Source organism: Myzus persicae, unplaced genomic scaffold (assembly GCF_001856785.1).
Source record: "Myzus persicae strain clone G006 unplaced genomic scaffold, MPER_G0061.0, whole genome shotgun sequence".
NCBI lineage: Eukaryota > Metazoa > Arthropoda > Insecta > Hemiptera > Aphididae > Myzus > Myzus persicae.
In genome coordinates this window covers 125,817-177,441 of record NW_019104040.1, presented here as the reverse complement: position 1 = coordinate 177,441, position 51,625 = coordinate 125,817, and the positions used below count along the sequence as shown (strand labels likewise).

Here is a 51,625-nt window from a genome sequence, read left to right as displayed (position 1 = left end):
TATTATTATTATTATTATTATTATGGAATAAAAAACAACACAACAGTCGCGTCTATTGCAGTCCATCTTCCGCGTCTGTCGCCGTCTACACTGCATGCTTTACGATCACATACCGGTACAGTCGTCGCCGGTTATCCCACACGCCTGGCCGATATTTATTGCTCCTGTCCTGAACTCGGAGATATAAGAAGGCGTAGGTACGCTTTTGGCAGACACGTGAGATATCGCAGTGTTGTATCGCGTTCAATGTGTAGAGGTATGCATGTGCCACGGGCGCGGTTATAGGGACGATAATTCACTTTAGTGTCGCAGCCCTTATTTCCATCCCCCGCCGCCGCGCTGTTTGATCGTGTGTCACGAAAAAATACATTATACCTACGACTATGTTCAGATGACGCTGTACAACACATAATATATAATGCGTATACCGCGTGCGATGGCTGCTGGTGCGATTTCGGTCGGTAAAAATAATATTGTTCTACCTGTATCCCTTCGTGACGGCCTACTATTGTTTTCGCGTGAATGTTTTTCCTCTCGCCATCATATAACACGTCGTATGGAAAGCCAAGAAGACGACTGTTGCTGCTGCTGCTGCTGCGCTGCTGCTGGGAAACGGCAGGGGTTAACTCAGTCAAAATGCATTTTTCAAAAGCCGAAAATCCCACCTAACCCCGCAATCTGCTGTAAATAATAAATAACGAGTCGTCGTGACCTATCACTCTTTCTCATAAAATATTGCAGTACAGCCGTAACTCTTTAAATCTTTGACAGGATGTTTGGAGCTCAGAGACGATGAAACAAAAATACATTTCGAACGCAAATCTAAATTTCATATTTAATATAATGTCTGAAAAGTTACCGAAGAATAAAAAACTAAATTATTCCCAAAATTTTACTAGCTAACTTCTAACCTATATATAGAGCTGTAGTGGGACGCGTAGGGTAGAAGAAGGTGACATATTTTTTTGTACTAGCCGACCTCGTGCACTTTGTTTAAAAATTCCAACTCTATATGATTCAAACTTTGTTCAATTCGTTATTTGATATTCTGTGTAATAGTGTTCAAACGTAAAAATGTTCTCCGGCCATCTTGAATTTCAAAATACTTGTGCAAACACCACTTTAAAATGCGAATTTTGAAAAATACTTTCCCAGTTCACACTTACATAACATGGTGGTACGAATTTACTGGGAAAATGGCGAGCTTCGAGCTATCATTTGTTTAGGGTAAACTGTGATCAGTCAGTGAATCATTCAACAGGACACGTTCGATTACATTATATTATGGCCAACCCGCCTTAGGTTTTCCTCGAGGCTCGCTTGTGATTATGCTGGTAATATATTATCAGGACCCGTGAGGTGTGTGCGTAAGTTATAATTTTAAAGTTTCTAAGTTATAACACGTTTGTCGTCTTAACATATTGCGGATTGGATATAGTGTGCCATCTGGTTATTTTTGATAAATCTATGTAATATGACTTCGCTCACAAAAAAATTCATCAACCAATACAGAATACGATTTTACTTTGGTGTATACATTCGGTTTTGGTATGACCCTGCAGTTTAGATGAATACGCCAGGATGTAATGTAGCCGAAGAGACCTTAGCGGAAGTATACCCAACAACTTTCCAAAGTTTCATCGCGATCGGACATACATTCGCTTTTATATACGTTTAGAAGATATAGCTGTCGATAGCACATCGTTGCCCGTAAAAAACCCGCTACTTATATGATTTAAACTTTTTGTTAAATTCGTCACTTCATGCCTGATGTTGAAATGATGTTCAAAAGTTTAAAAAAAAATGTAATTTAACTTTGATTTTTCACACATTAATCATAACGTTTCACATATTTGATTTGTACTTACCTTTGCCTTGTATATAAAAGCTTGTTGTATCGTGTCCCTGACTATTTTTGAAATCTATTAATAACTGATAATTATGTAGTACATTGTTTTCGATTATGTCCAAGCTTTGTAAATAAACAGTTTTCCGTTTAATTAATTCCCTTTGATTTATCCCATCTTAATATAAATTAAAGATCATTTTGTACAGTAATTTTGATGGTTTTGACCAAGTATAAATTACAAGTCTACATTTTTATTCAATCATAATATCTGTTTTATTTTCTGTAGCCAATAGCAATTCAATAATAAACAAAAATATTACATTTGTTCGTGATTTAAATTTTAAAAAAAAATTGTTACCTCTTTATAATATTAGAGAAGAGTTATTTTAATTCCGAGTGGAATGAAGATGGTATACAGTAGTTTTAAAATTAAAAACATTATTTTTTTTTACAACATTTTACCAGAAAACTAAATTCAATTTGTGTACCCAGTTTTCAGTAGCAATGCATACAATCGGTACACACTTTTTAGAGGACATTTTTAGATGTTTATGATAAAAATGTGTGTAAGAAAAAACTAACAAAACATGGCGAAAAACGGTATAAACTCAATTTTGTCCAATTCGAGTGTCGTGTACTTATATGATATTGTTTGTATACATTTGTTTTTTGTACATACCTAAAGTCTTACTAAATCATATCCATTCCTAAATTTCCTCTTATGATCTACCCAATGCTAAGCATAATGAGTAGATTAATAGTTACCTATGTACGTTATCCAAAAGTTCCACTCAGAACCGATTGATGGTATATGGAATACATCCATTACAGTTCCTACTCAATGACGAGAGATATACAACACCTACTGTATAGTAAATCGAGTTTCTCTGTTTTTTTTTTTTTTTTATCAATTATTACAGTGAAAACAAAAAATACTGATTAAATTGAACGGAAAGTTTTTTTCCGAATTTATTTCAACTGAAAGTACAACAATTCCTTGAGATTATTTCAATGCATTTATTTGTTTTGTTTTGTTTTTTTTTTATTACCTTTCACAGTGGGTCGTAGGAAACAGCGATTGGGAAATAATAAAAAAAAAAACTAAAAACCAATAAGGATTGGTAATTTGTTAATAAAACCTTTTTGCGATCAACCAGAGTGTAATCAATATAAAAAGAGGAATTTTTACGGTAGTTTAACGTATTTGGACAGACGTTTAAAATGTACACGTCTGCAATAAAGATAATAATATATTATAAGGATCGATATGAACCGTAATCAGAGCGGCCCCATTCGTGTAGAACCTATATATAATACATGACGTCGAACCGAGTTTGTTATTTCCGTTGCCATTGGATATGTGTGCTGTAAAAAACAAAAATAGAAAACTTTTCTCACACTTTAGAACGGCATAGACGACCTGGATTATCGATAACTCGCAACAAACAATAATAATATTTAAATATATTATTGGAAACACACACTCGTTTATATCGTGCAGACGTGATCGCATTGGAATTTTGGAAACGACTAGGCCGTGCAAAACACAAATCAAAGTAAAATAAAAATATTCAAGATTTACACAGTGTCGTATAATATTACGCGTTAGCCGGCCGTCCTTGTTATCGAATTCGATATAAGTAGTATATTGTTACGGCAAACGCCGGCCGTAGCTATTGCCGCTGGCAGCCATTATTGTTATTTATTATATTATCATTTTTCAAACACAGATATACGTAGTATAGGCAACTTGTAGAAATCGATAAACGTTTTACGAACGATCGACGATCAGAAAACTCGAGTGATATTTACGATCGTAGTGCCAATTTATTATAACTAATATTATCATCTGTGATATGTGTTCGGTTTAAAACATGCCACCGCCCTGGACGCACTGTTACCAGATTACACTGCCAAACCACAGGGGATTATCTACCTTAGTAATTGTCACATTATTTTACAGCTGAACAGTTTTTATAAACGGTCATATTTTTGGCAAAAAACGAATTACAAAACGACAGACATTCACACTGACTATTGTGTCATATTTTGTGAAAATTAACCACTATTATTTTTTTTTTTTTTTTTAATGAAATGATTTATTTACTTGGTGAACGTGCTTTTTCATACTAAAAAAAAAATATTGCCCGAATAATACTAATTAACAAAAGAAAAAAAAGAAAATTGATGATCCAAAATATATTATATTGTGCATAAATAAACCGTTAATAGTTTGTTTGAGACAAACATGGATATTTACACTCTCCTAATTTACAAGCTAATACAATATTTAGAACTCGTTAAATAATAATAAAATTAATATACAATTATAGTTTATGTAATAATTTAATAGTAAAATGGACTTCCGAACATAGTTATTGAATATTAAAAATAAATGTACTCTTGTGAAAATAATAGCTCATTAAAATAGATATATGTAATATGTTATACGGTTAGAGATTATCAAAGAATGGAAATGACAATAGCTATTGAGGAAATTAATAAGTAAAAAATGTTTAAGCTACTATTTTTTATGGCCATTAGATAGAATAAAGTCGATAATAATTTAAATCTTTTGTTTCTAAATAAATGTCAACGAAACTACCGTTTCGTCGATTGTATTGTATGAAATTTTGTTATTTTTAGTCGAGTAATCTGAAAAAAGATTTATTCGTTTTCCAGTAAGGCCGGTATAATGGGAATGAATATATAATAATATTTTTGTTTAAAGTTCTAAAACCACTCTTAAAAAATATAATTTCAGAAATCTTTACAAAACTTCTATTAATAATGAGACTTTTTTTTTTTTTTGAACACTCCACCAAGACGGTACGGGGCACAATAATGTTTTACTTTAACTGAACACAAATCATATTTTATAACCTCTAGTGGTGATAATGGACGAAAGCCGAAAACCAATAAATGTGTCCCTCTTAAACGCATATCGTTATTATATTGTTGTCATTGCGGCGTTGCACCGATAATTGCGATGTCTGTGTGGACAGTCGATGATGATATCATAGCCGTTTGGCGTCGTCGCTTTCGTCGGACGGCTGACAACAAGTCAAGACTGTGCAATAACGAAAGATATGATATAAGATCGGGATCATATCAGAATGAATAAATGTCACCGTGGCGTTTTCGCACAAAAACCTATTCCGAATCGATGTCGTTTCGTCGCGGCCGACTTCAGGTGTTCACTCGAACAGTCTCCGCTCGAAAATCCCGGAAAACCGTCTCCGCGTCCACTGCAGCGTTCCGGGACTCGACACACTACCCGCGGGAATCGCGACTTTTCCTCGGACCGAAATTCCACACGCCTCGTTTCCCGCGAAGCCTTATTTATTTTCCGACGTCCGAGTGTCGAACGCGCATTAGTGTGTGTGTGTGTGTGTGTGTGTGTGCGTGCGTGTGCGTGTGTGGGGCCCAGAGAAAATAATAACTGCAGTCTCGTACGTACTCATATCGAAATAAATACGTAATGGAATTACTCGAAACCCTCTCGTACCACATGAGTATATTGTATGCGCATTGTTCGCACGTCGTATTGTTCAAGACCGTGCCGGGCGGAACAGTGGAGTGTCATACGTGATGGGTGAATTGTGGGCGTGTATTTTTAGGGAGCACATGTTTTTGTTCGTGTATAGATGAAAAAAAATACAAATAATACAAATCGTCATCTCCGTCTGTACTTGTGGGTATTTTAAATCCGTGGCCGGCAAATCGAGTGCCCAGAAAAGGTCACGGTTATATATTGTACTGCGCGAATTGCGGCCCCGGGTGGTATTTTTGAACGGCACGCGAATTGCGTCCCGGCATATTCTTTTTGTTTCCGGTCGGCAAGACGATTCAAAGATAATGGTATAGTAATCTACGATGTAAATAATAATATGTTCACTTGCAGTGCTGTATAGTAGCAGCCGAGTTGCATTTTGTCGTAGCTCTTGTAGATAATACCAGAATGGATAGGCTATATGCAACCTCATCACACGGGAATTAATAATTGAACAATATCGTTTGAGATTACAATCCACTCGTACATATCACAATATAACATAACAAACGACAATGGTGAGGTGCCCCCCCCCCTCTCCTCTTATTCGTAAGATACTTCAGGGCTGCATGGCCTATCCACTCTTATATTATTGTCTATGGTGTTCGGTGTACAGTAATCATATACAGAAATATCAACACGACAAATGGGTCGACGGGAAACTCGAGAGGATGTCGGCGCAATATATATTTTGTTTCCTCTCTTGGACAAACACGCAACATCGATAAAAATGCAAAATAATTGTTTATGATTTTCGAGTAATCTTAGAGTAAAATCACCCATCGCGGAAATTATGAAGGTTAATATTTTCGGGGGTATGACATGTAATCGGTATTATATTTCACTATCGCTTGACTGTGTATTCGACAAAGAATAAATGTTTTGAATTTAAATTACGTTTTAATAGTGTTGAGACAATGTTTAGACAATGAAATAAAATGATTCTGCATAAATACGTTTTGTCTATGTTGCGCGTATACCAGACCGAGAAAACAAACAGTGCGCTCATCCTCGTATGGCTCTTAACACTAATTTGATCAGGAAATGTGTTGGCCGTTGACGATTTTATGCTCACTAAGCTATCTGCGTTTATCCGTTCTGAATTAAAAGATGCTGATATTGAACATTAACTTCTCAAAACATAAATTTAATTTAAATAAATTCATCCAACGCTCGAGTTTCTATCATGCTTACATTTTTTTTAAATTATACAAAATTGTTGTCAATATTGGATTTACAACATATAAAAATGAAATTTTCCATAACTTCTTGTCCATCGCAAACGACTGCCAACTCTAATCATTTTATAATCAAACAAATGTTAATACAATTATATTGAAAGTCCTAAGTCTGAAAAAATGGAAGGAAAATATAGATTTTGAAAATATGTCTCTAGAACTAACATGTCTATGCACGAATAAAAAATATTTAGGCCAAAATGTACATGTGTACAAAATATACTCTGGAAAAAATGTACATATTATGTAATAAATATACCTGCAGGGCCGAAATGTACATGGAAATCTAAAAATGGGATGAAATTTACAGCTACACTTTCTTACAAACATCCTTATCGTATATAGATTTTTTTTTGTTTTACAATTTTTGTTTTTACTGAACAAAGGTCAAAAAAAAATCAAATTAAGTATATAATATTTGCATGAACATGCATCTGCCTGTCTGGATCAATGGTATTAAAATTGAACATTATACAAATACATTTGTAATGTGTGATATTACGAATTTCAATATTTATTGATAGGTTAGCTAGTATACAGTTAGCTTTTGTGCAAAGCTGTTTTTAATTAAATATTTTTAGGACTGTTTGTTTATTTTTTAATATTTAATATAGGTACCTACGCGCATTCAAATTTTCAACATTTTTTTTTTTTTTTTGTCATCAGTTCAACTGTTTAATTTTTTTAAGTAACTACGTAAATAATATTTATAATTAAAAAAAAAAAACAATTTAAAATCTTAATTTAAAAATGTTCAATTAAAAATAAATCATAATATTATACCTACCGAACAAAGAAAAATATAATTAATAAAACGCGATTATAAAAAAATAAACACACTTTAGGTCTTTATAATGCTTTGGAATTATAAACAAATATGAAAGAATTTATTTATCTTACGAAAATTTTTATATTTTACGACCATGGCAAAAAGTTAAATTATGTCAACGATGTGATTTGAATTAATTATATAATAAAGCACCACTCACTCAAAAGTTTTTCTTTTCAATTAAAATGTAATTCAAAAATCGTTTTATTTATTTAATGACTATTCAATTTGTATTTTGTATAATTTGAACATTTTTGAACAACCGGTGGATATAAACTGTATTTAAACGATTATATTTGTTCATAACCTAATGTGATTAGAATTCAATATAAGTAACTACTGGATTTTCAAACCATTCCAATTATTTTCGAACACCTACGTTTACAACATTCAGAATTATTTACAAAATTATAGAGATATTTCGAAAAATATGTATATACATTCCTTCTTATAACAATTATAAATTATAACTATAATATTAACATAATAGTGTATATAAACTAGTTATTCTTGAAATATCAACAAACGTAGAAAAAGGCAGATAAAATAACTAAATATATTATACGATAAAAGTGGTTTAGTATAATTACATTTTCCATATATATTTTTTTTTTGTTTTATCATTGTGCGTTCTTCGTTTCATAAATTATACAAAAAAAAGGATAAATAAAATATTCAGTTTTAAGATATTTCAGTTGACCTGATTTTTAGTTTATGTTTACGTTATTTTTTTCTTTGACGTTGCTCAGACAGTACAATTTTTTTAATAAGCACTGTTGGCAACTAAAAAAAAAAAATATGTTTCGAAAACTGTTTGCGTGCTGGTATGTAATATACATCTTCCAAAATATGTATAAATCAATAATGAACCTATAATTTATTATTTGTTATTATTTTGAACTATCTTAATCGTATAAATTATTCCCTTACAAATTGTATGTTATAATATTGTGATGCATTATTTATTAATTTAACACTCATCTGAACAAAACGGTCTCGAAAATAACGGCTTTCGGACGCTGCAATAATATTACTAATGCTAGAAGTATATTATATTTGTGTCCGATAAAAATACGTTCCTAGTTCAATTTTTATCCTCCGCTACTGTACCCACTATATGTACCAATTATATTATATCCGTGCTGTTTTTTATTGAATTTACAAAAAAAAAAACAAAAAATTTAAAATAAAATGATTCAATTTACTTGCTGCTCTGGGCTTATTCCGGGATAATAATATGGCAATTTTGAGTGTTCGTCCCCCAGAGGATAGACGGCGCCTGGAAGAAATAGATAATTTATTTTCACCATCAACGCGCAACGAATTTATTCTGGATGCGCAACGCTAATAATTATTGTATACACGATATAAATGTAAGAAGGTATCGCTGAACATTTTTGGGTTTTCCGTTTTAATGGAAAAGGAGTAAGGACACATAAATGTATCCCGGAGCTTTTATCTAAGATACGAGTGGATTCTTTGAGTGTTGTGAAAAAAAATACCTTTAGGCAAATATAATAATATGTACTTCCGGAATTGCCGTTTTCTCGTGAACAACGCACTCCAATCCAATTTCGGAATTGATATGAAATATTTATATATATATATATATTAGTTAATCTATTATAATATGTTTATAATGCGTGTACACAATAGATACTCAGTGCTGATTTTGTTTGTCATAGACTTTCAATTACGACGCGTGTTCGTTGTTATAATATCATAAAAAATGATATACCTAGGTATATTTCTATCTATATTTATAATCGAGAGTTGGTTATAATATACTTTGTTAGAGTCATAAACAAGTACGTTTTAAATTGGAAAAAATGTGTGCTCATTTCTCGGTGTTTTTCGTGGCTTCAAAATAGTTCAAACAAAATTTTAAATTTCATTGACTACTTAATTACTCTCTTTATAATGTCTCAAAATGTACATTTGGTGGATTGACTATACTTAACAAAAATATATTTTTTTTACATTTAAATTCATTTTATAAATTTATTATTAAAAAAAGTTTTTAATGGAAATATTTATATTAATTTATCCCCAAACAATAATTATTATCTTTTCTACTTTAATGTAATATAAATTATAAAATATCATGTATTTTTACTGTACTTTTCTTATTCAATGTTTAAAAGTGTATTTGCTTTCAAAATGTTTGTTCTCATGTTTTCGTTTAGAGCCTTAAATTACTTTTTTAGGGATGTAAAAAATGCAAATTTTAACGTTTTATAGTGCTCCTAAACTAAGCAAGTCCCAAACCCTGTATTCATAATACTTAGCTGAGGTAACATGACCACAATGATTGTATTTTCTTATTTGTGGTTCATAATACTTTGTGTATACTTTAATACCATAATTATTCTACAACAAATAAAAACGTATACTTAAAATGTATATTTTATATTAGTGTAGTACTTAGAACTGATAAAAATATATGCACAATTAAGTATAAATTGTGTGATTTTGCTGAATTGATTTTTTATTAAAATATTAGCCTATTGTCAGCCATAATAAAATCAGTACAAAAGTTTAAAATTACACTGACTTATGATAAATTCGCACTAAGTCGAAATATTGAATCTTTTTGGCTGTATTTAGATAAATGGAAAAAAGAATTTTGGTTTGGTGATCTACTTTACCGGAAAAAATCGCTTACTGAAGATTATCTGTAAGTCCCCTGTATAATACAATACGTAGTAGGTACCTACCTATCGTGCCCACACGAATTTCGTTTATTTTTCTAGCACAAGACATATCCGAAGATTGATAAAATACAACGGTGGGTTTCATTTTCTATGTCTATAACAGTTTATTGTAACTATGCAATATAATATGTGTTTGTTGACAAGGGCGCAGTCTCTCGTTGATACACTTTGTATCATTATTTTTTAGGAATCAAATTATTAGAGCGGTGACACACTCACAGATTATAATATTTATTAGTAAGTCCAGATATCTTAGTAAGAGCGATAAGTGTTTTAACCATTGTAATTTCTATATTTGCCGTATTTTTCCCTAGTTTGCTGTGGATAGAGGTGCATACTTGTATGGGTTAGGTTATGACCCATGGGTTAGGCATCCCAATAAAAAAAGGTTCAGAAAAGGTCATAGGTAATTTACACCCCAGCGACCTTATTTTTTTTAACCTATTTGAGTCACTAACTATATAGATATGTATGTATCGATAACTGTCGATATAATAATTTAACAAACACAATAATATTAATCATAATTTATATTTTCTGCAACAATAATTTCGCAAAAATAATCATTTCAACTATAATACCATTTACATTAAAAACATGTTTGGGAAAATGTCATAATAAGTTAATTCTAAGTAATTGCAATTTTATAATATATCTAACAATTTATTCAAGTACACAATATATGGGTTAAACATTTTATATATTCTACCTATTTCTATAAAACTGAAATTTAAATGTAATAATTAATGTCATAAATAATAATCATAAAGTTATGATGATTAAATGATTATAAAAAAATGTTTAAATTTACTACTGTAACAACTAACACTTATATCTTATTAAAATAACTATAAATAATAATCATAAATATAATTACATTTCCATGATAAAAAAAAATTTTTAACACAACAATTGTTACGATACATAATAATCACAATAATTATTTAAATTAAATTGTAATATAAATCAAACTTCTTATTTTGTTCAACCAAATTGAATACTAGACAGCAATCTCTCATTACACTCTGTGTTAAGTTTAAGCTTTGAAAATTCATTTTGATCTAAGTTTATTTTGAGAAAACCGATGGTAATCGGATTGGATAAAAAGTACGAAGTTGTAATAGGTCAAAACTGAAACCGATGAACCGGTTGTGTTCAGTTATTTTAGATAAATTCCAATGTTAGAGCCCTAGCGTGGGTTGCACAAAATATTTTATGAAATGGCACAAAAGGTCGAGTTTGATTGCCGATTGACACGTCAAGTCAGGACAATGTTTATAAAAATCCAGAAATATTCAAGTGCTTATGCACTGATGTAAATATTGGTACATATTATAATAATATAACACTCATAATATGTAAAAACGTATAATAATCATGATGCCGTTATTGCTGGGACGGAATAAAGTTGTAATATTATAGTCATAAAACGGATTTCATACCTATTTGAATTCCTTAAAGTAAAATCGATAATAATTACACCGCCCGTCGACCGTGTTATTATAGTGAAATTACGATGATATTATACCATAATATACTTAATTAGACGAACAGCGCAAAGTGGTGGAAGGGTGATAAAAATGCGACAGATCCCGTGCGAGTAGATATTTTGACAAGGAGCTTTGAGACCCGGGTAATAAATCGGGGCGCACACGCGTCAGTCGCACGGAAATTATATTATCCCGAGGCTAAAGCGCCCATTGGCGGTGTTGGCGACTGGTGAATATCATTATATTATAATATTACGCATATTTTTCCACATTATTCACCACACACACACACACACACACACACACACCACAGTATCTAATAGACCCGTGTAAACGTCACATCACAGCGCATAAAATATTATAATATTGAAAATATATTATAATAATATACTACTACGCTCAGAGCCGGCGCAGAGGGTAGAATGCCATTATTATTTTTATGATCATCGTGACGACGATGAAGACAATGATATTATTATGTTCATAAAATGTTGTACTTAAAGGTTTGTGTGGGAGTGGGTGATATGAAAGTAATCGAATTCTATTAACTATTGTGGTCGAAAATTATCCTCATGTGTTGCGGAATTATTGAACGAAAATTAAGCTTAAAGTTTTTGGAAAAATGTACAAAAACACTTTTGCTTTGATAAAACTTGCAGGGATATAGTATGTGTATTGCATTTCCTCCCCCCGCACATTTCGATAACCGTAGTTTTTTTTTCATTATTACATAATATTAAGCAATCATACGATACGCGCGGTTAAAAGAAGTGCACCAAAGGCTGTGGAGATTGACTCAATTAATTACGATTTGCTATATCACATAATTTAATACATTATTAATTTCGAGGAGCTTATTTTTAACAAATGTTATTTGTACACTAAATTATAGTTTATACGAACAGTCTAGCAACAACAAAAAATATGCGATCAGTCCAACAATAGTCGTCAATAATATTGTTTTTACTCGTTTCATTATTTTAAGATTTTTTTTTTTCATACATTTACGTCTGTGCAATATATTTTCAATCACTCAGTCTTTGTACTTTGGTGTTTGACCACAATATGATTTTTATCGTTTTAACAATCTCATCCGGTAAAAAAAAAATAATAAAATTCAATAAACATATTGTCATATTTGTTTTGACAATACGATTTCTGTGTACACAAAGTCACATGTAGAGGTACCTACGCTTTTCAAAATCCCAGAAGTTTTCGCCGAAAAACACAATACTATTTGTATGTGCTCGCCTGCTCCGTGTACTCCCAGTATTAGTATTATAGGTACATAATATCGTATAAATATAGCTTTTTTTTATTCTCGTGTGTTATACATACATATTATTATATATTTATATGTGCGCATTTATGTGTGTTTGATATATATATATATATATACTGCGGTATCGCGGTTGCCGACTATCGTTCAGTCGTACACGGTATATGTGTACACGCTCGCGTCGTGACTATGGCGTATTATATTATTTTCGCCCCCCCCCCCTCCGATCACAGGTTTTCCGCGGCGATGTAGCTTCTTTTTTCCTCCCGACTTTTTCCCTTAATAATGTTCTACATGTTACGAATCGATAGCGAATGCAAAAACTTTGGTTTTATTTTTTCGATTTTAATTTTCTACTCCTGTCTCGCCGGCCGACCGTACTGTTATTAACGCCGTTGTAGCTATATGTTATTTCGTTACGTCGAGCACCGGGTTCTCGTCAAACAATAACGATATTCATCAATTGTGATTTTATTTTTAATCAAAGAACATTACTGACACGACCTCCCGAGAATAGGGTCGCGAACTTTTTTAATTATTCACTTCTAACGCAAGACCGTCTTCAGAGTTTATAATATTATTAAAAAAGAATTTCGAATAAAATTGTCGGTCTTGCCAATATCTGTTTATTTTTACGATCCATTATTTTCACAACAGACAAACATTATATGTGAGCAATTCATCCCGAAAAAGTATTTCAGCCACATCACAATGATGAGGCGTAAAATAATTTATGATAATAGAACATAAGTGTTGTAATTGTTCATAATAATATTAAATGCAAACGTGTGCCAAAAAATATCACTGTATTCTTTTATATTATATATTTTTATAATGATGTGTTGTTTTTGTATGTTTGTCAACACGTTTTTTAGGCCTGCGTCATCTTTGTGATCCTCGTATAATTTATTAACTTAATGTATAATAATATACCGTCTTCTTTTCTTCTCAAAAAACATTAAATTCGAATTCCTATGTTATGATCCCGAAATGCCATACTAGCTGAGTAATAATAAAAGTAATAATGTATGATTATTGTAATATCGTAATATTTTTGCAAGTATTCATAAATCCATAAATCAGCTGAGACGATTTATTGTAAAAAATCAAACTTAAAAGAAAACTTAATAATATTCCTAAAAACGAGTTTTACAAAATTGACCAACTACGTGTCTACGTTACGTGTATTTGGAAAAACGATACAAAGATTTTTACACTATTAGTTCTGGTGTTTTGCTTTTAAATCACCTTATTTTTGGCGTTATTTTATTTTAAGTCGGGTCGAGTTGTTAATGGAATATTCAACAACAAAATTAGGGTTACACGGCGTATTGAATAGGCAATATAGGTACATTGCTGTTGAGATGATATAATAATTTAAAATAACATTCACACTTCACAGGCCGCTCGAGAGTAAGAATTTGAACACAATCCGAGTGTGACTATGAAATGCGATTCTGAATATTATAACATATCCATCGTGTTTGACCTAGTTTGTAGAAAGTTTGAAGTTATAGAAACACCACAATCTCGCACGATTCAGTTCAACTCAGAAATATACCAGATGACATGCGAATTATAATACGTTGAAAAATAGTCAGTGGATGAACTGTGGTGATAGTAATGTTATGAATATTTTTATTTTCATTTTAATCAATTATTTTACAGCAATCGTAACCGGAACAAAAACGTTTGCGACATCATTAAGTGAAATTATTAGTATTTTTATATTTTTATACTACATTGTAATAAATGCATTTTGAGAACATTTTTCTCCGGCAGTTAACCGACTGTGCCTTATATATTATGGTCTAAAAGTGATGCATTTTTCTTATATTTTATAAAACTTCTCGGTTATATGTGAACTGGTTTTTTCAAGTTAGATGCGATGAAACTGTATAATCATGATTTATGTATAATACTAGATTTCGACCTTATCTGGTGTAATGTTACGTCATAAACGATTTTTTTTTAATCTCCAAAATGTGTACAGATTAAAGTTAATAGACTTCAGGACAATGTAATAGTTTTTTTAATGTTCACGTTCGCACTTAGTTCACGTTTGATAAAATGTACTGCAACCATTTGTTTGGCCCTCATTCGTTAACATTTTTGCTTTTGATACCTGTCCAACATCGAAATTTTAAACCAAACTGCGGCTTACCAGCTTTTATAATCTAATATCTAATCCACATTGGTATCGAACACCGCAATTTGGTATTTTTTTCATTTTTACAAAATATTTAAATCAACAATATTGTACTGGGTAAATATTCATGTCTTAAATATGTAGCTTTCTTTTTTAAAATAATAACAATAAGTTGAGCAAATTAAAACGAGTCCCTGATATTCAGTTTCCGTATTTTAGCAATGTACTTTTCTTTTTTCATTTTGGTAATTGAATCTTTTATAGCGTTGTTTCGAAATATAAACTTTAACAGTTTTTATGAATGTAAAGTTTTAAGTTTGTAACCGAGACTAACGAAAAAGTTTTGGAATATGATTATAAATAATAAATGTACGTAAATATTATGAATATAAATATGGTTATACAATTAAAAATTAAATTTCCTTGTAAGAATAAATAATATTATCGGAATAAAAATCCTTGTAAAAATCACCTCGAAAAATGTTTTGAAATGAAATAATAATTCCTTAAAAGTATATAATGCATTTTGTGTAGAGCAATAAAATTTTGAATTTGAAAATTCCCAAAGTGTTTATATGATATTTGAACTTTATTAGTCATTACAGTTGGAGTTTCTCAAGTTGTTTTGAAATATGATTATAATCTGTACTTACTTGACTCAACAATCAAATTACCAACATCCTTCTGAAAGAATTGGCTGAAAGACTAAATTAAAATAACAATTTAATTTAATAGAGAGTTTTTGACAGCTGTGTCCAACAACATCCGCAAGCGAGCCCGACCAACATTTTCTTTTATAACCCACTAATATCACGAAGTGTGCATACTGTTAATGGATATAATAAACCAGTCAAAAATATTAAAATTTTAAAACTTAAATAATATCCTTAACCCAAGTATCGCATACATTTTATTTGTCAGGAAGATTTGAAACATTATTATCAATAATTTATGTATTATAATAGCTATTATCTACTGTATTATTGCAATGCACTGACTACCTATAGAACAATGTAAATACTGTGCAACGTCAATAGTTTTAAGTTAATATATTTTAGTGCACTATTATAACTAAGTATCTAGTTGCCATGGGAATTTTTTTTCGAGAGATATTTTTCCGGGGATTATTTTTCCTAGATTCGTTTCCCACGAACGCATTATTGGTTGTTTCGTCCATGAAATATCATTATATGTCATGCTTACGGAGTTTTTTTTTTCAAATAAACGTTTTTCTTTTGCTTTTGTGTGATGTAATAAACCGTGCGTATTATTTATCAAACGGCGGGCAATACAACGGGTGAAAAATAAATTATTTCTCAGGAAAACACTTTGACTCAATTGTTATTAATTTCCAAGAGTGTACGATCAAGACCAGGGGTTGGACTCAGAGCGCAATTCACCGATTTTGGGTCGTGTGTATTCCGTTTAAGTATTCTGGTCGCGAGACCCACTGCCGAAAGGGGATGGGGGTACATTTCCACCGCCACGCGCGGTTTCCAAACGGATACCGAGAAAACGCGTGCAATTTAGTTTTTTCTTTCCATCCCACAAACAGGTCGGGTTTACACGAACGCAAAACGAGAACGCAATAAAACGAAAACAGTTTTTCATCCTCTATACGTGGATGATCGCAGCACGAGTAGTCTAGGACGTCTGTGTATACGTGTAGTACAATAAAAGAAAAGCTAGTCCGTTCGGAAACGATAAAGAAAATTCGTTCAAAAATGTCGCGGTTGAATGTTTGCCGGATGATTGTTGTATCACCTCAACCAGCATTTATGAAAATATATTATTTTTTGCTTTTTTCGTTAACCCAACCCAACCCCTGATATATATGACCAGTTATTAATAATATTTTCAAATTGAAAAAATACAGGATTATTTCATAATATTCCAGCCACAAACGGTGAATTGTTGGATTTGCATTAGGCAAAGTGTGATTAGGTTAGTCTCATAACCAATTGGTGATTACTCAAAAGTGCACATTACATGTGTATTATGGTTATTAAAACGATATCAATATGGTATTCATGATATTGGTGGTGTTAAACGTTTTTGTGGCGAATCGAAATTTAAAATACGTATCATTAACTGTTACGGCCATACAAAGCAGCAAAATAAAAAAGGTGTACACTTAGTCCACATTGTTTTTTGAATTATATTTTAATTTAATTTGTGGTAGGTATCGGATTTTAGATATGTTTTCCATGTACGTCCATTTGTGATATCTGGCATCGGCTTAATTTGGCCAGTCCCAAACCCCGGTTTTTACCACAATATAATATATTATTATGAAGGTATTTCGTTCGTTTGAAACCAACGCCACATAATAACACAAACATTCCACGCGAACGGCCGGTGAAATTAAATTAAAATCTATTTGGGTTAGGCGTGTCACTTGTTATTATACAATGCGAGCTCCTCTAAAAGGTTGTGCTTTTGATGAGGTACATTTACCTGTGTTCAACGGGCAGGTGTAGGTCTCCGGAGACAACGTTTCAAGTTTAAATTTTCTTAATTATGACCTTTTTTTTGGCAAATTACAGCACCAGCTATTTTGAATTCCTCCAGTATGTTTGAGACGTATCAACCACGCCATTTTTTTTCACTCATCACACATTGACATTATAACGTTAACGTTCTTAATTTCCTTTTGGATTTCGATGGTATAATACCATCTGTTCACACGCACAGTCGCGAAGATAACGCACACCTTGTATTTATTATAATTGTTATTATTAGTATTCTTATTGTTATTCTTATTATCTACCGTGAGCATGATCATCAATATCATTCCTTTTTTATTATATAATTATTATGCGTTTATCGACGATTGCACTTTTGCGGTTTCGGGTTTTCTGTCACGATAACTCACCGGTCTGTCACAGAACACAAGGCCGGCTGAAATAATCGCCGATAACCAGCATATAAAAGGCCGCACGACCGACGACCAAGCACCAGTCTTCTACCTGATGTGTTGCGAGACCCACCCGGGCAGACTTGCGCACTTCTGGTAGAAACATCCGAATAAAAAAACCTATCGGACGGTATCTATATCGGTCAATAGTGTAATAGTCGGAGTATTCCGGCATTGCACTGATCCATATACTGCCGCAGTTCATGGGGCANTTTTGGCAGAATTTCGAATGGGGCACCCGTAGGTTTCTGCCATGCCCCGGGGGTGGGGGATGGCAGCACTTGTTCTCCGGTCACCGCGACTTGTCCGGAGAAAAATGCCGCCCGGTAGCCGAGGATCGAACCGCGACCGGCTGCGTCGCAGCGGACGCGTCAGACCACTCGGTCACATCATCCCCCGACTGCCATACTGTTTCGATAGGTTCCGGCTCCCCGTCGTGTGCCCTTTTCATCGTAAACAGTGTTATTTTTATTTGTATCTGTTATTAATAAATCATTCGTCAGTATGACATAGAAAACTCGTTTCTTTCTCTTTGTTAACTCGCATTATTAAAATCCATTACGCTACACCATCGACGATATGATTTAAATCAAAAATATACAAACAATGCTAAGCAACTAATAGTACTATGATCATGTCTTTAAAAAATATTTTTGTGAGTGACAATCGACCGCTGCGGGGTAAATACTATGTAATTATATGTTGACGAAAGAAATTTCGACTTATCGCAAATCTTTTATTAATCACAGATACTATCCTACGACAAATGTGTTAATGAACTTATTCAAAGTATTGAGAGAAATTAGAAAACTAAAAACAGCTGTCCTATAATATGTGTACTAGCGTTGGCATCTAGAAAAAAATCCACGATCAATTGTAGTGGACATTGCATTGAACTACTTAGATCACTAAGTTAAACGAAACAGTTTTTATTAAACTAAAGGAAATGGAACTAATAAAAACTATAATAAAAACTATAATAACTACATGTATGAAAAAAATGAGAGTATTATGTGCACGAAAACTACATGACCGATTTCGACGAAAATGTGAGATATTGTTTTTTAACTTATCAGCAAAATTTAGAGAGTAGTTTTAATAACGTTAAAATACAAAAGTGCTTTATCTAATCCACCACAGGCGGATTGCTGGCCTGAGTCGAATGTATATATTCACACAGTGACGAACACCGATTTTCCCATGAACACTTACATTTGAAGCATATTAAAACCGAGATATACCTAAGTAGCACCGAATGATATGTTTGTTCATTTTTCAATCCAAAATAACTTGTACTGCTGTATAGTTTTTACGCCGTTTAACTGAAAATATTAATTTAAAAAAAACGGAAATGTTGCCCATACTCTGAATAATAATTTTTTCGTTATTTTTGTAATATTAACGAGCTGGGCCTTTTTTCTAAAATCTACATCTAAAGCAACACCGTTCGTTCGATGGGTTTTGTACCGTTTAACTTTTGTCGACTATATTTAGTACCTAATACCTATATAATATATGTATATTATTATGTTAACCGCAATATTGTTGTTCGAATTATTATACTCGTTGCACTCATACATTGTTTTCGATCTTTCTGTTTATAGCACAGGGATACGCAAGAAACGCTCGCGGTTTTGGACCGGCTAGACTTGGATACGGAGAAGCCTAGTGACGAAGAGATGGCTCGAAAATTCGGTTTCGAGGAGGCGTTCTTTCAGGGTAGACTCACCTGGTGGCAGCGGTTCAAGCCCCAGCTGTGGTCCATGTTCGACGAACCGTATTCGTCGAATGCTGCCAAGGTGCGTAAATTTAATTATTTTAAGGCACGACTTCTATATACAAATCTATAGTAATTTTTATCTGTCCACTCGAGATGATTCCCCACAGGTGGTGGTCTATTGGTTTTCGGTATTTGTATTTTTGTCATTAATATTACGGCGTTAACGGTAAATATTGCAAGTTTATTGATTTTATATAATTTAATTTAAAAAAATAATACGCACAACGTTATAACTATTAGTTTAAGCGTTTTAAAAATGTATTTTCAGATTTTGTATAGCGGGATGACGTTGATTGGTTCTTAAACATAATAATTGTATATAAATCGTATTTTATTTCATGACTTTAATGATATTATCATCTTATTTCTTATTGATATTAATAGTATATTAATAGTGTTTACAGTAATACACATACATCCACGGTTTAAATAAAACAAATTTCTCCTTATATTTTATATATTTTTAGTTTTCGTTGATATTTGTTTAAATGTGTTATAATTTATATAATCAGGTTTGAAAAATGTTAATTCGAGTTTGACATTCGTTAGTTTACGTTGTTGCCAATACGTACATAGGTGTTCGATAATAAATCAGTTTAATATTATTCTGAAAGGGTATGAACCCTGTGCTAAGGTAACCATATTGTTGTCAACACAGAAATAGGTTACAACATAGTAACAATTCTGTTAACTCGCCTCCGATGCTGTGTAGGTGTATGTTATTTGACAATAGTTGGAGATATTCATATGAAACAAATAGTAAATCATATAAACAATACGTATAATATGAATGTGCATAATAAACGGTGATACTAATATCTATGTAAATTGCGATTCGTCACATAGTAAGTTTATGGGATTCCAGTGTTTATATCACTCAATGATTACTGTGTATTCGCCTCAGATTTTGGTATTCCCTTCAAAGTTTAAAATATACGAAAATAATAACTGTTATAGGTATGACTTCAGCATTTCAGCCGTATTGCTTGGTAACTTGTGTTAGGAAGTTAACGGACCTAATGTACGCAATATAAAATAAATCTTTATTGTTGGAAAAAATTGTTCAACTGAGCTAACGGCTTGGGTATTCCTTTACTCAATAATTTAAAAAAAAATAAAAATCAATGAAATTTAAGATTTCAATAGTTTTGTTTTCCTTTAAATACCAAATGTAATTTTTAATCAATTTGTTTTTACATATGATTGCACTATCTTTTCATTCATGCCGATCTATTGATGTAGGTAAATAAAAAAAATGTTGAACTTCTCAATTCTGACATTGAATTATTTTATAACCTTGCTAATCTGCATAACTGATAAAAATATTTTTTTATAAAGCAATAATAAGGAAAAAGTTATTTTCAAGATTCTGCTAACTTGAAACTTTTGATATAGAAAGGAGGAGGAGGAGGAGGAGGAGTATACACGACTCTCCGTAGTTCGTTTAATAATTCAAATGACACAGTTTTGTTTCAGTATAAAATATTGTTTTATATACATACCAAGGGCACTTTACACATTATTATGAAAGGTTTTTGATAAGACGTATCGTGAAAACTTTATATGGTCACTATAATATAGTTGTATACCTAAATTATATCGATTTTATATCTAAAAATAAAATGTAGACAATTGTATACAACGTCCATGGTTAGGCAAGGTTGGGTTTTTACCAGGTGTTAATTTCTAAATTGCTTAAAACCCGTTTTGACTTATAAGTATGTGATTTAATGTGAGATAATTTAAGCACTTTTACACATTTAAATAAATCATACATTCATATTACCTGTATAATATTAAGTTTTTTTGTTTAAAATATTTCATTGATTATGTTAGTTTTAATCGACTATTCATAACTGTTTGAAATCCATAGTGTTAAATAAGTACACAAGTGCACAAGTACACAATATGTTTATAACTGTATAAGCTATAATAATAAACAATTAGCCTGATAAAAAGAATCCACCCATCGGTAACACTATTTTCAAAACATTTTATTTACAATTCGTTTAAAAGCAATATCTAGTGTAAAATATAAAATTTGTTGACCATATGAAATTGTATTCTGAAATAGAGCGAACTGTTTCCCATATTATACACAGTGACTACTGACTACCTGAAACAATACAAACTGTTATCGGGGTTTTCATTTGTGCTGTGTAATCATACAGAGTATCCTACACTTCTACAACCTTTGATATATCATTTCGACCCATCTATAAATTCTCCCAACAGACGAATTTTGTCCCGTTTTATCGTTTAATTTTATGTTTATTTTTGTCGAAACCAAGTTCTAAATCACCATATACATATAAATATAAATATATTTATATATATTTCATATTATAACATTTTTTATAATATTGTATAATGTATGAGCTTACAAATTTGAATTGTATTTTTTCTCGTCTTATGATTTTAAAACAATGTTATACTTTTCTTGTACAAGATGATAACAATAATTATTCCAAATGGTTTTTTTAATAAAATATATAATAATCATCAATTTCCTCTTCAATTAAACATTTTACAACCAAGTTCAAATTTGAATTGTAGCAACCGCACGGGGTCATAATAAGATTAATGTAGATTTTACACAAGCGAATCGTCCATTAAACTACCACTTTCAGGCCTTATCCGTATGAAACTTTAAACTTGATAATCTTCTAACCTATCTTCGCTATTTCCGAATAGTGTATTCAACTGTTGTATAAATTACGAATAATTTTTATCCCGAGAATTACTTTGGTAATTCAATTCCGAGTGGAAAAATAAGGGTGGAACAAAAATTTGACGTTTACCCATCTGTTTTGTGTCTCTCGTTCGTGGTTATACGAGTATCTGACAATAAAATAAAATAAAATGAAACATATTGTAGTCGAGACATTTGTTTCCTCTCATCTCCAACAAAATCTCGTAATCACATACAGATGCATAAACATTTGTACTTGTTTCTTTAAAGACCAATTTCTAAAAAAAGAAATGACAAAATTACATTATACTATATTTCGTTTGGTTAACGAATTCATTCAGTCAACTTGTTTGAAATCCTCGTTCTTGTAATAAAAACCAACAACCGTTTGAATAAAATGAGAATAATATATTGTTATCAAATAATTTTACTAAATTATACTTTTACAACCACAGACAAACCCAATTCAAAAACAATCATAAATAATAATATTGCCAGACAACCACGAATAAGAGAAAAAACTCTTGGCCTTTTCAATGAATTATTATATTCCGTTATTTTTATCTCAATAGAATTCATTCAAAATTTAGTTTTCAATTCATTATAAAAAAACCATAGAGTTTAAAAATCATTATTATTTCTTAAACTACAACTTATACTGTTTTCATATATAGGTACGTTGATTAACAAATAAACGATTTGCAGTTTAAAATACATAAAGTAGTATATTATACACATAACCGCTATAATCGTATGATACAATTTAAAATGTATTACACAAGGAATTGATACCTCTTTTTTTGATGGTGTGATTGAATGGCTGTCGCGGTACTGCATCGTGGTTTGTTTAACATCATTATGCCAATTTGTATACGCCAGTTTAACATATTATGATAAGTAACAGTTTGTCAGAACCAACGAAATTGTATCGATTGAAATAATATTGTGCGTAGAGTGTATCAGTAGAACACTTCATAAAAGCGCACTTAACCGTCGAAACGGATTTAAATTATATCCCACGAAGAGCAAAAATTGTAAATAGCGCCGCATAGATCACAGGTTGTTTGTCAAAATAGTATCTTTAGTAAATAGCCCATTTGTGGTCATATACAAATAGTAATATTAGCGCATATCATTTTTGGAGCAAGTACAAGTACATTATTGTGGTTACAGTATTCGCATTATTGTGTATTTGCTGTAAACAATTAGTGGTGAAAAACTCTAACTATGTATCTCGAACATCATTCATATTATATTAATGCCATTTAATCATTTTTACCCAAAGGGTACCTATTTCACTATCATCCAAGAAGTGATGAGTGTCTTTTTTTTTTTAATTATAATAAATTAAATTGGTGTGCAATTGATAGTACATGCGTACAAATGAACAGTTATTAAAACAAAGGGTAAATAAATATAAAACCATGTAAATAAATATTTAATTTTGTTCGCCGCGATCATAATAATTATGCGTTACATTCTTTTACGAATTAATTTTTATATTAAATTGGATTTTGACTCATGCGTCCATACTTTAGGATTTTAATAACGTCCCGAGTATGACGTACGCTATTTACCACACGATTTTTACGACTTGTAATTGATTGGACACGATAATTTACTACAACCGACCGACGGTCGTTCATTTGCACACGTATCGGTCGACTCGGTCTGGCAGTATAGGATACGGCAGCATTAATAGATCAAAGTTAAACTCGTGAAACATCTGCTCCAACTTACAGGCCAGACACTATTGCGTTCCTTTAAAGCGAATCTATTAACTTTCTGCGGCACGTAGTTTCGGCGAAATATCAAATGCAATATTATATCGTCACGTATATCGATATAGGTTGTGGTTGAGTTGTATTCATTTGTGTAATTCGGTCACGGGGGGGGGGGGCACACGGGATGGTACGTGACACGTGTGTTGCAGATTTAACGTTTATTGTATACACAAATAGGTAGCAAGTTAATGCTGTTTGTGTGTGTTTATCACATGCGCGAGTGTGAAGTCCTTGACGATGATTCCTCATTACAACGAATTGAAACGTAATAATATAATATAATGTCAGACTAAGACATCGACTTTAACGTACCCTTAGATTAAACGGTGATTTTTCAACTCTTACGAAATATTTTTGCTATTGACAAGTGCTGCGCTGCACCCACGTCACTTCAGTGTCCGTTTTTAATATATTTTATTATCTTTTATTCGATATATTATCAGCTGAAAATGTTTTTTTTTCCTTTCAGTTTATTACAGTACGTATTGTTATCAAACTCTCATCAATATCCGTACCTAGATGCCGATTTAATGTACCTACCACATATACCTATTAATTATTATGAATCAGTTGCTTAACTTTGCTTTTCGAAACACGACCCATAGCAAATTCCTGCAATAGTACAACGGCCCATTTACTACTGTATATTACTATTTAGTATTATAAATGTATGATGTAAAGATTTTTTTTTCTATTCGATTTAATTGGAAAAGTTATATGCATATATTTTTTTTATTTGCAATGGGCAGCTCTCGATGCTGTATTGTACTGGAATCCTCTTGCCAGCCGTCGAACATTGTAGGTATTGCGCACACAACACACAATCATAATAGCTGTATAGATTGGAATCCGGATTACTGTATAGCAGTGTATATGTTACAACGAGAAATAAGTTATTCACTGTTCGATAACCACTTTCATACTTTTTAATCTCGACGGTATCGTCTTTTTACGAAATTTCGCTTTTGTGGTTGGCGCGCGAAACTTTTACTCGAAGAATATTTTTTTTTTTTTTTTTTACCATACAATACCATTTTGGTGTACACTGCCGATGTGTACCTCTGTTGTCGTCCACGCTCCACTGCACTCTGACAAACTAGACGGATCGTGTAGATAACTTATGTCTGTTTATATACATGGGTTTTTGTTTATCGGGAACTATTGTAGCCGACGCTAGACGTCGATCCGTCCGAAGCCACACACGATAACTGCAACGTCTCGCGGACGATTTATAATATAAGTACCAAAAAGCGGACACAATGACGATGTGATCGCGTTCAGCGTGGATCCAGGATGAATATTATTTTGATACTATAGAGCAGCGTTTCCCAAAGTGTGTTCCGCGGGACCTTGGGGTTCCGTGGGACTATGTCAAGGATTCCGCCGGATGTATGAGATTATTGAGAAAATTATGTTTATTAATTATGTTTGTTGTTTAAAATATTTTTGATCGAACATTTTTTTTTAACCAAGTTTAATAATGAAAAGTCATTAACAGTATCATTATAATATTATGTAGACTTGAGAGTTTAGAGAATTGATTTTCCTTTTTTTATTTAGAAAAATTGTAGTTGAGTTGGATTAGACATTAGGGTTCCGCGAAACACAAACAATTTTTTAAGGGTGACCTGGTCGTAAAAGTCTGGGAACCTCTGCTATAGAGTATCGTTTCGTATCGGCTCTTATTATCCACCGATGACAACGATATCAATACGCGCGATTATATTATACACTCGATATGTGTGTATGCTATTCATTCGTTCAAATGACATGCTTGGAATAACTTCGTAAAGTATAAAATCCAAGACCATTGTCCGATCGACCGAACAATATTCGATATTTCAATCACGTAATCGAACCAGCCGTAGATTATAATATTCGTGAATTTACAAACCGATGGTTGAAAAAAACAAAACATATAATTTAGTACCCTATTACAGTTTCGACAGTATAAAATAAACCGTACAATTACCTACACGTATTGTTATTAGATTATTACATAGGTACAATATTACAAAATAATATATATACAAATTGATATTTAATATTGCATATTTTATCTAGAGGTTGGTACATGAGTTTATCAATACAAATAAGCCATTACAGCTGAGAATACCTAACCCACCTAAAGGAATAACACAGCTATAGCGAAGAGAGTCGTAACTATTATAAGGGTATACTCACTCGGGGGACGTTCAATTAAAATATGAAAACAAAAATGATGATACAAAAGGTATAAAGGATGTACTGGTCTTGTTATGTTTACTTTGAGTATTGAACTTTTGACAACAAACCAATATTATAATATTTTAATATATATGATATGTGTATCATGTATTAATATATTATGCAGGTGCCACAGATATAATATTTATTAGTATCTTATACATTTACAGATTTGCTGAATTACTACTAATATATGTTTTTATTATTTATTCATAAAACCATTAAAATACAACAGGTATATCAATTTACATTAAAATATTGTGGGAACAGATTTAAAATATAAGCTGGCATGAAAAGTAACTTTTTTTGCATTATTATTAATCTTAATCTTCGGCAGCAGGCATCGTTGCCTTTATTTTTATTCTATTCTGCATGATTGTACAAGGGAGATTAATTAATAACAAATAGATGTGGAATAAACCTTGCTTTAAAACTGAAATAAAAACAATATGACTATTTGTAAAATATATTTCGCTAATTCGGTTACGTCGAGAAATTAAATGACGTTTTCGCGTTGGCAATCTGGGCCTTTTATTCCATAGAAGTTCCTAATTATATTGTGCTCTTTTCTTTCTTATTCTACGGACATGCATTAAAAATATGGAATAAAAAAGTTTACCATTTGATGTAAGACGATGGAAAAAACAATACGGTATTTGATCTGGAACGGGACTTTTCGTCGGATAGGGTATGTAACGAATCATTGATTGGACTTTCTTTGTTATGTCGAATTTGTTGTGTATTGTTTGAATTTTTTTACTGAATTGGTAAGTTTTTGGTATTGAGTTTTTTGTTTCTAAATTTGGTGCTATAATTTAAATTCTTCAGTATTCACCTAATTGTTTCGTTGCTTCTTATTACGGGACCGTGTTGTTAGTTTCATTGTTTAATATATTTACTTGGTTGTTGCGCTGTAGTCTTTTTAATGATTTTATTTTTTTTTCCAGACACTAGGCGGGTCCACTTTCAAATTTAAACTTGAAGTGATTTCGTACCAAGAATTTATTTCACTATTTTTAATTAGATATTTTTTGGGTTTGGGCTCGAAGTTTACTGAAAATAACGAAATAGTTTTTTGACTTTTTTGTTATTTTTTGATGATCTATTCTAGTTGTATTGCTGTTTTAATCTTGTCATCTCGTCATTTGCTTATTAATTATAATTATTTGTGTACTTTCGATAGCTCATTTTTGGCAATATTTTAAATTAAATTTGTGAACAATTTGACCAGAGCTTTTCATTTGTATTTATTTTTCTATTACAACTATATATTATAATTACCACTTACATTTTTTTTTTAGATTCCTTTTGTGCCAGGGTTATGTTTAGTGTCTTGCATAATGCTTGCAGGTATAACTGAAACAAAAACTGTAAGATGATTGCCGCAATAAATTTCCAAGAGAGACGTTGAGTTGAGGCTGAATAAAAAAATTATGAATAAATGCCAGAGGAATTTCTATTGTGTGGGCTAGTCGTGTAGAGTGTTGTACTTAGAAGAGTTATAATATCATTTTTTAATAGGTATTCTTTCCATTATCCTTTCTCAATTATCCATCATTAAACGCCCACATATCTCGTTATGACTTATGAATATTAAAATCGTCTGTGAACATTATGACTATATTCTATGATGTAGGTAGAGTGTTGATTATTTAAATAAGGTCACTGTCGTCAAAATAAGTTTGATTTGATAAATAAATATTTAAAACGATAATTTATTGTAATCTGTGCATTTTTCTTATGATTGATTCTTAATTAAATTAGATAGGCATTAGAATATTAGATAGTACCTGGAGATATTATTATAAATTGGGATACACCAGGATGTTTGGCGTATTTACACTTAAATTGTCATTAAAATGTATTTCTTGTGTGTATATCATATTATTTGTTTGCTTATCAGTTCACTTTATTTGTATACATTTCATCGAGATTCAGTTGATAATTGTTTTGAATTTGTATGTTCAAGGATGTATGTTTTCACACAATATTGAATATTGTAGATTGCCTAATTTATCATAACAATCGTAATTTGAACCAAATCCACCGGTCAATACGTGATGAAAAATAAATCATGTATCGTGGTGATTAAAAAAATAATAAAAGGTAAAATATTTTTTATTCCCGGTGAATAGTTTATTATGATTATAACAGATGTTATTGACTACAAAAATACAGATGATAAATAAACATTGCAATTATCTTGGAAAAAGATATTAGATCCCAAGAAATAGGTAACTTGTGTTAGTAATAAATTATAATATACCTTTGGTTAATATGTACAATATATCTCGATAAGAGAGGGCCCAAAAATATTATGGTTCCCCCCCCCCCCCTCCCCCCTGAAATTCAGGTTCGCCGCGACAGACGTACACTGCTAAAAAAAACACTTTATCTAATCAATTATGACGCTGAATTATTATTGCTAATTTTCGTTGATGTTTGATTGGCTTACAGATCATCGGCATCGTGTCCGTGTTCTTCATATGCGTGTCGATCCTGTCGTTTTGCCTGAAAACGCACCCGAACATGCGGGTGCCGATCATCAAGAACATCACGGTGAACACTTCGCACAACACGACCGCCTGGGTGCTGGACAAGACGCAGACGAACGCGCACGAGGCGTTCTTCTACATCGAGTGCGTGTGCAACGCATGGTTCACGTTCGAGATCATGGTGCGGTTCATCGCGTCGCCGAACAAGTGTGAGTTCGTCAAGGCGTCAGTGAACATCATCGACTACATCGCCACGCTGTCGTTCTACATCGACCTGATACTGCAGAAGTTCGCGTCGCACCTGGAAAACGCCGACATACTCGAGTTCTTCTCCATCATCCGGATCATGCGGCTGTTCAAGCTCACCCGACACTCGTCCGGGCTGAAGATCCTGATGCAGACGTTCCGGGCGTCCGCCAAGGAGCTGACGCTGCTGGTGTTCTTCCTGGTGCTGGGCATCGTGATATTCGCCAGCCTGGTGTACTACGCGGAGCGCATCCAGGCCAACCCGCACAACGACTTCAACAGCATACCACTCGGCCTGTGGTGGGCCCTGGTCACGATGACCACCGTCGGTTACGGTGACATGGCCCCGAAAACTTACGTGGGCATGTTCGTGGGAGCCCTGTGCGCGCTGGCCGGTGTGCTCACCATCGCCCTGCCCGTTCCAGTCATCGTTTCCAACTTTGCCATGTACTACTCGCACACGCAGGCCCGGGCCAAGCTGCCCAAGAAGCGGCGCCGGGTGTTGCCCGTCGAACAGCCCCGTGGGCCCCGGCTGCCCGGCCAGGGCCCGGCGCCCCAACAACAGATGAACCAGCCCGGGTGCGGCATGGGCGGCATCGGCGTCGGCGGCGGTGGCCACGGGCCGTGCGCCGGCGTCGGCGGTCTGCCGCCGAACGTGGCCGGAGCGCCGGTCAACACGACGGGCGTGCCGGCCGTCAACCGGCGGATGAACGCCATCAAGAGCAATCATCCCAAAGACGGGGCGGGACCCAAAGTCGGTGAGATATCAAACACGTGGTTATGGCCACGCTCGCGCGACCTTTGACGTGACTTTTTAGTAGTCTCCGTCGGGGTCGTCGCCTTTATCATATTATTTATATTACTGAACCTGTAATTTAGGTATTATGATATATATGTTGTGTTCCTAGCTGTTCCTGTCTAGGGTGCTTTGGCTTTTGCGCAAAGCTTGTGTATGTGTTTTTTATAGTTTTTTTGACGTTGTGATGTCATTTACGCGTGGTCTGGCAGAAAACTGGCGAACTTGCAAAAAGGGTGTGAGGCATTCTCTTACACTATCCCAAACCGTTATTTTTTTCGTGTCTAGGCAGGTTTGGACCAGTTGAAAAAAAATTGTATGTACAAATATGTGCAGAAAAATTTTTGTTTTCGTAATACTGTTAATTTATAACATTTTACTTTTCGTTTATTTTTATTTTCATGGCAACCCTTTTCATAATATAACATTTATATGCAATATTGTTTGAGTACAGTTAAAAATGCTAAATTTTCTTTTTAAGACTATAAGAAAAAAAACATCTCATTAAAGCATATTAAATCGATCGATAAATTATATTTACTATATAATATTTTTATTAGGGTTCACCGTTTAATCTCTGTAATTTGCTTGCCAAATTTCCACCTTAGTACCCTACCCAACTATGATATCGTTATCAGCCACAATTAGAATTTAAAATACAATGATGTTTAAGATCTATGCTCAAATACTCCATACATTATCTGCGATCTGTGCATGAATAATACGAAATAACGATAATTTTCAATAATTAACAATTATTAGGTCTTGTATTTTTATGTAAATACATATTTTTACTAAAAAATGATGGTTGAGTGTGTCTGCTACCTATAATAATAGTACATTAGTACGTGTTATGTTATTGAATTATTTTTCAATTGGTCCAGACGTAGCTTACTCAGACCCTGCACGACAATGGCTATTTATGGGGGTCGGAAGCCCATCCCCATCACATTTTATTAAACTCTTTTAGCGTTTTGTGCGTTTTATAAACTGTTTTAATTTATCGAAAAACAAAAATTCGAATTCAATATGATTATCACTTTAAATGTAGATAAAAGTAATAGTAGTTATTTTGTTACTACCGAATTCAAAATAGTTTTTTGGTTTGTCATCTCAAAAACAAAATTAAACAAAATATAATTCATAAATTCCATCTGAGGTAACGTAAGTAGGTATGGCCGTTTGAACTAGCTAGTTGAAATCGTTTAATTTAAGTTAGTTGCGCATAATATTTCCATTTAAATTAAATTAATTATTCACAAATACCCTACCAAAGTTCTTATGGAAGAGACGTTAAGTTCTGTGGTGGCACTCCTAATCAAACTGTCTATTTGCCATTATTGTACTTAACGTCTCAGTGTACAGTATAATGGCTCTTAAAACCCGTGTTCCACAACTCTGTGATTTTAAATCACTGTGATGATTAATGAAGACTTGTAAGACGTTGGATCTGCCAGTGCCATTGCTTTTCGCATTAATTACTGAACGGACTCGGCGAGTTTAAGAACACTTTTCGTCCAAAGCGTAGATTATTGAGACAAGAACAAAAGTCTTGATAGTAATAATATTATAATTTATGAGGTATAAGATTATTTGAAATTAAAAATACATGAAAAAAAAAACGTATATATATATATATCGTCTAATATTACGCTCTAATTAATGGATGTATTAATCATCGCGTGTATCTTTACGATCTAAGGACGAAAAACGTGTTTTTAAATAAGCAGCTCTGGTTCAAACCATCTCTATTGCTAATCATGCGCTTATGAATTGTGTGTAATGCTTACAGAAACTGAACCCGCCACGAGGTACTAATCGATAATACACTCTGAACATAGTAAAAACCAAACAAATCAACAACGGTATACATAATACAAACACTATACAATTACACACATAATTACAGTTTTTTTTTTCTATTCGCACCACGGTGTTTTATTTGGTTTTGTTGAGTCCAATATTAAAACATTGATTCGTATGATAATACGATAGTAGTTTCGATTGCAAAGTAGGAACCCTATATAAAAAGGCGTGTGTCCATCACAGCACCTACTATATTGTTAAATTGATTTCATTCTTGGTTATTTTAATAATGATATTATACTTGATTAAATAATTAATTTTATCACCTATTATTTATTTAGTACAATTTAGTGAAAATAAATGTGTTTTAAGTGTGATTATTGATCATACTATCATTGAGTCAATTAGACGGGTATAATAAAAATCAGTTTTTAAAGTCGCTTAATATATTTTATAACACATATTTAGCTCAGAGCTAATATTATTATCGTTCAAGATATTTTGACTAAAGATATTATTTTGACCTTAAACCTAACTATACCGTCATCATGATGTCTGCGTTCGTGTCAGTTACCTACCTAGTTATTATTATTATGGTTATTAATTTTATTTCAAAGAAATGTTATCGGATTGAACCATATCTGGAGTGTAACAAGATGATTTGACGTGCAGAAGAAATATATTTTCGAATTTCCAGACATATCTCTGACATAATAATATGACGTCTTGAACTCCAATATATACTGTTTGACGACGAGAAATCGTATTCTACTCCAATTGGCCGACGGGACCGAAATCATAAAACGACATGTCATCTAATTTCGAAAATATTAATGGAAGCTCCGGGATGTGTGATCGAAATGCCGATCGCCACATCAACTGATATACGTCTCAACGTGGATAGTCCCAGTGGATATTAATGTCAATGATATTATTATATTTTACACTCATTCGGCAAATATAGAGCCCATCACAATTTACCATCTCGTACCGTAATAATAGTAATAACAATATTATTCGCATAACCAGTAGATAAACCTATACATATTATGTGTTCTTCGGCTATTAATCGGTCGATGGTCAACTTGACAGTTATTATATATGAAACGGATTTGTCGACAACCACAACAACCGAAAAAAAAACAGTTTTGTTACGTTTTAAATCATTACCCAAAGTATACCACTAGTTAACTCCTACTTGAGTAGATACAATATCTGACATTTTATTTTTTTTGCGTCGCACTCAGCAATATTGATTAGTAGTGCGATTTGTATTTTCGTCAGACTTTGCTGTATTTTTTCTTTTTTTTTTGAATTTGTCTGCGATATAGGTAATATTATATTTACATTTTAAATACCTATTTAGTTTGGTCATGGCCGGCTAGTCATTCCATCGTCGTTTGAACATCGCAAACTCACCCTTTAGAAATGTACCAATATAATATCCTTTCATGTCCCCCCGGACGAGAAGTAATAGTAACGCACACTAATAAGAGATAAATTACAGTTCAAAGGTACCGTAGTTAGAGCAAGTGATGCACGTTACCGAGAACACACGCCTTTGCTGTAGATCTCCTCACTGAAAGTCATTTTGCATGTGTACATTTATGACTCTGCGAGCATCTTTCGGAGGCGCTGTGACTTTTCACATTAAGTATGTTATCCCAAAACATGATTTTATGTTGTCACGGGAAAAGTATTAATTCCAGGGTTTGTACAATAATTATAATTATAATATATTGTTATGGTCCAAGCATTTTGTCCTGAGAAAAAATTTCAAATGAGCTGAGAAGAAAAAAGGAATAATAAAAACCATAAAATATAATTGGAATAAGGAAACAAAATTATGAGTATTTTAAAATTTTAAAAAAAAATGCCCAGTAATATGATAGTAGAATGGAATAATCATTTATTTGGTTCTTGTAGGTAGGTACTATTATTATCAGCAATATTTTCCATATATTTAGGAGCTTATAAGATATTATGTTTTTTTTTTTTTTTTACTATAGTAGTGTGTAAACATTATTATTTTCATAAAAATTATTGGCTAATGGGTATCAACTGTGAAAATTCTATGGAAACATTTTGCACTCGTTTCTCTCAACAACAAAAAAACGTACAACATTTTATATGAGGGGCAGGACTGGGGAAACTTACGTGAAAATAGCACTGTTGAATTTACGGATGCATATTTTTGTATGGCGTAATATTTCAATTCAAAATATTAAATTATTATCGTCGCTGAGGAGATTTCTCGAAAATATTAATCCGAAATAAGTGTTCTTCTTATCATCTAAGGTTCGGAAATACCGATACAGTTGATAAGCTCGATGAAGACGGATGGAGTGGAAAATTCGAATATAGGGCCAATAAGACATATTATCACAATGTACAGTGATAGAATACGCTGAGGCAACAATCACGGGGTGAGGTTGACTTTTTTTTCCAAGCCTCACTTTACACCCCACGCCCTCCACGTATGGTTCTGTAGAGGCAGTGGGGCGAACGTATTATATAAATGGAAAAGTTTATAAGGAACTCGTAAACCGACGTGTCTGCGGTGGTGTTTTTCATTTGCAAAAAAGGGACATTGTGCGTATAATGTACGTGACACTGTGTCGATTGAAAGTCACTGTTTTAAAATAATTGAAAACGGAACGTACGCAGAGTAGGTACGTATAGGCTGTGAAACACAACGCGATATTATGATATACGTACATTTTATAAAAAAAAAACAAAACCGGCCGAAATAAAAGGTCAAATCAACTTTTGCACGTACACTGCACCGATGCCGTGCAGGCAGTGGAATTACGTGGGCCGTAATTAGGGTATGCTATGTAAAATGAATCTTGTCGTGCCTGCCCATTTATTGTACATTATCTGCAAATGAAACGGCACCGTCGCACTGGAGCTGATACTAAATCAACACGTAGGCTTATGTCAAAAAAAAAAAATAATAATAATTACGTATTGGTGTTCACTTAATTAAAAATAGCTTTTTTATTATTATTATTATTATTATTATTATTATTTGATTTGAGCCAATATTATTGCCAATATAATACTGTTGTAGGAACAGAGAAAAAGATTTTGGAAATTATTAGATTGATAGCTGATAGGTATAATTCAAGATAATTTTTATCAGGTCTTCTAAGGTGTTGTATATTTGTATTGTGCTTTACGCCATCTTTAGATTTCTGAGTTTTAATCAATAATTTCCACATAAAATTACATATTTCAGGCCACATTGTAATACAGTGCTGCTACCTATGACCAATATTACGTCCACACACGCAGCGATCGACTGCGATCCGTAAGACAATGCAATCATTATGGTCATTGTCGAATAATTGCATAGTTATTCGTTATTATTTATTATTATTTATACACATTTTTATATTTATAAAGGTTGGTTTACGTTCCTGTTTAGGTATTTTCAAAATGTATCGAAATAAATTTTTCCCGCACTACTCAGCACTTAATTGCTAGGTAATTATTTTTACACGTTCCTATAATTAAGTGATGTACCTAATTGGGATCTTCGGGTTTCACTAATTACATTTTAAAATTATAGATACAAATACGTAATGCGGTACGGTACACCAGTAGTTGATAACGTACTCTTAGTAGATATTAAACGGGACAATCGACTCTATAAAGAGAATATAATATTATTGTTCAATAAAAAAAACAACGAACGTCGTCGTTAATTGCTCAAAATAAAAGTTAAATCAATACCTACAATACTACCATTTAGAAACCTTTCAGAAAAATAGTGCTGCTCTTTCAGTTGACATTTGCATAGTATACATATATATATATATATTATAAAAAACGAAATTAGTTGGGGGCTCAGAGGGGAATGTCATTGTTGACCTGAAAAGATTTTCCGAAAGTTTCCTTCGGGGGAAAAATCGCTCTTTACTCCCTGGGCCCACGACGATATTCATCCACGTTTATTCATCCAGGACCGCCTTTATTGTTCGCGACGTGTGTAATTTATTTATCATAATAACGCAAATATTGTTAGCTATGATATGATAATATATCGTTACGAAGGTTATTGTTTTTGATGTAGCTCAAAAGGATTTCAGGGCGGCTACTCAGGGTGCAAATTATCGAGATATTTATAATTCAACGTTTTTGAACGCGCATAATATAACGTTCTGTTTAAACAACGCCATTTATCGCCATCGGGTAATTGACGATTCAATCAAATATTCATGTTAGCAATCTTCGCCATTAATGATTGATATTGTGTAAACGTTCGACATAAAAGCGTATACATAACTATTGTAATATTGTCTCACGTGCAAAGTTCGGTAGTACGTTCCATAGTGCGCACATAATATACATCATATCCAATACTTGTATACGTTCCTTTTTATGTACCACGAAAAACTTGCTGAAAAGAAAAAAATGTATTTAATTGACTTTCCTTTTGTTAGAAACGGAGTGTTTAGTTTGAACACAATTTCACGTTCAACTTGTAACTCGCTGTAATTTCTTTTTTCATTTATTCGAAACGCAATAATAATATAATATAATCAACTCGGCGTGCGTGTAAATGTGTAATAATGTGATAGGTACCCTTAAACGAGTCGCAATATTATACGTTTAAAACTTAAAAATAAATATTTTTTAAAACATTAACAGTCACATGAAATTAATGTGTTGCATTGCATAATACGAATTTGTGCACATCTGGACATTTGGCTCGTGAAACACCATACAGTACGGAGATATAAAGTTTTGCAATCAATACTGCATGCAGCTGTTTACTCTGAAAAATATACTTAATGACGTTGGAAAAAAAACTTCTGGGTTGATAAAGGGTCATTAAGGTCGTAACTATCAATCTATTGTTTCAGTAAGACGTGAAATAACAGATATTATGTTACTAATATTCAGATACTCGTAAAACACATAATATGCACACAGGAGCTTATTAAACTTTCACTCGCTCCCTTTCAGTCTGTTTTCGATCTCATCATTGACGGTTTTTCGTACTCACCACGAGCCACTCTATCTCCTTTTGCTGCTTTTGAAAACTTTGCAGGTATTTCCAATCCATATTTAACTTTGTGTTCGATTTTTTCAAAACAATAATTTTTCAAACTTACAGTTTGCTGTTTCGTTGTTTTGTGAATCTGGAACTCGACGATTTTGATTTCGGTTTTATTCAGCACGACCGATTAAATTGAGTCACCTGACGCGAAATTCAGCATTTCATATCTCCCGTTAAATCTTAGAAAAGCGTCTCATTCTGAGTGACATATCCATTCAAAAAGTTCGGATATACCTTTTTTGCAATTCTACCGCTGCTAAAATTTAAAGAAAATATTCAATATAAATTCAATATTTTAGGACGTCTCGACTAAACCGTGTAATTCATGCCCAACATACCCAAACTGTTTTAATGATAATATGAAATCGAAATTAGTGATACGACTTTAAGAAATCATTGACCAAACGTGGTGATACATCACTATACGACTGTTGCCGACATTGCAGTACCTGCAGCAACCGGGATTTCGCGGAATCGGTGCACGACATGATAGAATATGACGTTGATGGAACTCAGCGGAAGTCCATTGTTTCCGGTCGGGGAAGTGTGTTTCGTCAAAAAGCGGTGACGCGACTGCGCGGTCTGTGCAGATGTGCGGGGAGTGGTCGTATGAAATCCACCGGACCGAATACAAAAGCAAAGCCATTTTCTGACTTCAAACGCAAGCCCTCCGCCCATTGCCGAAACCACAATGACCGAGACCATAAGATAATGATATTATATTATTGTAATATAATATAAAATTAATTAATTAACTCTCGCCCGTGCACGGTCGCGCGCGCGCACACACACGCACACAAACACGCACACACACGCACGCACGCACTCACACGGTGCAGCGCACGCGTGAAGTTAAGTACGCGATTTCGGCCCGTGAACTGTACAATGTGCTGTTGATTACCGTGTTTTTGAACGCGGTCGATAGTATATGCGTAGCTATATATGTATATTATACGTGCGAGCGTATATTATTATTATTATTATTATTATTATTATTATTATCATGTGAAGTGTCCTGGAGACTTTTGAAAAGATACTACTGCCGGTGCCATTGTCTCGAATAAACGTTGTGTCGCCGGGCGCCGAGTCGCCAAATGAACCGTCAAAAGCACTACAAAGACTGCACACACGCTCTGCGCCCCATCCGAGGAGATTTATTATCCGTCCGACTGACGTCCAGACGACTCGCATTTTTTTCCCGGTCGGGGGAGGGGCGAAAAAAAATTGTTAAGCTTTCGTTCGGGGTGTAAACGACCGAAGTCGGAACTAAAACTCGCTAGTACCACGGGCAGGGGGAAGGGGGGTGAACGAACCTACCCCTAACAGCCGGCCGTCGGTGACTTTATTTGCGCCACGCAGTTGATTACTGCTGTGACGCGTTGCTCGTCCACCACGCCGAAAAATTCCTGTGCAGCCGACATCAATCTGTGTCCCCCAAAAATGTTGTAAAAAAAAAAAGGGTTTTGGTCATTATCGCACCAACCGATCTAATACCAACTCTCGCAGAGAATTTCCGTAAAAAATAATCTTAATTTTTTCATTGGAATACGGCCGAGGTAAAAGATGGATGGACGAAGAATGAAAGCTGAACGATATTTCACTGGAACAATAAAAGTTAGTAATTTGGATGTCTTTTGTACAATCTAATGGTATCATTAAGTACTTCTTTATATACTACTACAAATTATAATATAAGAACAGACAAATCTCCTCTGACGATAAACCTCACTAAAAAAAAACGTGTTCATACATAATATTACATTCGTAAAGTAATTACATATATCTATAATAGAACAAACAATTTTCTTTCCACAAAACAGCTAATATTATTCATGCGGTTTTCCGTGATATTTCTGTAAATGTTTCTTTAAAATTTGAATATTTGCGTAAAATCATGACCATATTTTTTCCAGATACCACGCGGATCTGTGTATTGAACTACTCGATTCAAGAAATTACCGTAATAGTCGTCCGCGAGTGCTGAGTAGTAGCCAATGTTTGTGCAAGTTCGAATAATAACATGATTAAATATATTTTTAAATGAATGTCCTGTTACACTAACACTGTGACATGCAGTCCGCGTGTACATCACTCGGTCTTATAATATAATATAAGGAAAGTTTGCGTTGAACAAACATTATACGAGCAATGGGGTCTTAAAGATAATTAAATGTTAGTAAAACTACGGGTAACTAAAGTTCTGAACAGAAAACTGACAAAAATACGTCTTTTGAAGTTATATTAATTTCTGCGTTACGTCACCTCTGTTGGAGTAGGTATTATACTATACAACACTCGTCGGAGATTAAATACCATATAAAACTGCAAATATTTGTGTGATAACGTGATCGATTATTTTGGCTGGTTAAATCATGTCCCAGTCAGTACCTATACAAATGGTTTATTTCATTCAATATTTTATTGTTGGCTAAGAGACCAACAGTTTTATACTTTTATGCTATACAATTTTGCAAAAAAAAAAAACAGTTTACGACTACATTTTAAAACATTTGACCTCTTGTCAATTTTTTTTTTTTTGTCGCACCTGGTTGGTTTGATTTTAAAAAACGGATTAATTAACTAAACTAATCCATTTAAAGATATTTTGAATTTTTTTTCTGTCCTTTAAATTGACTTGTGATGTGGGGACATTTTGTTTTTTAGTAAACGACATACGAGATTTCATAGTTTATTATTAGAATAATATATCATTTGACATAATATATATACGATAAAATTTAAAATATTTAGATATAATAAGTAGCAACAGTAGTATAATATTTAAATGTGTAACAGTTTGTGTTCAAGGAACGTTTGCCGAGGTAATTATTTAATATTGTATAATATTTATACATTTACATATTTGTGTACACTTATTTAACAAATAAAACGTATGTATAAATGTATAATACATATTATATTTTTTAATTGATAATACGAGTCTTGGATAAAATGTATTGAGAACATTTAATTCTGTCAAAAGGACGAAGTAGTGGCTGTGACTTATGATGGACGAATAATAAAATAGTCCAGAGAAGCTCGCGCAACGCTTTTAAGAAAATCTGAAAAGCAACATTTTGGTTTCTTAGTCGCCCATTTTATACGGGGCTTACGACTCATGATGCGATTCGCAGTGTAGTGCAGCCAAAAATGCCAACTGGGAGGCAGCTAGAAAGTCTGTATAGATCCTTATCCTTATTACTTGAATAAAATCGGATTCTACGTGTCGATTGTTCGCCTCTCCGGTCATCTGGTATTGGGACATGATAATATTATGATGGTAGATACATCACACATTTTCGTGGGGTAAATCATCACGTTCTAATGACGATTTCTAGCGGAGATTACACGGTTCAGACCGCACTCCTTCAGAATATTTTGTTCAATGTTTATCATAGAGTTCCACACTAGTTTTTCCTCGCGCTTCAGGAAACTGTATACCCATACTAAGGTGATCGAAGTTCTACCTCTTCGCAGTGTACTAACTGAACTCGACTTTCAATCAATACGTATTTACTGCAGAGGGTGTCGGCAGGAAACTTTTGAAACTTTTTCACCACTCGCCATATGTGTCTAAACTCCATGGACGCAAAAAGATAAATAAACAAACATCTAAGTCAAACCGACACGTGTGCCTCGCCGCGCTAATTAAAATCTAATGTACATTAATCCTCTTAATTCAACGTATTTTAATAACATAATTTACTAACGAAAACACGGCTGATGGGAGGGGGCAATTTAGTCTAATTAGCTACCCCTCTTCCACGACTACGCCCCTGAGATGTTTGTGTGTCGTGTTATAGGTACACGTTAGATACAGATAGTGTTACTAACAATTGTTGGATAATATTATGCAAATAACATTAGCTAACGGTCAGATATTTAACAACGGTGAACACATTAAACGTCGATTAACGTTGACCGGATATAGTTACATTAACTAATACCTATCAGATAACGTTTCAACAAATGTAATAATATGATTAATTAATAGTAAACGTCTTATGCCTCACTCATTTACAATGTTTCGGGTACACCCATAGGACTGCGGTTCGGTTACAACAGAAATTATAGACCTCGATGATTTTTTAATTATTTTAGTTTAAGTGGACCAAATTGTTTTGTCAATAAATAAATAATCGTAAGCACTGAGCATTCCTAATTTTTTTTTTTATGTTTTCTAATCCATCGTTAGGTATTCGTTGTTTGTCTGCTAATACAACGTCTGCCAAACACGTAGCATGATTTATTTTTCGCTGTTTTAATTTATTTCACCCTGTAAGTTGAATACACCGATAAGTGACACCGTCGAAAACGCAGTGTTTTTAGCTCAACTTTAAAACCTGATGGATTGAATTTGACATTAAAACAATTGTACATAACAATAAGCAATATATACATTTTCAATTAAATGAACGCATTATGATATTTAGTATATAATAATATCATCACAGTTTTCGGTATAAATTCTAAGTAAAAATGTCAAATTATTGTTATCATTTCGATACGCTGTTTCGTCCGTATCCATATTTTACGGGATTAAAATCATTTTCGTCCCCTATCGATTTCACACGGCTGTAGATTTCGATTTTATTTCCCTCGACGACTTGGACATATATTTGCAGTTATTTCGTCGAGGGAAACTATAGCGACAACAGACGGTCACGACGAACGGGTTCGACTAAATTACGATACAGGGGCTACAGAATTTATTGCTGAGTTCGTTTAATTTTACGTTTCGTGAATAAAAAACCATGCCCATACCGTCTATATTTTACTTATACTTTTGCGTGCATAAACTATAAATTATAACACTGCGTGTGATTGTGATTTAGGTACTTATATAGTGGGTACAAGGTAACACGAACCTGTGAGATTGTATTGATCAAAATATTTTTCCTTCTCCTGAGTTAATTATATCATATTATATAAGTATGGGTGCTACAATTATAGTTACATGTCACACGCGTCACCACTTTGGTTCACTTTTACCGAGCATAAACGGACAAATAATAATGTATTTGAATATAGTTCATACATTTTATACATTTTCAAAGGAGCGGTGAGGATGATTTGGCAAAATAGTCGTTTCTAAAATTATACCTTATAATAAACAAAAATATAAAATATTCAACCAGTAAGTGTGTGATCATTATAAATAAATAGTGAACACATACATTTTTTTTTCAATTAAATAAATAGTTTGAGAGGTAATTGTTGAATACACGTGTACTGATGTTATCTTCTTTTTGTAAACTTCAAACTTTGGTCGTCAGATGTTAAAATTACATTTACGATCGACCTGAAGGAAATAATTACAAAAATAAGTTTTGGAGTAATTGTAAAACACAAGAACATTAAATGGCAGTCCTCGAAAAAGACACGATATTTTCAAAAATTAATTGACGCCACGTCCCCATGATAAATATATATATATATTTATATGTATGATATATCTGTTACATTTTTATACTGCATTACGTGTATGATGTAAACTTTATGGGGGAGACCAAATAGTGGCTATCTGCAAAAAGCTCTTGTACACATATTTTATTATATGAAGACTGAGACGCATAGTTCGTGAGTAGAATATATTTTGCTGTATCCGACTAAAGAAATCGTTTTCATTAACAATTATTCCGGAAACTATCTCGGTCCACGTCTCTTTTCGCGAACACAAACTTTGACAATATATTACTTTTTCTCTTTTCCGACGTCCACCGGAACCCGCTCAAACCGTGTACATTGTATATAATATAGTATTATTATTATTATTCACAATAATTTTAAAACTCACGATGGCTTTCGAAAATAATTTATACAGTTTTTCCGATCATTCGTCAGGTGTATAATGTTATGGTATACAGAAGAGGATGTAATAAACATCCTGGAGACTCGCTATGCTTTATAGTAGATGTCAAGACGTGTGCTTCGTCAGCGAATTTATCGTAGGTCACTGTAATAATGGATATGATCAATTTCAGGTCAATGATAAATACGACGAAAAACGGAGACTGACAAGTCCACGTAATTTTAAAGATGTTTTAATATAATATATTTTGTTTACTATCAGTAGCTCAGTTTTCTATAAGTAATAGAGATGCAGTTGACTAGACCAATTTCTTCTAAATACAAATCTCATATTATTTTACCTATATATACCTTTTTCTTATATTATATTTATATTGGTCTAAGCACGGCATCTATTAGATGTTTTATATGTTTTTTACTGTGGAAGAAGGTACGGGCACATACCAACACTTATGTGTGTGTCGCAAAGATTTTTCACTAAAACCCGTATGGTTACCCATCCGGAGGCGAAATGATACCAGCCGATGCCTGCACTCAGCAACAAAACTGAGTACAACCACCGTGGCCACCAGGCCACATACTAATTAATAATTATTATAATATCATATCATTCCGTATTTTTTTTTTTTTTTGATAAATTTACATGTAGTTATTGTTGTAATAAAACTACTCTTCTGCAATCATGTTTTGTGTATCGTTTATATATAAAAGTTCGGTAAACGAAGGAATAATATTATTTATTATAGATACAACTCAATAATTTTTTTTAATCGAAAAAAAAATTATAAGTGTATGAACTCTCAATTATTTAATTGCATGAAAGAGTTATAGATGTCTTGGAATTATTCAGTAAAAGTACGAATAATATGCAAAGTAGTTAAATAATAATTATTATTTATGGCAGCGGTTCCCAAACTTTTACGACCACGGCACCCTTTGGACAAAGTTTTGTGTTTCAGAGAACCCCAATATCCCAATCCCACTTTTTCAGTTATTTATTTAAAAAGCAATACCTCAAAAAAATGTTACCTGATTGTTGTTTATTACAACCAGTTTAAAAAAAATGTTAAATCAAAACTTTTCTTATTAAAATATATTTAATTAGATTTTATATTATGTACAATAACTTTTAATATTTTTAGCTCGAATAATGGAACTGTAGAATGGTTTTATATTGTTCAGATTCAAAGTAAAGTAAACCCAATATTTTATAGCACTAGGAACTATTATTGGGTAACTAGTATTTATAATTGTGTAAATAATAAAATAGAATTTATTTGTGTTAAGTTTATTCAAGGTTATTTTTATTTTAAGCTCAAAAAAATTAATATACAAATATAAATCGTCAAAATATAATTGTTAAATTTATAATTTATAATATTTAAATGAAATTGATTTATTAAAATCATACCGATTGATTGTTTCCGCTTTATATTGTTGTACTTTTTGCTCATTTTTTCGTTATCAATTTATAATTTTTTTTCTTTGGGACAAGTTTGTCGCATGTACACTGTCTAATTTAATGAAGACCTCACTCAGTTTGAATTTCATTTATAACACTCAACCAGGCCCAAACCATTGTAGACATATACTGGACATAAATCATTTTAAGTAAGTATTTCTCAAATTGTGTATTACAAAAATGAGATCAAAAAGTGCTATAATATTCTTGGTCGAAAAAGGAAAGTAGTTTTAAAATATTCGGGCAAAAGGCGACATGAGCGAAAAGTGAAAGGTCATTTTTGGGGCGAAAAGAGTCCCGCCCCTATTATTTAGGTGAACTTTTTTTCGGTTAGTTGCGGTCAAAATTAAAAATTACGCAGGTATACTAATTGCGGCCAACAAAAAGGTTACGTACTAGTTGCGGTCACTCGACAAAAAGGTTAGGTACTACTCTATAGTTAGTATCCTTGAGATTGTCCCACGAAACCCTTTGGTTCCCTTGAACACATTTTGAGAATCGCTGCTTTATGTTACGCGTATAGGCAGGTACACGAATTCCAAAAAGAAATTCTCGCAATTGACATGGTCGATCTTGGCTTCTATTTGTCTTTTGATTATTTTTTTATGTTTATAATTCAATGACATAAATATTAAAAACTATTTCACATTATTGCTAGGCTAGTATTGATTTATACCACTGGTGCGTTGTATAAATAAACTATTATATAGTTTTATAAAAGCGCCTGTTATAAATTCAATAACGTGTCTTACGAATGTATTATAATATAATATACGGGTAGGTTCATACCAAGGTGTAGAATGTTAAATGCGAACATGTGAAAGATAAACAAAATAATAACTTTATTATAGTCTTATAAGTTATGATGTATTTTATTAAAAGTCCATACGTAGAAATAAAACAAGCTCTATCCAGAAACTTTAGACACATCTATAGTGGCCCGGAGACATTTTTCTAGGGGGGGGGGGAGGGTAAGACAAGATTCGAAATTGTATACCCAATGAATAATACATTATTAGTTCGATTAAAAATCACTGTAGCTGAAAGAAGAACTTTAGACGGCTTGAATGTTACCCGAAATTATCAACAATTCCACAGTACAAAAATTGCCATCGTATGCATGACGACTTGACCTATTGTTTTAGTTAAATCTAGTCCAAAAGTCGTTCCATGTCGGATGTATCTCAAGAAACGTCGACAATTACAGAAAAAAAAATTATGTTTTCAACTTTTTTAATACCGATTTCTCTTATCGCATCATTGCATATCAGTAGGTACACATCAATACAAGACAATTTTGAACATCATGAAGAACACGTCTTAATGTCCTATACTCTAAATATAATTATTAAAATGTACTCCTGAATTTAACACTGACAATGTTCTTAATTAAGATAAGATTTATCATTGTTATCGATTAAATCATAATACGCATCAAATTTTAAGAAATAATTATAAATTACCAAAAACCTTAGCCCGTAGATCTAATATCAGAAATATATCATTCCATTTTCCAATATTAATACAATTTGAAGTGCGATAGTACCATAATACATTAATTTATGCATTTGACACGAGTAATTAAATTATTTTAGGTACCTATGAATTAATATAGAATGCATATCACTGTGAAAGAAACTAATTAATTATATCAAGGTTCAAGTCCATTACGAAATAGCTTGATTAAATTTTAGCATTCGATAGAGCTACAGATGACACTATGATACGTCATCGGACAAATAATTATGTATATTAAATACATACATATATATGTATATACTATACATAATAAAATATGTACAACAAATTGATTTTACGAGTTTCATTCGTCTTTCAGCACTGATGAATTTACAATGACTTCCGAGAAACAAATTTTTATTTTTATACTATTTTTTTTTTTTTGCAAGTCGCGTAGTGTCTTATATTTTTCTCATAATTTTATTTCAAACAATTTTTTATACCTCAGCATTTTTCATAAATCTACATCTTTACCGAAAAACGAATGCCATACATTTGAAAAATCATAATTTATTTGGCTTGGGTACCCTGCTACGCCCCTTGTCATCTAACAAGCGTAGTTAAAAAAATGTTCCAATTACCAAAAATAATCTTAAACAGTATTATATAAAATAAATATTCTAATAAGCTACCCATTATCACCAAACTTCAGTGAATAGATGATTTAAATTTCCAATTTATTTACTATTGTTGTACGATTTTTATTTTTAACAGTATAACCTGTACTGATTTGATTATAAAACATACTTAATTGCATCAGCACATTAAGAGGGCGCTACACGTCCAACATTTGATTGTTAAAAACCATTTCGAGAGTGAAAAAACCACTCAGGTTATAATATTATTAAAAAAAGATGGTACTTACTGGTTGTTAAATCAGATTTTCACCATTACGAAAACTTTGAATTTTCATTCAATACCGCTCTTACAAATAAAAATAAACGATGTTGCACAGACAAAGTAATCTTTTTTTAATAATAAAAATGTGGTTTTGTAAGTTTATCTGTAGCATTCTTGTTTTCCCGATAGAAACCATTTTTCTTAATATTATGAAATTATTGTAGTTATTTTTTTAATTTTTATAATTAATCCTACTAAAATAATTCAAATAAATCATGCATAGAAAAATATGAGTTATTCAATTACATTTTCTATACATTGGAATCTTCACCATTAATCTGCAATAATTATTATCAATAACGAAACACCATACTTGATTCCGGAATCATAAAATGGTTATTATGTCTAAACTACCAACATATTCCATAAAAGAGTAAAACAGAGGAAAAAACAAGTAAACACGAATAACACTAATTGAAATGCACATTCATGAAAAATGAAGTACCTATAATAAGTTTTTATAGGTGCCATCTGAATTTGGAAAAATGAAAAAATAAAATTTAGTAAAACAATTTTGTAAAAAATATTAATTTTATATATTACAATTAATAACATAATTGATAATTGTAGTAATGCAGCTGATATGTTATAAACTAAGTTGCGGAATGTTTTGCATAGGTAATATAATAAGTATAAATATCAGAATCGCAAGAACACTGCAAAATTAAGACTACAAATATCTGAACTAAAATAAAATTTCTTTTAACGTGAACAAAGCAGTCACGGTAAAATGTCGACACAAATAAAGATCTCCCCATATCGAATAACAAAATCATTCCGACGCATACATTACGAAGCACAGCACTTGGAGAATATCACAAACATGGTGAAATAAAGAAAAATAATTTTTCAAACATACAAACACACAAAGAAAAAACCGATTTTAAAAATAATAACATTATGATAGTCAATATAAAAAATTATACCAACATACAAAACTTCAACCAAATATTTTAATGAAACGTTCAATATCAATAACAATATTGCACCTAATAATATCTTACAGTTAATTAATTAAATTTTGAAGTGTTTTTATTTTAATATTTTATCGTATGTTAATATTATTTTAAAATTTTTGCATTCATGTTTTTCATATTTTATTTTATGTTTGGTTATTAACATTAGAGTAACCCGACGGTGACGAACCACGTCCAACACTAGTAGGTAGTTGCCATTTTTATTTTTTAATTATGATACTCTTAGTAAACTCGAGGCTGTACCTAACCCTCATTTCCTTTTTTTTACTATTATTTACAAATAAACCATAATATTTGACAGGACGGACCCTGCAGTTGCCTAACGGGCACTCAAACCCCAGTTTTGGCATGAAAACGTTTGGCTCGTATTGTATCAGTCAAAACCTTTACAACAGCTCCGCGCGGGTTTTCCCGTATAACAAGAACAAATAAACGATATAACAACATTTTAATGATAATAATTATAATTATAATACAAATAATATACCTATACCTACACCTGGGTACAGTACTCAAAATGTCTAACGCAATCCGTTGGCCTCCCCCCCCCCCATCTTGCTCTGGTCCGTTTAGAATCTAAAACGCGCCCGTAAACGAAATCGTAATTTCCGAACAATGTAAAATTTAATTCGTACTGTTCACAGTCGCGTGCCGTTATATTATTAATAAATTCCATTATAAAATAATTTCACCGTTCGAACGTCTTGTCAGCGCGTGTGCTGCATGTGCCCGAGGAGAGGTATGTATGTGTACCTAAGCGAGTATATAATATAATACATAATATACGCGTGATATGGTCGGCAAGGTGGGTCAGGGTGGGTTAGGTGGGTGCCCAGGTGGGTACTGCGGGCAATGTTGTACTACAATATGTATAGTACGCAAATACGGGAAAATATTATTACGTTGATTTAATATTATTCGCTCTAGTCATCGCGGTCGGACGAGATAAACGCGGGTCAGGTATACTTGTCGCTTTTACTTAAATGACGACAGTCGATAATATTTTTGCATTACATTATTTTCTGGTCAACCGATCGCCATTGATACAGTAACACTAGGTACATAGCCCATCCTATAATAGCGATATACATTCAGACACTCTATTCTTCTACCGTAAATCGATGTTAAGTCCTATAGCTTTATGTCTAGTGAGGTTTAAAAATAAGTATACATTTGATATATTTTGATATTCTTTATCGCGGTGATGTTTAGCTGGTTTCTTGTTATTTTATTTTTTCATATTAATAGCAACCCTTTATTTTTAATATCATATTGCAGAATATTTTCAGACAAATATTTCGCTTTAGAATGTGAAATTCAAAATACCTAACAGAAAAAAAATCGTCACAACGATAAAAATATTTTTGTACAATTATTTGAGTCGCAATACATTTTAATGCGTGCATAAATGAAATGGAAAATTTTAAATGTTCATAAATACATCGGTTGATTGAAAAACGGAAATATAGTTATGGATTCACATCTCGAACTCAGAAAATTGTAGTTGTGCACGTCAGTCACCCTATATTGCGTTCACATTCATTTCAATATTATGTGCTTCTGTATTTGTCATATTATGATAATATTGCAATTATACTGTTCTCAGTACGTTTCAAATTAATATTTGTACGACAACAATTCCGGAAAACGTCTAATAAATAACCATCTATACTTCACGAATGTTAAAGGTACAATATTGTATAAAACCATAAATGATGTTTATGTGATTTTTTATGTTTTTTTTTTTTAACCAAATGCATCCTATACGCCATTAAAATACTTTGTAAATATTGTTGTTAAGATTGATTTGAATATGAAACCACAGAACTATGTAAGAATGTTACAGCTCATTAATTTTAACTACCAAATATTATCTGTAATAGTCATTGAAGCTGCTACAATATAGTATTATAATATATTTTATTGTATTCAATCCAAAAAATGAAACGTCTAATTATAATCCAGAATAACAACGTACCGGTTTCACAGGTTTTTGAGTATAAATTTGTATCGCATATTTTTAGATTTTTTTTTTGTGCTTCTTAGATCTCGTAGTGCATTGTTGCTTTATTTTATGTGCTTTTATCGTAGTTTTATATAGCTACAGCATCTAAACTCTAAAATATCAACCGTCGCATCGATTATGTGCGATTTATTTTAAACACACCTGTCCTAACTCATTTGTACACGTGTACGCAGCCTCACACAGTGTTATTGATCGGTGCATTATTTGTTTTATTTTTCATCAAATTCCGAATGCAGTTGGCGTTGCAATGACGTTGAACCCGAACGGAGTGGGAGTGAAAGCCGAACCGGTGATGTCCACAGGTGTCGGCGGCGTCGGCGGCCCGAGGAAACAGTCGGCCACGAAGACGTGAATGGCCATAATGGCGGATTGCGGCGACGGCCGTGGTAGCGGAACGTTTATTCTAAAATACGAGTGGAAATCGAGGATCAAAAATCGTTTGTTATTTTTTTTCGTTTTTAAGTTTCATTGTTTTTCCAAAAACAAGACAAAATACACTCCCGTTACGATATAATAATAATATGTATTACCCATGATATGATATAATATAATTTGTATTCCGAGTATTATTATTATTACTATACGACGGCAGTTGTAGGTATGCTATCTATATTTATAACATTATTATTGCTATTATTATTATTATTATTATTAACTTTAGAGAAACTCCAGTCCTGTCATGATGTACAAATTTATCTTTTAATATACTATTAAACTGCACGCACACACAAAAAAACGACCAAAACACGACCAAGTAATGTGTATGCATTAATATTTCTGACCAAAGATCCACGACGTTCGGAGGTACCTACACGGGCAGCAGCCACTACTTAGTAGGTAGTTGGTATAATATTTGCGCCCCCTCCCCCCCCTCTCATCGTCATCGTTAGAACAATAATATTATAGTACAGCCTCTCGTTGCCATTGTATGCGCATCGAGTAACACGTGGTGTAAATATTTGATTTTTGATTTTTTTTTTTTTACACAACATTTCGTTTTTGTTAACTGTTTCCTCATATTGTTAAAATTAACTTATAATAATACTGAGATTAACAAATTTCGTCACTCCCAAAAATATGGTCATTCGGCTGTACCTATATAATATTATGATACGTAAGGGGAAGTTTTTTTTTACGTGAGACACTCATAAAACGTGAAATTGTTTTTTTAACTGTGTAAACGGTTATGATTAAGTATTTATATATATATATGACTTAAGAATTAACATTTTTATCTTGCCTATAATGTATACATACATAATATTATTATTTGTTGCATAATTTTGTTTAGATTTTGTACTTTTTTTTTAAATTTAGTGGTTAACCCTCGCTACTCTTGCACTCGTCTATGATTTAGTATCGTAACTGTATAATCAATATCAACTATTGGTCCAAGTATAGATACCAATCATTTTGTACGTATAAGACATAAACATATATATTCTTTGTCAGGCGAATTATTATAGTCTTCTCCGGAATATTAAATTTAAAAAAGACGAGAACATAATATTAATATGATAAAAATATAAGTTGATTAATAGAAAAAATTAATATGATATAACCTACTTCAAATTAAAGGATATTTTTTACGAACAGTGTCTTGCGTCACGTAAAAAAATCGCCTCGTACATGTATTTATATAATATTGTGATATTAGATAGCTAAATATTCATGACGAATGTATCTTTGATTATAGTTGAAATGGACTTATGTGGGCCATCATCAACGGTGGTGGGACCTGTACCCAAAACAATATTATAATATACGTATGTACTAAAATATAATATTATGTGTATAATGTATAATATTATGCGTGTCGTTGAATACGAAACAGCTAAACAAACCAAAAATAATAGATTTTTTTTTTGAAAATATCCTTATTGTGGGATTTGTACGGTTTTACAGAGAAAAATTTGCTCACTTTTAAAAAAAAAAAAATAATAAAATATAAAATAAATAATAGACTATAATATTATATTATATATAAAATGTGTTGCACAGAATTATTTTGTTTCTATTC

The 51,625-nt window shown here is 32.5% G+C and overlaps 1 protein-coding gene across 1 annotated transcript; it reads left to right on the top strand.

The window, feature by feature from the left end:
• Positions 1-19,622: 19,622 nt before the first annotated feature.
• Positions 19,623-50,586, top strand: LOC111037914 (potassium voltage-gated channel protein Shaw-like; the record flags this gene model as incomplete). The annotated part of the gene is made up of 3 exons (XM_022320758.1): positions 19,623-19,817; positions 28,958-29,999; positions 49,842-50,586. Coding segments are annotated over 3 exons (1,353 nt in total), but the record flags the coding sequence as incomplete, so codon positions are not given.
• Positions 50,587-51,625: the final 1,039 nt, after the last annotated feature.